At 43.8% G+C, this 63,388-nt stretch overlaps 1 pseudogene; it reads left to right on the top strand.

Moving 5' to 3' along the window:
* Positions 1-35,407: 35,407 nt before the first annotated feature.
* LOC148884092 (28S ribosomal RNA) lies at positions 35,408-36,612 on the top strand (annotated as a pseudogene).
* The last annotated feature ends 26,776 nt before the right edge of the window (positions 36,613-63,388 follow it).

Raw genomic sequence — 63,388 nt, 5'->3', positions numbered from 1 at the left:
TTCCCCTTCTTGGGCGGCGAGGGTCCTGGGCACGCCCCGACGTCAGGCTCACCCCTGGACCTTCTCCGCTGGCTCATCACACCTCCGGAAGTCGCAGCTCTGCAGGGCAATGAGGGGAGGGTTAGCTATTGTGTTCTAGGACGCGTGGCCCCCATACCCCCTCATAGAACGACACAACTCAAGGAGCACACAGGGCAGAGACTGGGTATAAAGATGCCTTTAATCACGCTATCTTCGGTTTGCTGCCCCGGAGAACGTGCTCCCATTCGCCGACACAACACCCTCACCCGACCGCTTTCCCCCGGGGGCCGCTGCGGACGCCCGGCGGGGAGCCGACGGCGGGCGGGGGCGCGCCAGGCACGGAGCGCGGGGCGAGGCCTGCGCCTGGTGACCTGTTGCCAGAATCAGCCAGACACCGACCCTCCCGCGCCCATGCCGCCCGCCGCCGCCTCATCCGCCAGTAGCTTCGGTTCCACAGTTGGCCGCCAAGTAAGACGGGCGCGGGCTAAGGCCGGTGAAAGGTTACCTGATCCCAGAACCACCAGAAAACCAACCCGCCCGCGCCCATAGCACCCGCCGCCGTTTCTCTGCTACCGCACAGCATCGATTCGTCACTCCCATATCTGATCACCAGTTTTGCCTTTGCCATCGGCAAAAGATCAAATGCTGAGCGCCATGTAAGGCCAACACTGGTGACTCGTTCCTAGAATCACCGGGCCCAGACCCCTTTACACTTTTCGGCATTTTTTTCCACAGAGTGTCATGTAGCAGACCCTCTTGGGCAGCCTTTTGTAGTGTACTGATATTCTATGCCCTCGGCTTACATCAAGCGGGATCAGGGAGGGCAAGTCTCCTTGATCTCACGTCTGTTTGTCATAGGGCGTTTTTTTTTCTTTTTATGCCGCTCCTTCGGTACCAGGGATGTCTCCGCCGTTACCCGCACTCCAAGAGTCTCGTCTTTCTGACACTCCGAGCACCGGGCGGAAACCACATCGCTTCGACCCCCGCCACGGGTCCCCACCATGCTGTGACACATAGGGTGTTCCCGCCATTACCCACGCCCTGTGAATATTATCACACTGACACCCTAAAGGCCGGGCTGAAACCACATCGTTTCATCACCTGTAAGGGCCTTCACGATGCTGTGCAGTTTTTCACTCCTATCTCTTAGCCGAACGTCAGTTTTGCCAGTGGCCGCCGGGTTTATACCGCATGCCAGGCACGGAGCATAGGATAAGGCCGGTGAAAGGTGACCTGTTCCTACAACCACCAGAAACCGACCCGCCCGCGCACATAGCGCCCGCTGCCGTTTCCCCTCTCGACTGCACCTAGCCTCCCTCGGGACGAGGCTGACGACCCCTCTGGGGGCCCACCGTTGTGGGACGTACGTGTCGGCTCGTAGGCCGCAGGTCGGCTTGGTCTCGCTTCTGAGGGGTCGCACGCATCGGGGTGGGGACGACCCTGCCCCATCGCCGCTATTAGGACCCGCGGGTCGAAGGAACCGTCCGCCGTGCCGTAGCTGGTGGGGCCCTCCGTGGCGGGTCTTTGCTTGCAAATCGGTCAGTGCGTACCATTGCCGGTACCGCACGTGGCCTCGTACATTCCCACACAGAGAAATCTGCGCTTACCTGTTGAGGTTAGACCGGGCTACACATCATTAGATTGGTCCCCCAGACTTGCGTGCAACCCTAGGTGCGGTTGGAATGCCACGCCGCTCTCCCGTCACACGCGAAACTATGTGAGGGCGAGCCCCACTCCGGACCGGGTGAAAGGTGACCTGTTCCCAGAATTAGCCAGACACCGACCCTCCCATGCCCATGGCGCCCGCCGCCGCCTCATCCGCCGGTGGCTTCGGTTCCACAGTCGCCACCGAGTAAGACCGCACGCCGGGCGCGGAGCGCGGGGTAAGGCCGGTGAAAGGTGCCCTGATCCCAGAACCACCAGAAACCGACCCGCCCGCACACATAGCGCCCGCTGCCGTTTCCCCTCTCGACTGCACAGCATCAATTCGTCACTCCCATATCTGATCGCCAGTTTTGCCTTTGCCATCGGCACAAGATCAAATGTAAGCCATGTAAGGCCGACACTGGTGACTCGTTCCTAGAATCATCGGGCCCAGACCCTTTACACTTTTCGGCATTTTTTTCCACAGAGTGTCATGTAGCAGACCCTCTTGGGCAGCCTTTTGTAGTGTACTGATATTCTATGCCCTCGGCTTACATCAAGCGGGATCAGGGAGGGCAAGTCTCCTTGATCTCACGTCTGTTTGTCATAGGGCGTTTTTTTTTTTTCTTTTTATGTCTTATATATCATTATACATGCACGGGGGGCTCAGCGTATTTGGCTATCTTTTCTTTGGCAGCTTTAGCCAGTGGATGGGCTTTGGAGTCATACCTTACTGTTACATCTGTCTGTGTAAGCTCTCAGTCGTACAGGAGTGGTCCATCGATGAGAAGGTTTCTTCAGCCGTCATCTGTACAAAAGTGAAGGTTTCGGACGTTTCGCCTCCTATCCAAGAGACTTCGTCAGCGAACTAAAGTCTGACTGGTCGTATCGGCCCCATTTATATATCCCTAATGTCCAGACCTAGTGGTGCCGGACACAGCTATGATAGGTCCCTACTCGCAGGTTGGGGGGGGCGCGGGACCCCCCCCCTGTGGCCCCACTGATTGTTCCTACATTCCTGACTAACGATTGGCCTATTACCCCCACTCCCCCCGGTATCACCTCATCAGCATAACGACCCTCATCAGCATTGCGAAAGTTGCCTAACCTGTTTTGCCTGAGCAGGCTATTGTATGAACGATCCAAATTGAACCTCACACCACCAGACCGGTTTAATGAAGGATTTTGTTGTTTTATAAGAATCGCCTCTTTTACCCCCCTTTCAAACCATCTATGTTCTTTCGCTAAGATTTTAACCTCATTGTCGTCAAATGAGTGGTTAGTAGCTTTTAGGTGCAAATGTACTGCGGATTGAGGCCCACTAGTATTATCCCTGCGATGTTGATAAAGTCTTTTTTTGAGAATTTGTTGAGTCTCCCCAATGTACTGCTCTTTACAATTTTCATTCTTACAATGTATGGAATAAACTACATTACTTTGTTTTTCATTTGGTAGCCTATCTTTTGGATGCACTAATTTTTGCCTTAACGTGTTTATCGGTTTGAAATAAGTAGGAATTTTATGTTGCCAAAGGACTCTTTGTAATTTTTCAGAAACTCCTGCAATGTACGGTACTGCTACTCCTCTCCTTTTAGAATCTTGAGAATTATTGGTTTCGTTCGCTATTCTTTCTTTCTGACATTTGTTGAATGACCACTGAGGGTACCCACAGTTAGTGAGTGCTCTCCTGATATGTTTTGACTCCTTTTCTCTACCTTCAGTGCTAGTTGGTATTAGTTTAGCCCTATGCTGGAGGGTTCTGATAACTCCTAGTTTATGTTGTAAAGGGTGGTTAGAGTCAAAAAGTAAGTATTGGTCAGTGTGCGTAGCCTTCCTAAAGACTTCTGTTTTTAGCGCTCTGTCCTCTTTTATAATTACTTTACAATCCAAGAAGGCTAGTTGGTTCTCTTGAATGTCCTCACGAGTAAATTTAATGTTGAAGTCTACAGAGTTGAGATGATCTGTGAAGGATTGAATTTCTTGTTTCTTAATTATGACAAAAGTATCGTCCACATATCTAAACCAGTGTCTAGGTTTTGTCCCTGGGAAGGATGTGAGGGCCTGTTTCTCCATCTCTTCCATGTAAAGATTAGCCACTATGGGTGAAACTGGTGAGCCCATAGCACAACCATGGATTTGTTTATAAAATTTTTCCCGAAATTGAAAATACGTAGTATTAAGGCAGATTTCTAATAATTGGCAGATTTGATCCGGTTTCAGTTTGGTTCTTTCATGCAGAGAAACATCCGCCAGCAGCCTCGTCCTCACCACTGAGACTGCTGCTGGGGTTGGGACAGATGTAAAGAGAGAAGTCACATCGTATGATGCCAAAGTTTCCTCAGGTTCCAATATGAGGTCTTTGATCCTCTCTACAAACCCTGTGGTGTTCTCTACGTGGTATTCTGTGTTACCAACCAACGGAGCTAAAATAGTTTTTAAATATTTGGCTACATTGTATGTAGAGGAGTCAATGCTACAAACAATGGGTCGGAGGGGGAACCCTTCTTTATGTATTTTTGGCAGGCCATAGATACATGGCGTGGCCTCTCCCGGGTATAATCTAAAATACATCTGTTTATCTATATGTTTTCCTTTCTCTAGCTTTTGGAGACAGTCAATCATTTCTTTCTTGTATCTATTGGAAGGGTCCCTTTTTAGTTGCTCATACGTGTTAGAATCACTGATTAACCTATTTATTTTGTCTTCATAATCCAATGTGTTGAGCAGCACTGTGCATCTGCCCTTGTCTGCTGGCAAAATAGTAATATTTTTGTCTTTTTGTAGAGTAGTTAACGCCTTTCTCTCTTCTAATGTTATGTTGGACGGAGGAAGTTTGGCACTACTGAGAAGAGCTGATATTTTAATGCGTAGATCATCTGCCTCTGCATACGAAAGTTTGTTATTTTTAATAGCCGATTCAGTAGCTGTGATATAATCTATTGTAGGTATAGTTTTAGGAGTCACTGAGAAATTTAAACCTTTGGTAAGTACTGCCTTTTCTGTCTCTGAGAGATCTCTGTCTGACAAATTTTTGATCCAATTCTCCCTTGCAAACTGTTCATACCTAATTTTACGCATGTTTACCAGTAGCTGAGATTGTTTCAGTAAAAGTAATTTTTGAAATTTACCCTTTTGTCTCTCTTTGGTTTTGCTGTGGTGCCTCATATAACCGGATTTAGTAAATTCACACACTTCCTGATAGATTTTGTGGGTAAGATTAGTTTGTAATCGCTGATAATAAGTTTCTATTTCTGACTGTTTGTTTTTTATCTCTATGTTAAGTCTCCTAATTCGCAAATTTAGAATTTTCCTAGTATAATTTTGTTGCATTTTGTCGGCTAAGTATCCGGGTTCCAGGGGTGCTTGCTTCAAGCATTTAGGAATTAACCGGCTCTGTCTACATCTAAGATTGAATCTGAGGTGGTTCTTTAAATCAGCTAATTTAAAGGTGGCCTTTTCTAAGTTACGTACCAGCAGAAGGATGTCTCTCCCAAAGTTGGCAGCAATACGTCTGTGTAAGCTCTCAGTCGTACAGGAGTGGTCCATCGATGAGAAGGTTTCTTCAGCCGTCATCTGTACAAAAGTGAAGGTTTCGGACGTTTCGCCTCCTATCCAAGAGACTTCGTCAGCGAACTAAAGTCTGACTGGTCGTATCGGCCCCATTTATATATCCCTAATGTCCAGACCTAGTGGTGCCGGACACAGCTATGATAGGTCCCTACTCGCAGGTTGGGGGGGGGCGCGGGACCCCCCCCTGTGGCCCCACTGATTGTTCCTACATTCCTGACTAACGATTGGCCTATTACCCCCACTCCCCCCGGTATCACCTCATCAGCATAACGACCCTCATCAGCATTGCGAAAGTTGCCTAACCTGTTTTGCCTGAGCAGGCTATTGTATGAACGATCCAAATTGAACCTCACACCACCAGACCGGTTTAATGAAGGATTTTGTTGTTTTATAAGAATCGCCTCTTTTACCCCCCTTTCAAACCATCTATGTTCTTTCGCTAAGATTTTAACCTCATTGTCGTCAAATGAGTGGTTAGTAGCTTTTAGGTGCAAATGTACTGCGGATTGAGGCCCACTAGTATTATCCCTGCGATGTTGATAAAGTCTTTTTTTGAGAATTTGTTGAGTCTCCCCAATGTACTGCTCTTTACAATTTTCATTCTTACAATGTATGGAATAAACTACATTACTTTGTTTTTCATTTGGTAGCCTATCTTTTGGATGCACTAATTTTTGCCTTAATGTGTTTATCGGTTTGAAATAAGTAGGAATTTTATGTTGCCAAAGGACTCTTTGTAATTTTTCAGAAAGAAAAAATCAGCGATTACAAACTAATCTTACCCACAAAATCTATCAGGAAGTGTGTGAATTTACTAAATCCGGTTATATGAGGCACCACAGCAAAACCAAAGAGAGACAAAAGGGTAAATTTCAAAAATTACTTTTACTGAAACAATCTCAGCTACTGGTAAACACGCGTAAAATTAGGTATGAACAGTTTGCAAGGGAGAATTGGATCAAAAATTTGTCAGACAGAGATCTCTCAGAGACAGAAAAGGCAGTACTTACCAAAGGTTTAAATTTCTCAGTGACTCCTAAAACTATACCTACAATAGATTATATCACAGCTACTGAATCGGCTATTAAAAATAACAAACTTTCGTATGCAGAGGCAGATGATCTACGCATTAAAATATCAGCTCTTCTCAGTAGTGCCAAACTTCCTCCGTCCAACATAACATTAGAAGAGAGAAAGGCGTTAACTACTCTACAAAAAGACAAAAATATTACTATTTTGCCAGCAGACAAGGGCAGATGCACAGTGCTGCTCAACACATTGGATTATGAAGACAAAATAAATAGGTTAATCAGTGATTCTAACACGTATGAGCAACTAAAAAGGGACCCTTCCAATAGATACAAGAAAGAAATGATTGACTGTCTCCAAAAGCTAGAGAAAGGAAAACATATAGATGAACAGATGTATTTTAGATTATACCCGGGAGAGGCCACGCCATGTATCTATGGCCTGCCAAAAATACATAAAGAAGGGTTCCCCCTCCGACCCATTGTTTGTAGCATTGACTCCTCTACATACAATGTAGCCAAATATTTAAAAACTATTTTAGCTCCGTTGGTTGGTAACACAGAATACCACGTAGAGAACACCACAGGGTTTGTAGAGAGGATCAAAGACCTCATATTGGAACCTGAGGAAACTTTGGCATCATACGATGTGACTTCTCTCTTTACATCTGTCCCAACCCCAGCAGCAGTCTCAGTGGTGAGGACGAGGCTGCTGGCGGATGTTTCTCTGCATGAAAGAACCAAACTGAAACCGGATCAAATCTGCCAATTATTAGAAATCTGCCTTAATACTACGTATTTTCAATTTCGGGAAAAATTTTATAAACAAATCCATGGTTGTGCTATGGGCTCACCAGTTTCACCCATAGTGGCTAATCTTTACATGGAAGAGATGGAGAAACAGGCCCTCACATCCTTCCCAGGGACAAAACCTAGACACTGGTTTAGATATGTGGACGATACTTTTGTCATAATTAAGAAACAAGAAATTCAATCCTTCACAGATCATCTCAACTCTGTAGACTTCAACATTAAATTTACTCGTGAGGACATTCAAGAGAACCAACTAGCCTTCTTGGATTGTAAAGTAATTATAAAAGAGGACAGAGCGCTAAAAACAGAAGTCTTTAGGAAGGCTACGCACACTGACCAATACTTACTTTTTGACTCTAACCACCCTTTACAACATAAACTAGGAGTTATCAGAACCCTCCAGCATAGGGCTAAACTAATACCAACTAGCACTGAAGGTAGAGAAAAGGAGTCAAAACATATCAGGAGAGAACTCACTAACTGTGGGTACCCTCAGTGGTCATTCAACAAATGTCAGAAAGAAAGAATAGCGAACGAAACCAATAATTCTCAAGATTCTAAAAGGAGAGGAGTAGCAGTACCGTACATTGCAGGAGTTTCTGAAAAATTACAAAGAGTCCTTTGGCAACATAAAATTCCTACTTATTTCAAACCGATAAACACGTTAAGGCAAAAATTAGTGCATCCAAAAGATAGGCTACCAAATGAAAAACAAAGTAATGTAGTTTATTCCATACATTGTAAGAATGAAAATTGTAAAGAGCAGTACATTGGGGAGACTCAACAAATTCTCAAAAAAAGACTTTATCAACATCACAGGGATAATACTAGTGGGCCTCAATCCGCAGTACATTTGCACCTAAAAGCTACTAACCACTCATTTGACGACAATGAGGTTAAAATCTTAGCGAAAGAACATAGATGGTTTGAAAGGGGGGTAAAAGAGGCGATTCTTATAAAACAACAAAATCCTTCATTAAACCGGTCTGGTGGTGTGAGGTTCAATTTGGATCGTTCATACAATAGCCTGCTCAGGCAAAACAGGTTAGGCAACTTTCGCAATGCTGATGAGGGTCGTTATGCTGATGAGGTGATACCGGGGGGAGTGGGGGTAATAGGCCAATCGTTAGTCAGGAATGTAGGAACAATCAGTGGGGCCACAGGGGGGGTCCCGCGCCCCCCCAACCTGCGAGTAGGGACCTATCATAGCTGTGTCCGGCACCACTAGGTCTGGACATTAGGGATATATAAATGGGGCCGATACGACCAGTCAGACTTTAGTTCGCTGACGAAGTCTCTTGGATAGGAGGCGAAACGTCCGAAACCTTCACTTTTGTACAGATGACGGCTGAAGAAACCTTCTCATCGACTTACTGTTACATCTATGATTAACAAGAGTGAACCTTTTGCAGCTACAATGTCCATCCTGAACATCTTGCCTTCCTTGTCACCAACACTAACCTCCCTTTCAACCACCCAGCGATGGTCAGTCATCACCTGGACCAACACCGTGCAAAGCTTATTGTGCCTTAGTATGATATTTCCACGAAGCGCAACGCATTTGCCGAGGACGTGGGCCTGTGATTCATATTGGAGCTTACAAGCCCCGCACACAACTGGACCTTTGGGGTTGTGCCCACCTAACCTAAACGGCCACCCTGAGGGCTAAAGCTCTAATAAAGTGCTTTGGGCGGATGATATTGGAGTGATGCTCTCTAATCCTCGAGTTGCTGATCCTGTCTCCCCTAAACACAGCAACCCCTTTTCCTTGCACTTCTAAGTTCTCCCAGGCCCTATTTCCAATATCTCTCCAACACGGGAGTATAAGATGTGGAATCTTACCTGTCCTTGGGATGACGGGGAGGTCATCAGATAACCCTCCAGCCACCTTCCACCACAGTGGCCAAACAGCCTGTTTAGTGACCGAGCGAGCTGCTGATCGGGCCCAATGATCACCACTGGAACACGTGCGCCACACTCGCTTGACCAAGCTGCTGGGTACGTGCCGCTCAAGCCTAGTTGATAGAGTGTTTATGCACATTAGTAAACATATTACGTTATTTCATGTTCAGATTAGTAAACATATGTTTTTTCATGTTTAGCCTAGTATACATTATGATTAGTGCACGTTTAATTTCAGTCTAATTTAGTTAAATAAAATGATCAGTCTTATTAGTTCAATAGTCGTTGCAAAGAAGCAACAGCTCCAACTCCAATCTAAGACCCTCCCAACAGAGTTGTTCGTAACCGATTGGACGGGAAGATCGACTTGTCCGCAACTGATTGGAAAACAGATCGCCACTGTGTATGTTTAAAAACTTGTCAGAGCGGGAGCTCGCTCTCTTTGCTCTTTGCTCTCTCTCTTTGTTCTATCTTTGTCTGTGTGCTCATGTCTTCGTCCCACCGAGACGAGAAGTGCTTTTTCTGTCTCATTAGAATAAAGTAGTTTTTTGTTCATCATCTATCGTCATTGCTGATATTTTTATCAAGTGAACTTCCGACAATACCGAACCAGGAAAGACGAACAAGAAGTTTTAACCGAACATTAATTGGTGCCAAGAAACCCGTGCCAGTCAACCAGCCTTAGCGTGGGGACTACCACCTGGGCGACCCAGTCACGGCGAGACGGGAACACAGCTCAAAAAGCTCCCGGTGGTTCAGCCCGTTTTATACTTTTAACGGGGAAACACGCGTAGAGACGCGCGTCGAACCTGCTCCTTGACTGGTTCCGACCTACGGAAGAAACGAATATTTTTTTTTCGCTCTTCGCTGAAGCCTGCTTGTGCGGTCCGCACGAGAGACGGGAAGAATCACTCCTTTCCGGTGGCGGTGGGGCTCCTAATGGTCTGGCTGGAGGACTACACGGCAGTATTCAAAAGTTCACTAAGTAAGTACCACGCTAGCTAGCAGCCATTATTTGAATGCATTGTGAGACTACTCCTGGCCAGGGCAGTCTTTTCCACTTGACTCACGTACGGAACCGGTGTGAAGCGATTTTCGTTAGGCAAGGTGGCCAAATGAGAATACGTATGCCGGCGAAGAAGTGCATATTAATGTGCGCGGGACATCTTTTAGTTGTTTTTTATTGACTAAATGTGTCCAGTTTGGGTTCCACACGCCGAATTGTGATTCGGAAGTTTTCCAGCGAGAAAAAAATTTGATCACAAGGTGGTGATAGCTGGGATTCAGTTTGTGTGGTGGACCGCTTTTATTCTGAAAAGCGGAAGTATTAAGGGCAGCTGCTACAGTACGGGGTCGAGAGGAAAGAAATAAGATCAAAAATACATTCTTAAAAGTGGTTTGTCTATGCTAGTATAGTGGCACAGAGAAGGTTCTTTGTCTCGGAGAGAAAAAAAGGGTGGGGGCGAAGTCATTTGAGCCGTTGGTGTGTGTGTGTGTGCGTGTGTGCGTAAGAGCATTCCTTGTGTGTGTGCGTGAACGCGCATCCTGGCTGAGGATTGGCGCGAATCACGCCCTTTGTTCTTGGGTTTGAATCAACATCGCGAGGTGTGCTTCTTTTCTGGTGTTAGTTAAAGAAGGAATTTGTTGTTGCAATAGTGAAAATGGGTGCTATTTTTTCTAAAAAGACCCCAATTCATAGGGACGTAGAGTTTATGTCCAAAAAGTTTCCAGGAAGCGAACTTTATTGCTAGAAGTGGATGGAACGGTGAATATTCTGGTGTTTTGCTAGTTCAGCCATTGGACGAGATTATGTTTCAGTTGAAGATGCCTCTGCGGTTGGCAGATCTCTCCAAAATATCCGTGATGAGAGTTTAGCTTGTGATAGATGACTTATACAAGCGCGAATCAGAGAGCATGAATTGGAAGTGAAACGAATTAAAAAAAAGATGGCAGATCGGATGCAGTCATTGATCCAAACTGCAGGACACCCCCATAGACCCCCCCCTCCTCCTTCTACTGTTCAACCCCTGTGGGGCGGGTGCCCCCCCCCCCCCCCTGTGATGACTCCAAATGTCTGTTGTATCCGCTTGAAGAATTGAATGAAATTAAAATGAATAATGAAAGTGATTGTGAAGCTTTTCCACTTGTTCAATTGGCTAATTCTTCAAGCATACAGGACTAAACCATCGTGGTGTGACAGTGATTTCGCTGAAGCATGCAAAGGATTAGGTGATTTTTGTTGAGAATGTGGAAAGTTGGACTGAGAATTTTGAGGAATTGTGTGCTTCTTATCAGTTGAATGGACAAGAAACGCTGAAGGTTCTCAGGAGATGCTTGGGACATCATTGGAATCGGGTGAAAAGGTGTTATTCTGGGAAAACATCGACGGGAACAAAAATGACGTATGAGGAGGTGCCAACCTAACGAAGATTGGTTTCTGAGAACGTCCGGAGATTATGGAAAAAATCCACCGGAGTAGGAAATTCAACATAAAAAAAGAGAAAGAAAAAAAATGGGATACAAGTAAAATATACTGAAAGGACGCTTTCAGTGTGTTTTTCTGACACCCCAACTGTATTATTTTCTGACATGGTGAGGATTCCATATATGTTGAGCAATTCAAGCAGATTGGAAAAGAATGAAAAAGCTATGTCTTCAAAGATGGCCGCTGAAGAAGTACCTCCTGCCTTAGAAGGACAAAGGAGCTCATGTTCTTAAAATCGCCATTGCTGAGACAGAGAATTAACCAATGCAATAGGCGGGGCGAGCTGTGGAATGGGGAATTTGAGCTTGGGAGTCAGAGGTCAAAGGGGTGGAGGGGATCTTCGCGCGGGGTCCACTCCACCACTTCCTCGAGAAGGCTGCCCTCTCTTGTTCCCCCACATTCACTCTCCCCCCCTTACTGCTTTATGTAGACCAGATGTGGGTCAGGATGAGAATAGATTGGAACACACGTCCCCTACTGGGGACACTCAGTCGTTACACCAAATTTTTTTCTCACAAGAAATGTCTTCATATATTGCTGACCTTAAAAAATTCGGTGACTTCTCAAATTCTATTATACATTGACGACATCTTAATTGCTTCACCGACTGAAGATGAGAACAAGACTGTGTCAATAGCTTTGTTCCAATATTTAGCGAATACAGGTAACAAAACTTCTTTGGATAAATTACAGTTTTCCAAAAAGAAGTTGGACCTCTAAAGAAAAAGATGATGACATTTCTACAACCTGATTTGGATGACATACCTTTATCTGGCAGCATCCACACTGGAAGTATTGCTGATGGTTCATTACCAAAAACGTATTCAAAACAAACAACAGAAATTGTTGCATTGACTAAAGCGTAAATGGATAGAAGGAAAGATTGTTAAACATACAGATTTAGTGAGAGGCTTATTGAAGCCTTTGTGGCTTGCCGATGGTGCTAAGCTCGTTGATGAGCTGTATAAAATAGACAACAAACCATGTTTACCGAGAAACATGTTCCCTATGGTGGCTCGATTGAGCCATGGTAGTTCACATGTATCAACAGCGGGCATGGTGTTTATAGCAGGGAAATTATTCCATTTAAGCAGAGGTTTCAACTCATATGCAAAAAACTTTTGTCGGAGTTGTTTGATTTGCTGTAAACACAATCCACAAGGTAACATGCGACCAAAAAGAGGAACATTTCCACAAGGGTCACACCCCTTTGAAGTGGTCCACATGGATTTCATTGAACTAAGCACAAGTAATTCTTATAAATACTGTTTGGTGTTAATTTATTCATTCACCAAATGGGTGGAAATTGTGCTTTCAAAGAAATCCGATACATTATCCGTTGCAAAAGCGTTATGCAAACATATTATTCCAGAACATGGCATACCAAGAATAATTTGGAGTGATAATGGTCATTAATATTTTGTTAATGACGTAATAACCAAAATTTTTGAACATATAGGTATTAAATTAAAGAACCACTGTGCATATAATCCACAGAGTGCAGGATTCGTTGAAAGAACGAATGGCACAATAGAAATCGACTCAGAAAAACCATGGAGGCAACAGGCAAACCATGGCCTGAATGCCTGTTTTTGGTTAAATTATATATGAGAATAACACCCACTAACAACGGCTTAACGCCTTTTGAGATACTGCAATGGAAGACCATTTTTCCTCCCATTATGGGAAGGTGAACTTTGGGCAAAAAGAATGAATCAGATCCAAGCATTTTGTTGGCAAAATTGTGTAAAAATTTTTACAACAACAAAGAGGTCCACAGCACGTGTACTGCCGCAGTCCTGTGTTCCCTTTGCAGGAACAGAGAGGCTGCTGGGCCCCCCGAAGGCGCTGATCAAGGTCTGCACCAAAGTCGGAGGGGCCATTCACCGTGCTGATAACAACGCCAGCTGCCATCAAAATCGCAGAGAGATCCACCTGGGTGCATCAAAGCCACTGCAAGATCGCTCACCAACCAGATCCGGAGCAGCTGGAAGAGAGACAGAGCCAAACTACTCAATAGCCATGGGTTTGGTCCACATCATCTTGCTGTATGAATTAGTGGAGGCAATCCAGATGACGCACGTAAAGCCTCCCATTCCATCAGCCTGCCAAACTCCACCATTGCAACCAACGATGGCAGTAAAGTGCCCAAGCTTGACACATCCTGTAGCCTGCTTTCCACTCGAAGCTGCAGGAATTGTGTCATTTCCTCTTTGCGTCCTCGTGAACGAAGCACGACAAGAGGGTAGCAATTATCCTCAAGAGTTTTGGTACGCTCGTATGAAGTCAGGGAAGGCTTGGACCACTGGTTGGGATTCCGTTGTGGTCCGTTCTAAGCCTAACACAGAATGGGTTCGAAACAGCTGTGCCCAAGAAGCAAAACGAATCGTCGTCAAGATAGCTCGAGGGAACTGGTTAGGAACAGGAACTGGAGCTGGTACAATGACTGATATCCAACTTGCTATTATAACTCATGATGTTGCAGGATGCCTGGACTTGAGACTCTGTCCTGATTCTCGTGAACATCACACTGGTTTTCCCGTAACTATATGTATCTTGTCATCTTTGACAACACCAGTCGTGACATCGCCGTTCAAAAACAAACCGCACATCAGACTGACAGCCTATGTTGAAATACCTGACAAAAAAGCCCAAAATTCAGGTGTCATGGACGCATTATATCAACCGTTTGCACGAGAAAAACATGACTGGAATCCGTTGTTATCAAACACGTGGTATCGTTATGCTACATTAATTGCTAAACAAAATAGGAAAAGTAATTGCTTTGTTTGTTCTTTTATGCCACATTCTGTAACGCAACAAAGAGTACATTCAAAGGTATTTGGAGATAAAATGGCTCGAGCTGCGTATATGTTAATATCTTCGCATAAACCTGATCAACATTTTCCAGTTCTTCGCAATGCTTCGAGAGGAGAGATTGTTCCAAGTTTAGATACCATTTTGGAAACTGAAAATCAGGTTATGACCGAGAGCGGATTGAGATTACCAGTATGTGTTGCAATGTACGGTACAGGTCAAAATTTAGGTTTTATAGATGAGAATAGATGTTTATACGTGCTACCGTTAAACACCAATGTCACCATTTTACCTGTATCTTCACATCTTTGGTGGTTATGTGGTTGGAAAGTGTATTCTTTTATTCCTCCGAGAGCCTACAGTATGTGCGCACCTGTTACTGTAACTGACAATACTTTCATCGTTACCAGTCGTCCAGCGCACCATCATGTGAAAAGAAGAGTGTCGTTTAAGCCCCATGATTCGATCTGGGGAACTGATGTTCCAGAACAATTCAAACACCGTAGCACGGGAAGTAAGGTAATGTTAGCTCTTTTTCCACAAATTGGAGTGGCTAAAAACATGCTACGAATTGAAACAATTGACTACAGGTTTCAAGTGTTTGTAAATGCCAGTTTGGAAGTAGATGAAATGCAAAACACTGAAATTGCAGCAATTAGACAAATGGTGCTGCAAAATAGAATTGTTTTGGACCTTTTGACAGCCCCACAAGGGGGCGTCTGTGCTATGGTGGGTGACACTTGTTGTACGTACATACCCGAAGAAGCGAATTCCATAAACATGACTGATGCTTTGTCTGTTGTCAGGGATCTCAGAGATGCCATGGCCAAAGATCACCGGCCTGATCAACCGTGGATCTTTGATGGGCTCTTTGGGGGCCCTTGGTATCGGATTTTGCTCAGAATGTTTATCCCTTTCGCAATTGCGATTGTACTTATTTTCTTAGTCATTGGTTGTATTATTCCATGCTTAAGAACAATGCTAATGAATATGATAACTAATTCTCAGGTGAATTACGCAAAGGTTTTGTATCAACAAATGCGTGAAGGGGACCCAGTGTTGTAGCTAGGGATAGTACACCATGGCCAGAGAGTGGTTGCTCCAAAGAACAAAAGCAAAAAAAAGGAAACGGAGAGCCGAGAAGGAGTTTTCCTCATTAAAAACCCTCAAAAATGGAGAGGTTATATATCACAGCAGCAAAATTGTGATAGAGGTTTTTCGCCTTCTCCATGGTTAGTTAAATAATATTAGACGTTGGATAGATGAGATTAGAATGGTTCCCTGTGCAATTAGTATGACGTGCATGCATGAAAACTTTTGGAAATGTATGAACTGACGTTTAAATGTACAACAGGAGGGAATGATAGAGTGTTTATGCACATTAGTAAACATATTACGTTATTTCATGTTCAGATTAGTAAACATATGTTTTTTCATGTTTAGCCTAGTATACATTATGATTAGTGCACGTTTAATTTCAGTCTAATTTAGTTAAATAAAATTATCAGTCTTATTAGTTCAATAGTCGTTGCAAAGAAGCAACAGCTCCAACTCCAATCTAAGACCCTCCCAACAGAGTTGTTCATAACCGATTGGACGGGAAGATCGACTTGTCCTCAACTGAATGGACAACAGATCGCCACTGTGTATGTTTAAAAACTTGTCAGAGCGGGAGCTCGCTCTCTTTGCTCTTTGCTCTCTCTCTTTGTTGTATCTTTGTCTGTGTGCTCATGTCTTCGTCCCACCGAGACGAGAAGTGCTTTTTCTGTCTCATTAGAATAAAGTAGTTTTTTGTTCATCATCTATCGTCGTTGCTGATATTTTTATCAAGTGAACTTCCGACAACACCGAACCAGGAAAGACGAACAAGAAGTGATACCTCGACCCCCATCCTTGGTGAGGGAATAGAGGATCCCATTACAAGTGCTTTGTTTGAGGTGGAGCCATTCTTTGACCACATTCCTCACCTCCCTATCAATGTGCCTCAGCTTGGTAATGGGGGCGCGTCCCATGGCGTGGTACAGTAGCCTAGGTACCAAGAATTTGTTAAGTATGGTGACCTTCTGACTGGGTTTTAAGGGGGCACGACCTAACGCCTCAAGCCATGCCTGGGTTAAGGCGAGCATATCACGATAAACAATCCCCTTGGTTGGGACTATGTACACACCCAAGTACAAGATAGGGTCCCCCTGCTTGACGCCTATCTGCATGTGGATCGAGTCGGACTTAGGGCTGCCACGCGTAATGCGCGTTGAGCAGCTGTCATAGGCATTCCTAACCAGCGCAAGGATATGCCTGTCAAGCCCGGTGCGACCAAGCGCCTTCAGGATGTGGCAATGACTGACTGAATCAAAGGCCTTGGCAAAGTCAACAAAGACCACCGCCCGCGCACATGGCGCCCGACGACCATGACCTAGATACAACAAGCACAAAGAAATCTAGATCACACATAACCAAGTGCATTAACACACAATTAAAACAACTCATGATAATAGATGTATGGAGGGACTCACACACATTACATCGAGATTACACACATTACTCCAATCTGCATGCAATTTTTGCTAGAATAGACTTTTTTTCATGAAGATCGAAGACAAATATAGAGTGGAGGAATGTAGGATCGGTGATAGAGGGTTTATGCACATTAGTATACATATGACGTTATTTCATGCTTAGATTAGTAAACATTATGTTATTTCATGTTTAATGTTCTGATTAATGTTATGATTATTGCATGTTTAATTTAGTTTACATAGCATTATCAAGCATATTAGTTCAATAGTTGTTGCAACAGGCAAATTCAGTCTAAGGCCCTCCCAACACTGATTTGTTCGTAGCCGATTGGACGGAAGATCGACTTGTCCGCAACTGATTGGTCAACAGACTGTCGCGGTATTCTTTAAACTAAGCCTGAAGAGGCAGACGGGGGTTCTTCTTTTGTCCAGCTCCAACTAGAGATGTTTCTCACGATTGTTACTGAATAAAGTAGTTTTTGCTGTGTACCAACTGTTGACTCAACTGGCATTTCATCAAGAAACTCGACGAAGTCCGAACCAGACGAAGATGAGGGAATTTTACCCAACAGTTTCCCTCTCTAAAAACATATACTTGGCACTCTAAGGACCTTTCAAAACAATATTGACTGGATTACTGGTTGATATCTAAAACAATCTCTGAGGACCTCGTTGAAGTAGACTGCCACCCAGCACCAATGTCTGATCATAAAATAATTACACTTAAGGTAACCTTGACACCAGTTATGAATATTCCTAAGGCTTTATGTTGGAAGCTGAACAATAGTTTGTTAGCCCATGATGAGGTAAAGGAAAATATAAACCGGTTAATAAAGTCTCATTGGGACACAGCCCTTCTTCAAAACTCTTTCAGCCTCCAATGGGAACGTCTAAAATACGAAATTGTTAAATATATGAGGAAATATAGCAGCAATTTAGCGAAACACAGAGGAGCGGAAGAGGACGATTTATGTGCTCAAATAATGTCTCTTTCCAGTCAATCAGCAACCCTATCTGAGGATGATCGTGCCAAGTTAGCAGACTACCAAAATAAACTTGATGATATATATAGACGAAAAGCAGAGGGCGCATTTATCAGATCCAGGAGGCGTTGGCTGGAAGAAGGGGAACAATGCTCATCGTACTTCTTTAACTTGGAAAAATCTAAATCTAAAAAACAAACCATTGACACATTAAAAATTGATAACAAAATTGTTTCAGACTACCACAAAATCTCCTCTTTCTGCTCAAAATTCTATGGTAACCTATATACTTCCAACCATATGCAAGCAGAGCCAGTGTCAATTTTAGAGTCCATTACGTCCAATAAAACTATTAGCATTAATGAGAAAAAAACGATGTGATCAACCAATCAATCTAATTGAAGTGCAGGATGCAATTAAGCAGCTCAAGATGAATAAATCTCCGATGGGCTTACTTCAGAATTGTATAAAACCTTTTCTGACCCTTTGGCTCCTTTTCTGCTCAATGTTTTTTCTGAAAGCATCTCAAAAGGCTCCCTCCCCTGTTCACTCTCTCAAGGTCTTATATCTCTCATTCCAAAACCAAAAAAAGACACATCATCTCTTGAAAACTGGCGCCCTATCTGCCTACTAAATACAGACTATAAAGTTTTGGCCTCCATCCTTGCAAACCGAATTAGAAAATCCTTACCGCATATAATTAGTGAAACACAGTCAGGCTTCTTGAGTAAAAGACACATTGCCAATAATGTTCGTCTTGTATTGGATATTCTTGATTATCAGGAACTTATTAACCACAATAGTTTTATTTTATTTCTCGATTTTTACAAAGCTTTTGACACTTTGGAACACCGTTTTATTTTTCAATCATTTAATAAGTTTGGTTTTGGAAACTACTTTACTCAGGCTGTTAAGACACTGTACACCAACTGCAACCCCTCAATACTGCTTAAATATGGTACGTCCCCTCGCTTCAACGTCTCCCGTGGCATCCGTCAAGGTTGTCCCATTTCTCCCTATTTATTCTTACTTGCAGCACAAATCTTATCACTGTTGGTCACTGAAAGCGAGGTCCAAGGTATTGAAGTCGCGGGCAGGCAGGTTGTGATTAGCCAGGTGGCAGATGACACCACACTCTTCCTGAAAAATCCTGAGCAAATTCCAAAGGCCATAGCTCTGGTTAAAGAGTTTTCCAAAGCGTCAGGTCTTTCGCTTAATATAAATAAATGTGAGTTGTTAGCTGTGAAATCATGTAATGAGTATGCTATACAACATACCTGTTAAAAATCAAGTGACGTACCTAGGTGCTGTCATAGCCAAAGAAGACGAAGAGCGTTGTCATCTGAACCTCGATCCAATAATTGATCAAACCAAGAAGCGCTTTAATCACTGGTTACAAAGGGATCTATCACTAAACGGAAGAATACTGCTAGCAAAAAGTGAGTGAATCTCTCGGTTTGTATATCCTACAATGACTTTAAATGTGGATCCAAGCACATGTAAGACAATGGACAAAATAATGTATAACTTTGTATGGTAAAATAAAACTCATTATATAAGAAACTCGGTCATATCCAGGACGTTAAAGGAGGGAGGCCTAAATTTTTTGGACTTTACTTCTCTAATCTATACGTTTAAGATTAACTGGCTGCGTAATTATCTGTGTAGTCCTGATGCAATCTGGAATTTCATTCCAAAATCCATGTTTTCCCGACTTGGTGGTCTGTCTTTCTTGCTGAAATGTAATTATAAGGTTGAAAAATTGCCTGTTAACCTATCAAAATTCCATAAACAAGTTTTATTAGCCTGGTGCCTAATGTATAACCATTCTTTCTCTCCGCATTCATGTATGATCTGGAATAACTCATATTTTGTACAAAAACAAATCACTGTTTTTGTCGAGATGGATTGACTTGGGTATCATTTATGTAAAGCAACTTTTTAACACAAACAATGTTTTAATGAACTATGCTGAGTTTCTCAATACGCATCAAATCCCTGTGACCCCTAAGGACTTTGCCATCGTTATGGATGCCATCCCAAGTGGTATCATAAGCCTGTTCAAGGGTCACTACGCTACTCCCGACAGACCACCGCCAATTCCAGTGACAGAAACTGCCCTGGGGAAACTCTATTTCTCGTCAATTGCTCGAAATCGGAACCGTGCAATTCGACATTTGTTTCTAAAATCTTTTGTGACGGTTCCCTACGTTGTTCATCACTGGAGAACGTATGTCGACGGAACAACAGAACGTTGGACCCTTCCATATAAATTTTTCATCTCAAACAAACAAAGAGAAATAACCTACAAACTTTTGCACCGTTGCTATCCTGTTAAACATAAGATCCGGTCCTTACAGGATATATCTTGTACATTTTGTGAAGCTGAGCCTGAAACTGCAACTCACCTCTTCTGGGCTTGTCCCGAAACTACTCGCTTCTGGAAACACTTTGTCAAATACGTTCAATGTAAAATCACTTCTCCGTTCATATTTCATTACAAAGACATGCTGTTTGGATATTACAACAAGACCAACGATAAATATTTTATTATTAATGTATTAGTTTTTCTTGCCAAACATCATATTCATAAATCTAAATTTTGTGGGAGGAAACCCCTATTTGTAATATTTCAAAATGAAATGAAACTATGAAAACAATTCAACCATCTGCCGACTTAAACGCTATCAAAACACATGATTTGTTGATGAAATATGGCATAGGATGATGTGCTTGCCGAATTCATCTGGTGTCCCCTCCTCTCTTTTTTGTCAATTTCACTATGTTGTGCAGACTCGATGAAAGGTTAAAACCCCTGGCACCCCCTCCCCCACTCTCTCTCTTTTCTATTTTTTTCTTCTCTCCTCTTTTTTCTTCTTGTATAATGATTATCTGTCAGGAACTCCTATTTCCTGTGCGATCAGGTACTGTCTCATACGCGATTACGTCACCTAATGTATGTTGCCAACTATTTGGAAAATATCAAGTATGCAGAAAGATTGGCTGAGACACACCTCAGATTTACTTTTAGAAGCGTCACGAGCTATTCAAAACCAAAGGTTTTGTCTACTTTTGTTGTGTTTTGTTTGCAGTGTTATTTGTTTGTTTCTGTTGCTTTGTATGTTTGCATGCTATTTGAATAAATAAAAAAATTGCTGCTGCTCACCCACAGATCATCACCGTATGTCTATTTTGTTGTTGTTGTGAGTTTGATCACCGCAGTGTTTTAAAGATCAGTGGAGCAGCTGCAGGGAGTAGTCCTCTGCTCCTCCCAACCTGAGAGCAGGGACCTATTATAGCAGAGTCCGGCACCGCCATGTCTGGACAATAGGGATATATATGGGCCTAAACTACCAGTAAGACTTTAGTTTGCTGACAAAGTTTCTTGGATAAGAAGCGAAATGTCCGACACCTTCAAGGAAGTACAGATGACGGCTGAAGAAACCTTTTCATCAATGGACCATTCCTGTACGACTGAGAGCTTACACAGATGTAAAGAACAGTGTTGTAAAACAATATTTTGCTACGGCGCCTATTCATCCTGACTTCGCTGCGCTGTAACGTCTTTTTCTACTGAAGGAGTCTTTTTCAGAGAGAAGAACATTGTTATCGGTAGTTGTTAGCACGCTCTTTTTTTTGTCTTTCTGCTTTTTGAGAATAGAGAACAGTTCATGGAGCACAATGCTCCATGAGTTGTTCAAAGAGAGTGTGTTTGATTTTATTCTACTTTGTTTGCAGTGTTTTTTCTTTTACTTTGTTTGCACATTTTCATGCCATTAAAAAATAAATAAATTAATCAAATTGAATCAGCCAGGGACAGTAGCTGCTGACAGCCAGCCTCAAGCACATTTCCAAATGTTCATCAGTCATGGTGGAACGGTATTTGGACTTCATGATCTTCATGTAGGAAAAGGCTGACTCACATAAATAAGTGGAGCCGAATAATGCAGTCAAGGAGGTAGCACATTTCCTCATGTTGAGCATTTTAGCGCATAACGCTTGTTGGTGGATTATGCACTGGTAATTCAAGAAGTCTGCCTGCACTTGGCAAGGGTTTATAATCTGAGGGAATTCGCTGACTATCTTGTAAATTTCGCTGCGTTTAGCGCCGTTGTTTACGCATTCGCGGCGACCCAAATGTCAAAATTTAGTTGTCATCTGAATGGTTGCCCTGTATGTCAATCAAGTGATGGGACGTTTGATAGGCTGATAAATGTTTTTTTACTGTCACGCTGCGATCGACCAGTGCTACCTCCGCGATCGACGTAATGAGCACCCCTGCTCTATACTCTATACCAGACATGGGCAAACTACGGCCCGCGGGCCACATACACAGTAAAAAATATTCTGTCATTTTTTTTAATTCCTGGGATCTTTTTTTCCTCCTTATTTCATTTACATTTGAAGAGAACGGTATAAAACATATCTATTTTATATAAATAGTATAAATATATTTAGGTTGAAGCCCGGCTATTTGAAGTCCACGGTCGACTGGTTCAAGTGGTACAAAGTCCCTGATGCCAAGCCGGAGAATAAATTCGCTTTCAATGATTCAATGAATTTCAATGTTCGGCTTTTTAATCCGGCCCGCCGAATTTGTCCAAATTATAGTAAAAACAGTGTCTGATAGTCTGAAAATGTTAGCGGACAAGTCAGACAACTCTGAAAAGTTGCCTGCCCGGCCATAAAGAAAGACGAGAAATCGCAAAAAACATTGTCACAAAGTATAGAGGTTTTTCTTAAATTAACCCTTTACGATGGGGTCATATTTGGTACACTAAAGATAAGTGCTTATAGATCGAAAAAATTAAAGGTAGCAGTTCAAGTTTCGATTGGAACTGATGCAGCACAAGTTACATGTCCCTTTAACAAAGGTTATGTCCAGCTTTGCCTTTAAGAGCGTCAGTGACATCATCTCCTTCTTGCGCAACACAATGTGCGCTCCTGCATCTTCAAAGCTTCTACTTCTCGTCACGGATCAAATATCACGTAAGTATATGTTGTGACGATTTTATGAGCTATTCAGAAGAGGTTTACCTTGATACTGAAATGCATAAACTAACGCTAACTTGTTTATTTACCAAGAAATATTAAAAAATAGTAGTGTCTAAAAGATGAAACATTTGGCGTGCTAACGCTAGTTTCATGATGATATTGTTGATCCTGACTGGGTACCCGATGCGAATAATTGTAAGTGAATGGTGCGTTTTACACTAATAGCTGTACCTCATAGCTTTGCATTCTCAATATAATTATTGAAACAGAGGTCCATATGTTTTTTTTTTTTTATATCCTAAACAGAAATTAGAAAACTTAAACATTTTCATCATAATGTCTGGTACAAATTTAACACTTCCTATTTCCAAAAGACTGTGAAACATGGTAGGAGCAGGTACAACACTTACAAGTTTCTGTGAAAAAATAATACAGGAAAAGCTAAAAGTCTATATTTTATTTGGGGCAATACAAAGACAGCAAAATTACTTCTGAAGGCCTTGAGGACATTAGATTGGCATGTCAAGTAAAATCATCTGAGAGAAAGAATTTGTAATCAGAAAAAGTAGAAATGATTGTTTTGAAGAACATAAGAACATAATAGGTTGCATTTCCACTTGTGTTATGTAAGGTTTTGTTGCCACCTAGTGGACAAAATAGTCCCCACTACCATATGTGCGTTTCACATTCTCAAATACAGTACTTTGACTTGAAGATAAAGCATCTGAAAGGACTGAAATTCTGTTTGTGATGTAATGTAAGGAAAGATCATTTCACGGTAAGATCAGAGCATTGAGATCAAATGGTTAGTTTGGTATAGTTTTTGCTTTTTTGAATGTTGCTGTGCCCATATGTTTTTTTTTTTTTTTTCTAAAATACCCATGTACTGTATATCTTTCCAGATCTTGATGAGAATGAAATGTTGACCATGTTGATGAAGACATTTTGGCATCGGACACAGTCGTGACTGTTGCATTGATGAACTTCTATCACTATTCAAATATTTTCAAATGAAAAAGCTATCTCCACTAACTGATTATGCTGCAGAATGTACTGTATGTCAAGGGATCGCTTCGAATTTATAAAAAGGAACTTGCATATAGCAGACAACACAAAACAAGGAACTCAAATTATGCCCCTTGCACAAAGTAAGGCCAATGATAAAAGTTTCAAGAATTACCCAAATCACAGCGTTTGTCAATTGATGAACAAATTATACTCTATGAAGGTAGATTTACACTCAAGCAATATCTACGAAATAAACCAATGAACTGGGGGTTCAAGTTGTTTGTGCTGGCAGGTTATGATGGCTACATGTATGCATTCCATATACAGGAACGATAGAAAGTGACCTCAAATGTTGTGCTCCATTTGGCTCAAAACATCCAACCAGGAAACAATCATCGATTGTATTTTGATAATTGGTTTACATCTATCCCCTTACTCCAACATTTGGCAACAAAAAAAATCTGGTGTTGTGGCACAGTGAGGCTCAATCGATTGTTCAGCTGAACCACAGCTAAAAGATATTGAGGTTCTTTTCCCGCCGATGATACAGTATTCGGTTTGACAACATAGCTCATGTTCCATATGTTGCAAAGAACTGCAACAGGTGCAAGCATTCGGTGAAAACTAATATTTACTGCAAAAAAAATGCAATGTAAATCTTTGTTTGAATCATCACAAGAACTGCTTTGCATTATTCCATGGTTATTAGCTAGTTTTCTTTATCTGTTAAGGAACTATGTATTTTTATGTAAACATTTTATGTCATTATTTTATGTAAATTATGTATGTATTTTATGTCAATATTTTATGTATTTTATTATTTTAATAAAAATATGTCATATGGGTAAAAGTCTAGTCTTTGAAGTTGCACTTGACATATGTTCCAAAAAAGGCACCCTCTCAACATAGGCCTTTCATGATGATTGGGCCAAATTAGGCATACATTTTCTACATTATTGAAAAATAATAAAAAGGAAGCTACTAGTATGTTATTATATCCATCAGTGACCATAAAAACTGAACAGAATTATTTTTTTTCTAATTAGAACATAATTCAGGCAATAAAGGGTAAAGGCTGTACCTACCACAAACGCTACGTTGCTTAATTTACGGAAAATATCCGTGGCCGAAGGTTTTATTGCAGTTGTCTTTTGCCGTCTTTGTGCACAAAGCATTGTTTGCGTTGCGTTGTCTCCTACGGGCCACTGAGCGCCTTTCATAACTCTCAAGTACTATTTACAGTCACGGTTTAATGTAAATTTATAGTGACACAAATTTTGTTAACTTCTTTTGAATCTTTCTTCTGAGGCTGAGGTTCTGTGCATCTACTTTGGAAAATGATATGCAAACAAGCGTTCTTGGGAAAGTCCGAAGCAGGAAGCAAGCTTCTGATTGGCTGCTGTGCCGAGTATGCAAATTTCAACTGTAGGTAGCCTATGTTTGTGTGCTTGGCAACGATACACGTGTACTGTTTGCGCATGAAGGCGAGCGAGGGCGTCCGTGGCGAGTTTGTCGAGTGCGCGGTCAGGACAATCCATCCATGATTTTGCAGAGTTTAACACAAGTAGATATTATTGAGCTTGAGTATTTCGATGTGTAACAATATGTATTGAATGTTGAATGTGATTCTTTTTTTCAATAAATGTTGATTTCTTTAACTTTCCACTTTCGATTGAAACTTATTAAAAACAGACGGAATCTTGATAAATCACAGTGCGTATGTTATTTTAATCTATTTACATTTCCTCCTCCCGGTATCTGCAAAATAGTATGTAAATGCCATATCTTGCATATTCCTTGAGACAAATTTATGAACTGATAAGGGCTTTTTTCACATTTGAAAGACTGTTTGTTAATAAATCAATCAAAAAACATCCCTTTCATCCCTTTGCTGATGTGAAGTGTAAATTTCTCCACTGCGAGACTAATAAAGGCAATTCCAATCCAAATTGGGTTGTAGTGTTCTTACTGTGCTATAAGGTTTGCACACACTAGATTTAAAGGACAACTGACATCACTTTTTTGTTTCATAACTGACATTGTCCGGTTAAAACTTCGTTTTTCTTTCCTGGTTCGCGCATTGTCTGGAGTTCACTTGATAAAAATATCAGCAAGTACAATAGATGGTGAACAAAAAACTACTTTATTCTAATGAGACAGAGAAAGCACTTCTCGTCTCGGTGGGACGAAGACATGAGCACAAGAGCACAAAGAACAAAGACAAAGAGCAAAAGAGAACGAGCTCCCGCTCCGACAAGTTTTTAAACATACAGAGTGGCGATCTGTTGTCCAATCAGTTGCGAACAAGTCGACCTTTCCCGTCCAATCGGTTACGAGCAACTCAGTGTTGGGCGGGTCTCAGATTGAAGTTGGAGCTGTTGCTTTTTCTCCACGACTATTGACTAATAAGACTGATAGTTTTATTTAACTAAATTAGACTGAAATTAAACGTGCACAATTCATAATATATACTAAGCTAAACATGAAAAAACATATGTTTACTTAATCTAAACATGAAATAACGTAATATGTTTACTAATGTGCATAAACACTCTATCATTCCCTCCTGTTGTACATTTAAACATCAGTTCATACATTTCCAAAAGATTTCATGCATGCACGTCATACTAATTGCACAGGGAACCATTCTAATCTCATCTATCCAACGTCTAATATTATTTAACTTACCATGGAGAAGGCGAAAAACCTCTATCACAATTTTGCTGCTGTGATATATAACCTCTCCATTTTTGAGGGTTTTTAATGAGGAAAACTCCTTCTCGGCTCTCCATTTCCTTTTTTTGCTTTTGTTCTTTGGAGCAACCACTCTCTGGCCATGGTGTACTATCCCTAGCTACAACACTGGGTCCCCTTCACGCATTTGTTGATACAAAACCTTTGCGTAATTCACCTGAGAATTAGTTATCATATTCATTAGCATTGTTCTTAAGCATGGAATAATACAACCAATGACTAAGAAAATAAGTACAATCGCAATTGCGAAAGGGATAAACATTCTGAGCAAAATCCGATACCAAGGGCCCCCAAAGAGCCCATCAAAGATCCACGGTTGATCAGGCCGGTGATCTTTGGCCATGGCATCTCTGAGATCCCTGACAACAGACAAAGCATCAGTCATGTTTATGGAATTCGCTTCTTCGGGTATGTACGTACAACAAGTGTCACCCACCATAGCACAGACGCCCCCTTGTGGGGCTGTCAAAAGGTCCAAAACAATTCTATTTTGCAGCACCATTTGTCTAATTGCTGCAATTTCAGTGTTTTGCATTTCATCTACTTCCAAACTGGCATTTACAAACACTTGAAACCTGTAGTCAATTGTTTCAATTCGTAGCATGTTTTTAGCCACTCCAATTTGTGGAAAAAGAGCTAACATTACCTTACTTCCCGTGCTACGGTGTTTGAATTGTTCTGGAACATCAGTTCCCCAGATCGAATCATGGGGCTTAAACGACACTCTTCTTTTCACATGATGGTGCGCTGGACGACTGGTAACGATGAAAGTATTGTCAGTCACAGTAACAGGTGCGCACATACCGTAGGCTCTCGGAGGAATAAAAGAATACACTTTCCAACCACATAACCACCAAAGATGTGAAGATACAGGTAAAATGGTGACATTGGTGTTTAACGGTAGCACGTATAAACATCTATTCTCATCTATAAAACCTAAATTTTGACCTGTACCGTACATTGCAACACATACTGGTAATCTCAATCCGCTCTCGGTCATAACCTGATTTTCAGTTTCCAAAATGGTATCTAAACTTGGAACAATCTCTCCTCTCGAAGCATTGCGAAGAACTGGAAAATGTTGATCAGGTTTATGCGAAGATATTAACATATACGCAGCTCGAGCCATTTTATCTCCAAATACCTTTGAATGTACTCTTTGTTGCGTTACAGAATGTGGCATAAAAGAACAAACAAAGCAATTACTTTTCCTATTTTGTTTAGCAATTAATGTAGCATAACGATACCACGTGTTTGATAACAACGGATTCCAGTCATGTTTTTCTCGTGCAAACGGTTGATATAATGCGTCCATGACACCTGAATTTTGGGCTTTTTTGTCAGGTATTTCAACATAGGCTGTCAGTCTGATGTGCGGTTTGCGCTGGAAAGGCGATGTCACGACTGGTGTTGTCAAAGATGACAACATGCATATAGTTACGGGAAAACCAGTGTGATGTTCACGAAAATCAGGACAGAGTCTCAAGTCCATGCATCCCGCAACCTTGTGGGTTACGATAACGAGTTGGATATCTGTCATTGTGCCAGTTCCAGTTCCTAACCAGTTCCCTTGAGTTATCTTTCTGACAATTCGTTTTGCTTCTTGGGCACAGCTATTTTGAACCCATTTTGTTTTGGGCTCAGAATGGACCACAACGGAGTCCCAACCAGTGGTCCAAGTCTTCCCTGACTTGATACGAGCGTACCAAGAACCATGAGGGTAATCACTTCCCCTTTGTCGTGCTTCGTTCATGAGGATGTTAAGAGGAAAAGAGATGATTCCTGCATCTTGTAGTGGCAAGCAGGCTACAGGATGTGCCATGCTAGGGCACTTTTCTGTCATCGTTGGTTGCAATGGTGGAGTTTGGCAGGCTGATGGAATGGGAGGCTTTACGTGCGTCATCTGGATTGCCTCCACTAATTCATACAGCAAGATGATGTGGACCAAACCCATGGCTATTGAGTGGTTTGGCTCCGTCTCTCTTCCACCTGCTCCGGATCTGGTTGGTGAACGATTTTGCAGTGGCTTTGATGCACCCAGGTGGACCTCTCGGCGATTTTGATGGCAGTTGGCGTTGTTATCAGCACGGTGAATGGCCCCTCCGACTTTGGTGCAGACCTTGATCAGCGCCTTCGGGGAGCCCAGCAGCCTCTCTGTTCCTGTAAAGGGAACACAGGACTGCGGCAGTACACGTGCTGTGGACCTCTTTGTTGTTGTACAACATTTCACACAACCATTTTGCCAACAAAGCGCCTGGATCTGAATTATTCTTTTAGAATAAAATGCAACTGGTCTCAGCTTTTGTCCATGCTTTTGTAACAGGACTGAAGTCATGTATTTGTCTTTGCAGTCAACTGTTTGAACAAAAGGTTTGTCATAGTCAGGTAAAGCTAAGACGCTAGTGTTTGCTATCAAATTTTTTAATTCTGTAAATGCTTTACTGCCCTCTTCGGTCCACTGAATAGAGTCTTTCAGTGCCATTTCGTCTTGGTATATAAGTGTCAATAATGGTTGGGTAACTTGTGCATAATGCGGAATCCAAGTTCTGCAATAATTGCACAGTCCCAAAAACGTCATCATCTGTTTTTTCGTCTTAGGTCGAGGAACCTGCAAAATTGTCTGTTTTCTCTTAGTTGTCAACTCTCTTCCCTTTCTTGACAAAAGATGTCCTAAGAAAACTACTTCTTGTTGACAGAACTGCAATTTATCCAAAGAAGCTTTGTTCCCTGTATTCGCTAAATATTGGAACAAAGCTATTGATACAGTCTTGTTCTCATCTTCAGTCGGTGAAGCAATTAAGATGTCGTCAACATACAAAAGAATCTGAGAAGATTCAGGATGTTTAAAATCAGCAATGCACGAAGACATTTCCTGTGAAAAAATTGTAGGACTATCTGTAAACCCTTGTGGTAATCTTGTATATGTATATTTTTTCCCATTAAATGTAAATCCGAACCAATGACGTGAATTTTTGTGTAACGGAATGGAGAAAAAGGCATTGCTCAAATCAATCACTGTAAACCATTTTTTGTCAGGTTTTAAACTGTTCAATAATGTGTGCGGGTCTGGCACACACGGAGCACGTGATTGTATGGATTTATTTACCTGTCGTAAATCATGCACCATTCTCCAAACTCCAGATTCCACTTTTTTAACAGGAAATATCGGTGTATTACATTCACAAGTTGGGTCTTCAATCAAAATACCAGCTTTCACCATATCCCGTATTACAGGGGTGATGCCAATAATAGCGTCCTGTTTTAATGGATATTGTTTAAGTCTTGGTCGATAAGTCGTTTTAGGCAATACTTCAACTGGTTTCGCTGTTTTAAGTAAGCCCACATCAGTTTTTCCCGATGACCAAAGGGTGGCAGGGACGTCTGGAAAGTCCTCCGCCCCTAAAGTGGCCATCAGTCATAATTCTAGTGAATCGACCTTTACTGGGTCCCCCATAGCGTCAACTACGAAGGACTCCAGAAAATTCACTTTTTTGGGTTTATACCCTTCTTCTGTTGGTATTAAAGCTATTTGCAATTTTTGTAACAGGTCTCTCCCCAACAAATTTATAGGACACTCTCCACTCAAGACCATAGTGACCTTGTATGGAGTTAGTCCCTCATCTAAAATTTTTATTGGTTTGGAAATCGGTAACAATGTCACTTTCCCATCTGCAGATACCACAGAAATTTGTTGTCGACTCGGAGTGACACCTGGAATGGTGTCTCTTAACACTGATCTGCATGCACCACTATCGCAAAGAAATTTGACATCCTTTTTCCCGATTTTTAGCCAATAATAAGGTTTTTCGTTTTCCGGTAAGGTCAAGGCAAACACATTAGTCAAATCCAAGATTTCAACTGGTTTTATTGATTCCCATTTCTCACTGTTGTGATTGTTGTCATCAGTGTTGAAATGGGGTTCCTCGCGTCAATCTGAATGTTTTGTTTTATGTCCTTCACCATATCGCGTATTATATGGTGGAGGTCTGTAAGATTTCCTTTTCGGTATAGGTTTCTTTTTGCAGTGGCGAGCAATATGCCCTACACTGCCACAATTGTAGCATCGATCATTGTGCGGCATCCGTCTCTTCATCCGATCCTGGTATAACACGTTCTCCATTATGTTACCCATGGTAGATGCCATCACATGTTCCATCGGCGAATCTGCACCATTTCCCCACTTTTTTCTCACCACTTCTTGGGCGTGTATTGCCCACTCCATGAGATCAACCAACCTTCCAGTCCGGTGTTGGACATAATGTTTGCGAATGAAATCTCCAATTTCCGGCGTCAAATTCTGCAAAAATGTTTGCTTGAATTGGTTGACATATATGGAATTCTCATCAGCAGATTCAGGAATACAGCAGTGGTTTCGGAAAACATTTTCCAAGCGTCCCCGAAAAATGTTAATATCTTCCCCACGTAACTGTCTACAATTCTGAATTAAGCCAAAGTTTGGTGTTTTCTTCCATAATGTTCGGATGTTTTCACAAACCAATCTTCGTTGGGTTGTCGCTTCCTCGTACGTCATATTTGTTCCCATCGATGTTTTCCCAGTAAAGTCACCTTTCACCCGATTCCAATGGTGTCCCAAGCATCTCCTGAGAACCTTAAGTGTTTCTTGTCCATTCAACTGATAAGAAGCACATAATTCCTCAAAATTCTCAGTCCAACTTTCTGCATTTTCAACAACATTACCTAGTCCTTTACACGCCTCTGCGACATCACTGTCGCCCCATGGCCGATAAACCAAGATAGTTTGATCATGTATGCTTGAAGAATTAGGATTTGCGACCTGAATGAGTGGCAAAACGTCACAGTCGCTTCCATTATTCATTTCAATTCCATTCAACTCTTCAAACGGATACAATTGTCCAGAACAATTTGCTTTGCTCCTCGTACGCGAAGAGACACAATCAGCAGCAATCTGATTTTTAATATCAGGTTGCAATCCTCGTATTCCTCCACTAGGGGTCATAAGCGCTCCATTCTGCTGGTCTGCCCAACAGACATTTGGAGTCATCACCGGGGGGGGGGCACCCAGGGGGGGCCACCCGCCCCACAGGGGTTGAACAAATGGCGTCCTCCCCTTTCTTCAGCCCTGCGGAGGAGGGGTAGGAGTGGTAGGAGGGGGGGGAGTCGTGGCGCCTTCTCGGCGGCGCAGGCCCCCGCCCCACCCCCTCGCCTCCCGTGGGGGAGCTCTGGGGATTGGAACAATGGCTGCTTTCCATTTTCCACCAACTTTTCATTGGGACGTGCAACAGACGAAGTCACAGTTTCATCGTCAGAGCCCACTTTGGAAGACATTGCAACTATCGCTTTCTCCTCTTTTTTCATCCGTTTGGCTTCCATATCTCTCTCTCTGATTTTTGCTTGCGCAATCCAAGCTTCGCAGGCAATTATCTCGGCACGTATCTTTCCAAGAGATTTTTTCATCGCGGATGCTTCCTGAAGTTTCAATCGAAACATGACTTCGTCAAAGGCTGTAGTTGCAATGCACCAGAGAACGTACTACAGTCCATCCACTTCTTGCAATAAAGTTTGCTACCTGGGAACTTTTTGGACATAAACTCTACGTCCCTATGAATTGGGGTCTTTTTAGAAAAAATAGCACCCATTTTCACGATTGCAACAACAAATTCCTTCTTTAGCTATCACAAGAAAGGAAGCACACCTCGCGATGTTGATTCAAACCCAAGAACAAAGGCCGTGATTCGCGCCAATCCTCAGCCAGGATGCGCGTTCACGCACACACACAAGGAATGCTCTTACGCACACACGCACACACACACACACCAACGGCTCAAATGACTTCGCCCCCACCCTTTTTTCTCTCCGAGACAAAGAACTTTCTCTGTGCCACCATGCTAGCATAGACAAACCAAGTTAAGAATGTATTTTTGATCTTATTTCTTTCCTCTCGACTCAGTACTATAGCAGCTGCCCTAAAACACTTCCGCTCTTCAGAATAAAAGCGGTCCACCACACAAACTGAATTCCAGCTATCACCACCTTGTGAACAATATTCTTTCGCTGGAAAACTTCCGATTCACAATTCGGCGTGTGGATACTTCGTGCACATTAATATGCACTCCTCCACCGGCATACGTATTCTCATTTGGCCACCTTGCCTAACGAAAATCGCTCCACACCGGTCCGTACGTGAGTCAAGTGGAAGAGACCGTCTCTGGCCAAGAAGAGGTCTCACAATGCATTCAAACAATGGCTGCTAGCTAGCGCGCTACTTACTTAGTGAACTTTTGAATGCTGCCGTGTAGTCCTTCATCCAGAACGCGAGGAGCCACAACGCCACCAGAAAGTTGTGATTCTTTCCGTCTCTCGCGTGGAGGATTGCACGAGCAGGCTTCAGTGAAGAACGAAAAAAATCTTCGTTTCTTCCGTAGGTCGAAGCCAATCAAAGAGCAGGTTTGACGCGCCTCTCAATGCGCGCCTCCCGTCAAAAATCATAAAACGGGTCAACCACCAGGAGCTTCTTTAGTTCCCGTCTCGCCTCGATTGGTCGCCCAGTGTAGTCCTCACGCAAAGGCAGGTTGACTTGACACGGGTTTCTTGGCACCAATTAATGTCCGGTTAAAACTTCGTTTGTCTTTCCTGGTTCGCGCATTGTCTGGAGTTCACTTGATAAAAATATCAGCAAGTACAATAGATGGTGAACAAAAAACTACTTTATTCTAATGAGACAGAGAAAGCACTTCTCGTCTCGGTGGGACGAAGACATGAGCACAAGAGCACAAAGAACAAAGCGAAAGAGCAAAAGAGAACGAGCTCCCGCTCCGACAAGTTTTTAAACATACAGAGTGGCGATCTGTTGTCCAATCAGTTGCCAACAAGTCGACCTTTCCCGTCCAATCGGTTACGAGCAACTCAGTGTTGGGCGGGTCTCAGATTGAAGTTGGAGCTGTTGCTTTTTCTCCACGACTATTGACTAATAAGACTGATAGTTTTATTTAACTAAATTAGACTGAAATTAAACGTGCACAATTCATAATATATACTAAGCTAAACATGAAAAAACATATGTTTACTTAATCTAAACATGAAATAACGTAATATGTTTACTAATGTGCATAAACACTCTATCAGACATCAAAAAAATGTTTTATAGCATCTAAAATACCCAAAACATGCAGTGTGATATTTTTAGTAAAATGAAAAACACCAATAAAAATGACAAAAAAAAATAGAAACCGGAAGTGGCCAGTTTCACAAGGTCCCGCCCCCTTGTTCGTGGTGTCACGCCAAGACGTCTTGCATTGCTGGAGAATCAAAACAATGGCTTCAGATTTAGAGAAGATGCTTTCGTGTTACTCATCCAGTTATGAATATGATTCAAATAGTTCTGAAGAGGAAAGCATACATGTTTGCAATCGATTAAAGAATTTATTCCGTGTCATTTTGAGGCATCAGGGGGGGAGGGAATGTCTCGCCCAAAAAAGGCAGAAGATGGCGACAATCTTCCGTGTGGAAATGGCTCAACATTTTTGTCACAACACACAAGGATTCACCATCGCGTTATTTATGTGTTTTCCTTCTAATTTCGCCAACAACACGGATCAACACGAAGTTTTCAGACCAAATGAATACATTGCGTGATCAAAGGACTGCTACAGTGTGTCCTTTCTCGGTCAGGGGCGTTCCTTCAGTGACGTGACGTGAGGATTCGTCACCAACTCAAAAACAAGTCTTCCGGAATATTCAGCGCGAGTCTTAAAACGTAAAATATAGCTATATGCGGTGGAATCTTTGTAAAATACACTCAATAGAAGTCATTTGAAGCGATTTGACAAATTATGGACACAACTTGTCCGGAGACGTCGGTTGTCCTTTAATGCTTTAGTATATCCGGCCCAAACATTCCCTCCAAATGCTACTGGCCCGGCCCCTCCGTCAAATTTTAGAACCCATTGTGGCCCGCGAGTCAAAAACTTTGCCCACCCCTGCTCTGTACTCTATGCTCTATACTCTGGCGGTCGTGATCGTAAGTACGGGTGGTCGTAACCCGTTCCGGTCGTAAATCGGATGTTACCTGTATTTTAATAATTGTGCATGCGTGCTTGAATGGTTTCAATAATTATAAAATATATATCGAGTCAGTTGTACCACAATGAAATAATGTTTGCTGTTTTAAGAACAAACTGATTCTTTCCATCATCTACTCCCAGCTGCGCCTTCAGCTCCAGAAGTTTAGCAACTTCTTTGTCGAGACTACAACCCAAAGCAGATGGCGATAAGAGACAAAGTTTTTAACACCATCATCCGCTGTTTCAGGCGTCACGCAGCAGAAACAATCGACTCACCCGTTTTTGAACTTTAGGTGAAGCTTGACCCAAATGCAAACCACCGCACATTCTTGATACACTGATACTTCGGTTTACGAACCCCTTGGCTTACGAACTTTTCGGTTTAAGAACGTTAAATTGATGAAAATTTAACCTTGGCATACGAACTATTTTTCGGGATACACACGGAGCTGTGATGTGTTGTTCCTAACACGGAAATGGCAGCCAACTTTCTTTTTGTCCTTTATTCCCTGCCCCCAGTCTTTGCTTAAAGCCATGTGATTGGTCAAGAACGCAGCAGTGGGGGGGGGGGGTTAAACATTAAAGAGACAGGCAGATGACAGAGAGTGTGAGTAAATGGATAGAAAACAGTGACATTGACCCCCCCACGCTTTACAGCGCTGCCGTGCCCAGACATTGCCGCTTCCCCTCGGAGATTAGGGACGTACCTCTGCGCCTTCCGCTTCTTGTGCGCGCCAAGCACGCCGCGCTGCCAGGGCGGGGACCGGCCGACACGTATAGCGCAAGGGGTCCATGGCGATGTCGGTAGCTGACCCGTTTTGAAACACGGACCAAGGAGTTCAACGTGCGCGCGAGTCACAGGGCGGCGGCATAAATGGGACCCGGCGCAATTAAAGTAAAAAGGGGGCCCGGTGGCGTCGTCTGGCCCATCGGTGGGATCCCGGCCCTGCGGGGTCTGGGCGCACCATCGGCCCACCTCGCTCGCAGCGTGGGGGACGTCGAGCAAGAGCGTGCGCGATATGACCCGAAAGATGGTGAACTATGCACGGGCAGGGCGAACCCAGAGGAAAGTGGTGGAGGCCGGTCCTGACATGCTATCTGACATATAGGGGCGAAAGACTAATATTACCATCTAGTAGCTGCTCCCTTCTGAAGTTTCCCTCAGGATAGCTGGTGCTCGACTCGTAGTTTCATCTGGTAAAGCCAATGACAAGCCTTGGGGCCGAACCGGCCTCAACCTATTCTCAAACTTTAAATGGGTAAGAGGCTTGGCTCACTGGCTTGGAGCCGGGCGTGGAATGCGAGACGCCCAGTGTGCCACTTTTGGTAAGCAGAACAGGCACTGCGGGATGAACCGAACGCCGGGTTAAGGCGCCCGATGCCGACGCTCATCGGACCCCGCAAAAGGTGTTGGTTCATAGAGACAGCAGGACGGTGGTCATGGAAGTCGGAACCCGCCAAGGAGTGTGTAACAACTCATCTGCCGCATCAACTCGACCTGAAAATGGATGGCGCTGGAGCGTCGGGCCCACACCCAGCCGTCGCCGGCACGTCAGTGCGCGCGGAAGCCTCGGGTGCGAGCCGGGGTGGAGCGCCGCGGGTGCAGATCTTGATGGTAGTAGCAAATGTTCAAACGAGAGCTTTTAAGGCCAAAGTGGAGAAGGGTCCCATGTGAACAGCAGTTTAACATGGGTCAGTCAGTCCCAGGGGATGGTGGACCGCCATTCAGAAGCGAGGGTTCAGATCCCCGAACCTGGAGGGGTGGAGAGGCGCGCACACTCGTCGGCGCCGTCCGTCCTCCAGTCTTCTGCGGCCCGCCGAGTCTTTATCGCGTCGGCGCAACTTTCAGGTGGAAGGCAGGGCGCCCTGGAATCGGTTCGCCCCGAGAGAGGGGCCCGCGCACTGGAAAGCATTGTGGTTCCGGCGGCGTCCGGTGAGCCCCCGTCGGCCCTTGAAAATCCGGGGGAGAAGTAAGTCACGTGACAGGCCGTACTCATATCTGCAGCAGGTCTCCAAGGTGAACAGCCTCTGGCATTTCAGAACAAGGTGGGTAAGGGAAGTCGGCAATTCGGATCAGTAACTTCGGGACAAGTATTGGCTATAAGGGCTGGGTCGGTCGGGCTGGAGGGCGAGGCGGGGCTGGGTGCGCACCGCGGCTGGGGGAGCAGTCACCCCGCTGCCCGCCCCTTGCCTCCGTTTGAACCCGGTGTGCGGGCGCAGAACCGTCCCGGCGGGAATCAGGGTCGTATGCGGTGGGGGTATCGTTATGGTGTCGTAGCACTGGCCACTCGACGCGGCGCCCCCGGCGACCCCCCTCTGTTGTCGGCTCCCTGCCAGGCGTCCACGCAGGCCCCGGGGAACGGCGTTCGAGCGAAGGTGTCGTGTCGGCGGCGAATCTGGACGCGCATCCCTGCCCGCGGATCTCTTCAGCTGTGGCACCCGGCGGGTTCCCTCCGCGGCGGCCAACTCCACCCGTTCTTTGTCCGGCAGCTTCAACCCCGCTGGCAGGGGGCGGGCGGCGGTCGCCTGGCGTGCGTCCCTTTGCCGGGTGGTCTCGGCCGGCGCCTAGCAGCTGGCTTAGAACTGGTGCGGATCAGGGTAATCCGACTGTTGAATTAAAACAAAGCATTGCCAAGGCCCACGGCGGGTGTTGACACGATATGATTTCTGCCCAGTGCTCTGAATGTCGAAGTGAAGACATTCAACGAAGTGCGGGTAAACAGCAGGAGTAACTATGATTCTGTTGAGGTAGCCAAAATGACGGTCCGCGACTTGCTGGTTCCGGGCTGCCGTGCGCGACAGGGTGACCCTGGTCTCCTTCCATACTCAGTGGGCCCGTTTCAGGTGGTGTTCAATGGACGGGACCTCCACCTGGCTCTCCTGGGTAGGTAACAGAAGTGGCTGATAGCCACAGGCGGACATGAATGGGGACCGACCTGTGGCTGTGGAGACCAGGGTGCTGTGGGCGTATTCTACCCATGGTAATTGGAGGGCCCATGACGCAGGACTGTGAAGGCACACGTACCGGAGGGCCGCCTCCAGGTCCTGGTTCTTCCTCTCTGTCTGGTCGTTGATCTGGGGATGGTATCCAGACGATAGGCTTGCCGACGCCCCTAGGGACCGACAGAAACGTTTCCATACCTTGGACACGAACTGCGGTGCGACACGATGTCCGTCAGAATCCCGTGGAGACGGACGACGTGGTTAACCAGGAGTTGAGGCATCTCGATGGCTGACGGCAACTTGATTAACGGGACGAAGTGGGCCGACTTCGACAAGCGGTCCACCACGGTAAGGACGACCGTCTTGCCACGGTAGGGGGGGAGACCTGTAACAAAGTCGACGGAGATGTGGGACCAGGGTCAGGAGGGGACAGGTAGTGGCTGGAGGAGCCCTGCCGGGGGTTGGTGGGAGGACTCCCCATGAGCGCAGGCCAGGCACGTCTTCACGAACTCCATCACGTCCTTCCTGTACTCCGGTCACGAGAACCGCTGGGCGATGAGTTGGATCGTCTTGTTGACCACCGGGTGACAGGCTACTTTGGAGGTGTGTCCCCATAGAAGCACCTTGGTGCATAGCGCGGGGGGGGGGGGGGGGGGGTGAACAGGTGATCCAGCAGGGGATGGGGTTGCTCCCCTGGGCTTCCTGGACCTTCCTCTTTACCTCCCACTGCAGGGCCCCCAGGATATGTTGGGCCGGCAGGATGTTGCCGATGGTTTCCTCCTTCTCTGCCGGCTCGTGGATGCAAGATAGGGCGTCATGATTTGTATTCTGCGACCCTGGGCAGTAGGTGAGAGAGAAGTTAAACCGTGTGAGGAAGAGTGCACATCGGGCCTGCCGAGAGTTGAGGCTCTTGGCCGACCGGATGGCAGCCAGGTTCTTGTGGTCGTTATAAACGGTGAAGGGGTGTTTGGCCCCCTCAAGCCAGTGTCTCCACTCTTGCAGCGCCAGGATGACCGCCAACAGTTCCCGGTTGCCTACATCGTAGTTGGCTTCTGCGGGGCTGAGCCGGCGGGAGAAGAAGGCGCATGGGCAAAGTTTCTGGACGGTAGGGAGTGCTGGGACAGGACAGCCTGCACTCTGGACTCGGATGCGTTGACCTTGGTGGATGTTGGGTTCTAATTCCTGTTTCTCATCTGGTTCGGTGTTCAACGAAGTTCTGTGATGAAATACCAGCGAGGACGATAGATGGTGAACAAAAAAACTACTTTATTCTAGTGACACACAAAGAGAACATCTCTCGTCTGAAGCGGGGAGCCAAGAACACACAGAAGAGCAAGAAGAACAAAAAGCAAAAGCACAAAGCCCGCCCGCTCAGACTAGTTATGCAGCAGCGATCTGTTGTCCAATCAGCTACGGACAAGTATTGAAAGTCACATAGCAGTGATCTGGTGTCCAATCAGCTACGGACAAGTATTGGGAGAACATTTAGACTGAAAGTTGATACTTGCTACATTCTGCTTTCACAACTATTCAACTAATAGGCTTCATAATTGCATGTAGTCTAAATTAAACATGCAATAACATAATATGTACTGATCTAAACATGAAATAACATAAAATGTACTAAGCTAAACATGGAATGACATAATGTTGACGAACGTGCATAAAAACACTATCAGTGGATGTGAGGTTAGTGAGGGGGAGTGCCTTCTGACTATAACCGCGAACAAAACGGCGGTAGAAATTCGCAAACCCTAGAAACCGTTGGAGCTGCTTGCGCGTCTTCGGGGTGGGCCACTCTACCACCGCTTTGGTTTTGGCGGGGTCGGCCCTGAGCTGCCCCTGCTCCACGACAAATCCCAGAAAAGACAGAGAGCGGACATGGAACTCGCACTTTTCTGCCTTCACGTTGAGCCGGTTTTGCAGGAGCCGCGCCAGGACCCGTCGAACGTGCTGTCGGTGTTGTTCTGGGGATTTAGAGAAAATAAGGATATCGTTTAAATACACAAAGCAAACACATTGATGAAGTCCCTGAGCACATCATTAATGAGGTTCTGGAATACGGCTGGAGCGTCAGTGAGTCTGAACGCCATCACCAAATATTCAAAATGCCCTAAGGGAGTCTTGAAAGCGGTTTTCCATTCGTCCCTCTCCTTGATGCGAATGAAATGGTAAGCACTTTGCAGATCTAGTTTAGAGAAGATGGTGGCCGATTGGAGCGGCGCAAAGGCTGAATCCTTGAGGGGGATTTATTATTATTATTATTTTATTATTATTATTATTATTATTATTATTATTATACATTTATTTCTACCATTATTCACTCCTCATTATCAACTGGAATTGTTCCTATCCCACTCAAAACCGCAGCTGTCACTCCAATCCTGAAAAATCCTGGCTCAGACCCAAACGATTTCAATAACTTACGTCCAATTTCTCACCTTCCATTCATCGCCAAAATTCTTGCAAAGACAGTTGTGTCCCAGCTTCACTCACACCTCACTCATAATAACCTCTACGAACAATTCCAGTCTGGTTTCCGCCCCCGCCACAGTACTGAATCGGCTCTCATAAAAATAACGAATGATCTTTTTATGGCAGCCGATGCCGGTTCACTCTCCATCCTAATCCTTCTCGACCTGACCTCAGCTTTTGACACAATTTCCCACCCTATCCTGCTCGACAGACTTTCCACCCTCGGCATCACGCACACTCCACTTCGCTGGTTTCATTCCTATCTCTCTGATCGCTCACAATTCATCCAAATCAACTCGTTCACCTCACGGTCCTCTCCTGTGTCCTCTGGTGTGCCTCAAGGGTCTGTCCTGGGGCCACTTCTCTTTATTATCTACCTACTTCCTCTTGGCAATATTTTCCATAAGTTTGGCATTCACTTTCACGGCTTCGCGGATGACACACAACTCTACCTCTCCAGCAAACCTGACGTCTCTCTTTCACCTTCATCCCTTTCACTTTGCCTCTCAGAAATTAAATCCTGGCTTTCCCATAACTTTCTCAAGCTTAACAGTGAAAAAACTGAACTTCTCCTTGTCGGTACCAAATCCATCCTCCACAAAACTAACAGTTTCTCTCTCACCATTGACAGTTCAACCATGTCCCCCTCCCCTCAGGTCAAGAGCCTGGGTGTCATCCTCGATAGCTCACTATCTTTTCAGTCCCATATAAATAACATAACTCGGTCTGCTTATTTCCACCTCCGTAATATTAACCCTCTCCGTCCCTCGCTCACCCCTCACTCCGCTGCTATACTTATCCACAGTCTTGTCACCTCCCGCATCGATTATTGCAACGCACTTCTCTTCGGTATCAATCAGAAATTTCTCCATAAACTCCAACTTGTCCAAAATTCTTCAGCCCGGATCATCACTAGAAGCCCCTCCTCTCACCACATCACCCCTGTCCTCCAGCAACTCCACTGGCTACCTGTTAAACATCGTATCGAATTCAAAATACTTCTGTTTACATTCAAAGCCATCCATAACATTGCCCCTCCCTAGCTTTCTGACCTGCTTCAAATCTCTGTTCCCTCTCGGTCCCTCAGATCCTCTTCCTCCCTTCACCTCTATGTGCCCTCTGCCCGTCTCACCACAATGGGATGCAGAGCTTTCAGCCGCTCTGCTCCCAAACTCTGGAATTCACTTCCACCCAACATCCGTAATATTTACTCCCTCCCTATTTTCAAGTCCCACCTCAAGACCCATTTGTTTAAAATTGCTTTAAATGTCTAGTTCATTCTGCTATTTTATTATGTATCATTTTACTTATGGTTTTATTGTTATGTGCTTTGTTTTATTGTTTTTATTGTATTGTCCTTGGGTGTTTTGAAAGGCGCTTGAAATTAAATGTATTATTATTATTATTACTTGTCAGATTCTTTTGTACGTTGACGACATCTCAATTGCTTCACCGACTGAAGACAAGAACAAGACTGCATCAATAGCTTTGTTCCAATATTTAGCGCATACAGGTAACAAAGCTTCTTTGGATAAGTTACAGTTTTGCCAAAAAGAAGCTGTTTTTCTAGGACATCTTTTGTCAAGAAGGGGATGAGAGTTGACAACCAAAAGAAAACAGGCAATTTTGTAGGTCCCCCCTCCAAGACGAAAAAACAGATGACTACATTTTTGGGACTGTGTCATTACTGCAGAACTTGGATTCCACATTATGGACAAGTCACTCAACCATTATTGACACTCATATACCAAGACGAAATGTCACTGAAAGACTATTCAGTGGACTGATGAAGGCATCACAGCCTATACAAAATTGAAATATTTGATTGCCAATACGAGTGTATTGGCCTTCCCTGACTATGACAAACCTTTTGTTCAAACAGTTGACTGCAAAGACAAATACATGACTTCAGTCTTGTTACAAATACATGGACAAAAGCTGAGACCAGTTTCATTTTATTCTAAAAGACTGGATCCAGTGGCTGCAGCTCTTCCAGCGTGTGTTCGAGCAGTGTATGCCGCAGCGTTGGCAGTTCAGTTGTCAGCTGAACTTGTGCTTTTTCATCCCACAACGCTGATGGCACCACACTCGGTTGACTTATTGATTACAGGCACGAAAATGACTTTGTCACCAGCACATTTGTCTGTCATGACAACTCTGCTGGAACAACCACACATAACCGTTGAGAGGTGCAATAGCATTAACCCGACAACACTTGTACCTCTACCTGTTGACGGAGAACCACATTCATGTGTTGACAGAATAAATCAGAACTGCAAACAATGACCAGACTTGAAAGACACACCCTTACCTGACAGCATCCACCTGTATGTTGAGGGCTCTGCATCTAGGTCAGCTGCAGGGGGTAACCGGGTGGGTTATGCTGTTGTAACCGACGTCGAAATTATTGCTGACGGTTCATTACCAAACACGTATTCAGCGCAAGCAGCAGAAATTGTAGCATTGACTGAAGCGTGTAAATGGGCAGAGGGAAAGACGGTGACGATTTTTACAGACAGTCAATATGCGTTTTCCACACTTCACTGCTTTGCAGCCCAGTGGAACCGCAGGGGAATGACTACATCAACCGGGAAGACGGTTGAACATGCAGATTTATTGAGAGGCTTGTTGAAAGCTATCCTCCTTCCAAAAAGTGTGGCTGTATGCAAATGTGCAGCGCAAACAAGGGCTAAAGACAGGATTAGCTCGGGTAACGGAGAAGCAGATGCAGCCCCCAAAAAGGCTGCTCTGTCCGCTTCCAATCTAGTGAGTCAAGAGACACGTGAATTAGTGCCCGCGCAAGTTTTGAAGGATATGCAAGCGTTAGCTACAAAATCGATGGTGCTATGATAATTGATGGGCTGTATAAAATAGACAATGAACCATGTTTAACGAGAAACATGTTTCCAATGGTGGCTTGAGCCATGGTAGGTCACATGTATCAACAGAAGGGATGGTGTTTATAGCAGGAAAGGTATTCCATTTAAGCAGAGGTTTCAACTCTTGCAAAAAAAAAATGTTGGAGTTCTTTGATATGCTGTAAACACAATCCACAGGGTAATATACGACCAAAAAGAGGAAAATTGCCACAGGGGTCACACCCCTTTGAAATCCATGTGGACCACCCACATGGATTTCATTGAACTAAGCATAAGTGATTCCTATAAATACTGTTTAGTGCTAATTGATTCATTTACCAAATGGGTGGAAATCGTGCCTTCAAAGAAATCCGATGCATTATCCGTTGCTAAAGCATTATGCAGTTTTCCAGAACATGGCATACCAAGAATAATTTGGAGTGACAATGGGCCACATTTTGTTCATGATATAATAACCAAAATTTCCGAACATTTAGATAATGCATTAAAGAACCATAACGCATACCATCCACAGAGTGCAGTTGTTAGTTGAAAGAACGAATGGTACAATTAAAAATCGACTCAGAAAAACCATGGAGACAACAGCCAAACCATTGCTTGAATGTCTGTTTTTGGTTAAATTATATATGAGAATAACGCCCAATAATAACAGCTTAACGCCTTTTGAGATCTTGCATGGAAGACCTTTCATCCTCCCATTATGGGAAGGTGTGCCTTGGCAAGAGAATGAATCAGATTCAGGTGCTTTGTTAGCAAAATGGTTGTTTGAAATGTTTACAACAAAAGAGGTCCTGTCAGCATGTGTACTGTCGCAGTCCTCTTGGTTCCCTCCACTGGAGACGAGGTGCTGATCAAGTCAATCAAGAGGAAGACCTGGTCTGCACCAAAGTGGGAGGGGCCATTCACCGTCCTGATCACAACGCCAACTGCAATCAAGATTGCCGAAAGAGCCACCTGGGTGCATCAAAGCCATTGCAAGATCGTTCACCAACCAGATCCTGAGCAGGTGGAAGACGGGCAGAGCCAAACTACTCAATAGCCATGGGTTTGGTCCACATCATCTCCCTGTACGCACTCGTGGGGGCAATCTAGACGACACATGTGAAGCCCCCCACTCCTTCAGCCTGTGAAGTTCCACTATTCTATCCAACGACGTCAGATAAATGCCCAAACTTGGCACATCCTGTGGCCTGCCTGCCTCTACTTGCTGCAGAAATAGTTTCGTTTCCCCTTAGCGTCCTTGTGAACAAAGCACCACAAGAGGGTAGCGAGTATCCTCATGGTCCTTGGTACGCTCGTGTCAAGTTGGTGAAGGCTTGGACCACTGGTTGGGATTCAGTTGCAGTCCATATCAATCCCGACACAAAATGGGTTCAAGATAGCTGTGCCCAAGAAGCAGCACAAACTGTTGTCAAGATAGCTAGGGATCCCCCAACTGGCACTATGACAGAAATCCAACTTGCTATCGTAACCCACAACGTTGCAGGATGCATGGACTTGAGACTCTGTCCTGGGCTTCCTGAACATCACATTGGTATTCCCGTAACTATATGCATGATGTCATCTGTGGAATCACCAGCTGTGATGTCGCCGTTCACCATAAACCACACATCAGACTTTCTGCCTGGGGTGAGGCACCTGACAAAACGGCCCAAAGTCCGGGTGTCATGGACAAAAATATCAACCGTTTGCAGGAGGAGAAGAAGAATCATGAAACACTGGATGTGATGTTATTCTGTCCATTTGTGCCAATGGATGGTCCTCACATGAGATTAGCCTTGATGTTGAGAGTGGTGTGGGAGCTGTGCCTCAGGGATGAGAGGTTGTGAATTTGGGACACATTGTCAGTAGTGTGCCATCGTCAGTAGTGAGAGATAGATAGATAGATAGATAGATAGATAGATAGATAGATAGATAGATAGATAGATAGATAGATAGATAGATAGATAGATAGATAGATAGATAGATAGAGAGATAGAAACAGAGATAGAGATAGAGAGATAGATAGGGAGAGCTAGAGAGATAGAGAGAGATAGAGAGATAGAGAGAGATAGAGAGATATAGATAGATAGATAGATAGATAGATAGATAGATAGATAGATAGATAGATAGATAGATAGATAGATAGATAGATAGATAGATAGATAGATAGATAGATAGATAGACAGAGACAGAGTTAGAGAGAAAGAGATAGATAGATAGATAGATAGATAGATAGATAGATAGATAGATAGATAGATAGATAGATAGATAGACAGAGACAGAGTTAGAGAGAAAGAGATAGATAGATAGATAGATAGATAGATAGATAGATAGATAGATAGATAGATAGATAGATAGATAGATAGATAGAGACAGAGTTAGAGAGAAAGAGATAGATAGATAGATAGATAGATAGATAGATAGATAGATAGATAGATAGATAGATAGATAGATAGATAGATAGATAGATAGATAGATAGATAGATAGAGAGAGATAGACAGCGAGAGAGAGAGATAGGGATAGATAGAGATAGAGAGAGATAGAGAGAGAGATAGAGAGAGATAGGGAGAGAGAGAGATAGAGAGAGAGAGGGATATAGAGGTAGAGATAGATAGATAGATAGATAGATAGATAGATAGATAGATAGATAGATAGATAGATAGATAGATAGATAGATAGATAGATAGATAGATAGATAGATAGATAGAGATAGATAGATAGATAGATAGATAGATAGATAGATAGATAGATAGATAGATAGATAGATAGATAGATAGATAGATAGATAGATAGATAGATAGAGATACAGAGATAGAGAGAGAGTTAGAGAGAGAGAGATAGAGAGATATGGAGAGATAGAGATACAGAGAGATAGGGAGAGTGATAGATAGAGAGAGAGAGGGAGATAGAGAGAGGGAGAGATAGATAGATAGATAGATAGATAGATAGATAGATAGATAGATAGATAGATAGATAGATAGATAGATAGAGTGAGAGATAGAGATAGAGAGAGAGTTAGAGAGAGAGAGATAGATAGAGATAGGGAGAGAGATAGATAGATATAGAGATAGATAGAGAGAGAGATAGATAGACAGAGAGAGATAGAGAGAGAGGGAGATAGAGAGAGAGATGGAGACGTGTCCTCGCCCACCTGCGACCGCTGGCAAGCTCATTGCTGGACCCGCTACAGTTTGCCTACCACCCCAGGTGTGAAGGATGCCATAATCAACCTCCTCCATACGGCGTTGCTGCACCTGGAGAATGCTGGGAGCACGGTGAGGATCACGTTCTTCGATTTCTCCAGTGCCTTCAACACCATCCAGCCAAATCTACTGGGGGACAAGCTGCGGCATGCCGGAGTCGACCATCACCTCACATCCTGGATTACAGATTACCTCACAAAGAGGCCACAGTACGTGAGGGTAAAGAACTGTGAGTCGGACAGGCTTCTCTGCAGCACCGGAGCGCCGCAGGGAACAGTCCTGGCTCCATTCCTCAAATTCACCAAATACCTGAAAAAGTTTATCAAACTCCCACAGTAATCCTGCAATCTTGTCTTTGTACCGCATCAGGTCTGTTCACACACACACACACACCCACACACACACACACACACACACACACACACACACACACACACACCCACCCACACACACACACACACACACATCTCTCAGACAGGGGAAATGAGTGGGGTTCCCACTTGCCACTTGAAACGGCGGTTGAAAAAAAATGACCAGGTTGAAAAAAAAACACAGCTGTTTATTTCTACGTTGATCAAAACACCACCATTCTGCCCCTCAGGGGACAATACTTGAATTGCACCTCACTAAAAATAGGAATTCCATGTCGTTTGTGCATTTTTTCCACATTGAAAATCCCACAGGCCTGATTAAACCTCCTTGGGGGCCGGTTCTGGCCCGCGGGCCGTATGGTTGACACGACTGACTTAAGGTGTCCCAAAAATACTTCAAAATGACCTCACAAAGGTTCAGTTTCAGAAGGTCCCGCCCCCCCTTGTTCGTGACGTCACACAAGGACGTCGTTGCCTTGCTCTAGAATCAAAACAATGGCTTCAGATTCGGAGAATATCAGAATCAGAATCATCTTTATTGCCAAGTATGTAGAACACACAAGGAATTTGTTTCCGGTCGAACACGCTGCACTAGTATCATCATCAAAAAAATTCCAAAGAGGCACTATACAGTTCAATTTGGGCTACTGTTCAAAGAGGGAATGGCTTGGGGGAAGAAGCTGTTTAAATGTTTGCTGGATGTATGCTTTCTTGTTCCTCATCCACTTATGAATATGGTTCAAATAGTTCTGAAGAGGAAAGCATAAATGTTTGTACTGTGTCAGAAAGAAAGAATAGGGAATGAAAGAAAAAATTCTCAACATACAAAAAGGAGAGGAGTAGCAGTACCTTACATTGCAGGAGTTTATGAAAAATTACAAAGAGTCCTTTGGCAACACAAAATTCCTACTTATTTCAAACCGATAAACACGTTAATAATAATAATACATTTTATTTCAAGCGCCTTTCAAAACACCCAAGGACACTTTACAATAAAAATAATAAAACAAAGCACATAACAATAAAACCATAAGTAAAATGATACATAATAAAATAGCAGATAGAACTAGACATTGAAAGTAATTTTAAACAAATGGGTTTTGAGGTGAGCCTTGAAAATAGGGAGGGAGTCAGTATTACGGATGTTGGGTGGAAGTGAATTCCAGAGTTTGGGAGCAGAGCGGCTGAAAGCTCTGCATCCCATCGTGGTGAGACGGGCAAAGGGCACATAGAGGTGAAGGCAGGATGAGGATCTGAGGGACCGAGAAGGAACAGAGATTTGAAGCAGGTCAGAAAGATAGGGAGGGGCAAGGCATCAGATGGCTTTGAATGTAAACAGAAGTATTTTGAATTCGATACGATGTTTAACAGGTAGCCAGTGGAGTTGCTGGAGGACAGGGGTGATGTGGTGAAAGGAGGGGGTTTTAGTGATGATCCGGGCTGAAGAATTTTGGACAAGTTGGAGTTGATGGAGAAATTTCTGATTGATACCGAAGAGAAGATCGTTGCAATAATCGATGCGGGAGGTGACAAGACTGTGGCTAAGGATAGCAGCGGAGTAAGGGGTGAGCGAGGGACGGAGACGGTTAATATTACGGAGGTGGAAATAAGCAGACCGAGTTATGTTATTTATATGGGAGTGGAAAGATAGTGAGCTATCGAGGATGACACCCAGGCTCTTGACCTGAGGGGAGGGGGACATGGTTGAACTGTCAATGGTGAGAGAGAAACTGTTAGTTTTGTGGAGGATGGATTTGGTACCGACAAGGAGAAGTTCAGTTTTTTCACTGTTAAGCTTGAGAAAGTTATGGGAAAGCCAGGATTTAATTTCTGAGAGGCAAAGTGGGAGGGATGAAGGTGGAAGAGAGGCGTTGGGTATGCTGGTGAGGTAGAGTTGAGTGTCATCCGCGAAGCAGTGAAAGTGAATGCCAAACTTACGGAAAACATTGCCAAGAGGAAGTAGGTAGATAATAAAGAGAAGTGGCCCCAGGACAGACCCTTGAGGCACACCAGAGGACACAGGAGAGGACCGTGAGTTGAACGAGTTGATTTGGATGAATTGTGAGCAATCAGAGAGATAGGAATGAAACCAGCGGAGTGGGGTGTGGGTGATGCCTAGGGTGGAAACTCTGTCGAGCGGGATAGGGTGGGAAATGGTGTCAAAAGCTGAAGTCAGGTCGAGAAGGAAGGATGGAGAGTGAACCGGTATCGGCTGCCATAAAAAGATCATTCGTGATTTTTATGAGAACCGATTCAGTACTGTGGCGGGGGCGGAAACCAGACTGGAATTGTTCGTAGAGGTTATTGTGAGTGAGGTGTGAGTGAAGCTGGGACGCAACTGTCTTTTCAAGAATTTTGGCGATGAATGGAAGGTGAGAAATTGGACGTAAGTTATTGAAATCGTTTGGGTCTGAGCCAGGGTTTTTCAGGATTGGAGTGACAGCTGCGGTTTTGAGTGGGATAGGAACAATTCCAGTTGATAATGAGGAGTGAATAATGGTAGAAATAAATGGGAGAAGAGAGGGTAGGCAGGACTTGGTAAGGATAGTAGGGAGGGGGTCGAGTTGACAGGAGGAGTTCTTGGATTTGGTGATAATGTCTGAGATTATAGAGGAATGGGGGAGTTCAAAGGCAGAAAGTAGTTGGGAAGGAGTAGACAGGCTGGGAGAGGGGGCGGACAGAGGACCCGAGGTGCTGATGGATTTTGTTGATCTTTTCACTAAAAAACATAAGCAGAGTGTTGCATGTCTCGGAGGAATAGAAGTGTGAGGGGAGAGAGATAGGAGGTTGTGTGATTTTGTGATAGAGGGAAAAGAGGACCCGTGAGTTTCCAGGATTAGAGTCAATGAGTCCAGAGTAATATTGCGATTTTAGCATGAGATTGAGTCCTTGTAATGGGTGAGGTGAGTTGTGTACATGTCCTTTTGAGTAGTGAGCCCGGTCTTCCTGTAAAGTCTTTCCAGTTGGCGAGTTTTTGTCTTGATGGAGCGGAGATGGGCGGTGAACCAGGGGGCGGACCGGGTGAATTGGACCGACCGGGACTTTACAGGAGCAAGGGCGTTGAGGGCGTTCGTGAGGACCGCGTTGTACCGGGAAACAAGTTCATCAGGGGATGAGTTGTATTCCGGAGTCAGGGTGGCAATCATCTCAGCGAGGGTGGCAAAGTTGATGTCCTTGATGTTGTGATATGTGATGACACGGGGAGGTTTGGGTAGAGAGAGGGTTATGGAAACATTGAATGAAACCAGGAAATGGTCTGTTATAGGAAGTTCATTAGCCGTGCAATTCTTTGGGATAAGGCCAGACATGCAAATGAGGTCCAGGGTGTGGCTTTTTATGTGGGTGGGAAAGTCCGAGAATTGATGCAGACCAAAGCTGTCAAGTGAGGAGGTGAAGTCTTTAGTGAGGGGAAGAGTGGTATTGTCCATGTGGATGTTGAAGTCCCCGAGAATAATTACTTTTGGTGAAAGGGTGGAGAGGTGTGTGAGGACATCAGAGAATTCTTTTCGGAAGTCACAGTGTGATTTTGGTGCACGGTATACAGTGGCTATGATAGTGGGAGAGGGTCCAGAAATTTTACATGCAAGGCATTCGAATGATAGGGTTTTCCCGGAGTAAAAAAATGATAGGGTTTCCTGGAGTAAAACTTCTACCTTTCTTCTTCTACCTTTACCGCAAGAACTTTCCAGTTCTTGCGGTAAATTATACATGCAAGGAATTCGAATGATAGGGTTTTCCTGGAGTAAAAAAAATATAGGGTTTCCTGGACTAAAACTTCCTGGAGGATTTTCCAGTTCTTGCGGTAAATTATCGCGAGACCACCTCCGCGGCCTGAGAGGCGGGGATTACAAATGTAAACAAAGCCTGGCGGAGTCACGGCGTTGAGCTCTGAGAAGTCTCCCACCATTTGCCAGGTCTCATTTATACAAAAAAAGTGAAGCTTACGGTCAATTAGGATGTCCTGGATAAGACACCCCTTTCCCGTAAGCGAGCGGACGTTGAGGAGGCCAAAGTTGATACTGGTGGCGTCCCCACTACGAGGCGCATTAGCCGACCTAGCCAGGCCGGCTAACATACGGTGATCGACAGAGCGGCTGCTCCTGAGCGGCTGGTGGACGGATGACCACAGGGAGGTGATATCCTTGGAGCCATCGAGGTGAAAGCCTCGACGTGATCCGTGGTGGATATACCCCCGGAAAGGGCAACGAGCGATTTCCGGGAACTTGAGAATCGCCAGTGGCACGCTGGTCCATTGGGAGTGGAACTTCAGCAGCTCCGCCACCGAGTACTGTAGCCGTCCAACAGGTCGACGGAGAAGTTACATGATAAGAAGCATGGCCTGCCACAGGAGGTGCTGCAACATTTCTACACGGCTGTCATCGAATCCATCCTGTGTTCTTCCATCACCGTTTGGTTCGGGGCCGCCACAAAAATGGACAAAATCCGACTTCAACGGACAGTTAGGACGGCGGAAAAAATCATTGGCACCGCCCTACCCACTCTCGAGGACTTGCACACTGCAAGAATCCAAACTAGGGCGCGGAAAATCCTACTGGACCCTCCGCACCCTGCCCACCACCTTTTCCAGCTACTCCCCTCAGGCAGGCGCTACCGATCCATGCGCACCAAATCCAGCAGACATTTAAACAGCTTCTTCCCCCAAGCCATTAACTCTTTGAACTCTTTCAACAGTAGCCAAAATGGAACTGTATAGTGCCACTTAGCAGTTTTTTTGACAACGATACTAGTGCAGCGTGTTCTACCGGAAACAAATTCCTTGTGTGTCCTACATACTTGGCAATAAAGATGATTCTGATTCTGATTCTGATTCTGATTCACCAGCAACACCCAGAGAGTGGCGTTGTGGCTCCTCGCGTTCTGGCTGGAGGACTACACGGCAGTATTCAAAAGTTCACTAAGTAAGTAGCGCGCTAGCTAGCAGCCATTGTTTGAATGCATTGTGAGACTTCTCCTGGCCAGAGACGGTCTTTTCCACTTGACTCACGTACGAACCGGTGTGAAGCGATTTTCGTTAGGCAGGGTGGCCAAACGAGAATACGTATGCCGGCGGAGGAGTGCATATTAATGTGCACGAGACATCCACACGCCGAATTGTGATTCGGAAGTTTTCCAGCGAAAGAATATTGTTCACGAGGTGGTGATAGCTGGGATTCAGTTTGTGTGGTGGACCGCTTTTATTCTGAAAAGCGGAAGTATTTTAGGGCAGCTGCTACAGTACGAAGTCAAGAGGAAAGAAATAAGATCAAAAATACATTCTTAAATTGGTTTGTCTATGCTAGCATAGTGACACAGAGAAAGTTCTTTGTCTCGGAGAGAAAAAAAGGGTGGGGGCGAAGTCATTTGATCCGTTGGTGTGTGTGTGTGTGCGTGTGTGCGTAAGAGCATTCCTTGTGTGTGTGCGTGAACGCGCATCCTGGCTGAGGATTGGCGCGAATCACGGCCTTTGTTCTTGGGTTTGAAACAACATCGCGAGGTGTGCTTCCTTTCTGGTGATAGTTAAAGAAGGAATTGGTTGTTGCAATTGTGAAAATGGGTGCTATTTTTTCTAAAAAGACCCCAATTCATAGGGACGTAGAGTTTATGTCCAAAAAGTTCCCAGGTAGCGAACTTTATTGCAAGAAGTGGATGGACTGTAGTACGTTCTCTGGTGCGTTGCAACTACAACCTTTGAAGGAAGTCATGTTTCGATTGAAACTTCAGGATGCATCCGCGATGAAAAAATCTCTTGGAAAGATACATGCCGAGATAATTGCCTGCGAAGCTTGGATTGCGCAAGCAAAAATCAGAGAGAGGGAAATGGAAGCCAAACGAATGAAAAAAGAGGAGAAAGCGAAGTTGCAATGTCTTCCAAAGTGAGCTCTGACGATGAGACTGTGGCTTCGTCTGTTGCACGTCCCAATGAAAAGTTGGTGGAAAATGGAAAGCCGCCATTGTTTCAATCCCCAGAGCTCCCCCACGGGAGGCGAGGGGGAGAGGCGGGGGGCTGCCCCGGGTAGGCGCCACAATCCCCCTCCTACCACTCCTTCTCTTCCCCCTCCTCCTTCTACCCCTCCTCCGCAGAGCTGAAGAAAGGGGAGGACGCCATTTGTTCAACCCCTGTGGGGCGGGTGGCCCCCCCTGGGTGCCCCCCCCCCGGTGATGACTCCAAATGTCTGTTGGGCAGACCAGCAGAATGGGGCGCTTATGACCCCTACTGATGGAATACGAGGATTACAACCTGATATGGCAAATCAGATTGCTGCTGATTGTGTCTCTTCGCGTACAAGGAGCAAAGCAAATTGTTCTGGACAATTGTATCCGTTTGAAGAGTTGAATGGAATTAAAAAGAATAATGGAAGCGACTGTGACGCCTTACCACTTATTCAGGTAGCAAATCCTAATTCTTCAAGCATACATGATCAAACTATCTTGGTTTATCGGCCATGGGGCGACAGTGATGTCGCAGAGGCGTGTAAAGGACTAGGTAATGTTGTTGAAAATGCAGAAAGTTGGACTGAGAATTTTGAGGAATTATGTGCTTCTTATCAGTTGAATGGACAAGAAACACTTAAGGTTCTCAGGAGATGCTTGGGACACCATTGGAATCGGGTGAAAGGTGACTTTACTGGGAAAACATCGATGGGAACGAACATGACGTACGAGGAAGCGACAACCCAACGGAGATTGATTTGTGAAAACATCCGAACATTATGGAAAAAAACACCAAACTTTGGCTTGATTCAGAATTGTAGACAGTTACGTGGGGAAGATATTAACATTTTTCGGGGACGCTTGGAAAATGTTTTTCGAAACCACTGCTGTATTCCTGAATCTGCTGATGAGAATTCCATATATGTCAACCAATTCAAGCAAACATTTTTGCAAAATTTGACGCCGGAAATTGGAGATTTCATTCGCAAACATTATGTCCAACACCGGACTGGAAGGTTGGTTGATCTCATGGAGTGGGCAATACACGCCCAAGAAGTGGTGAGAAAAAAGTGGGGAAATGGTGCAAATTCGCCGATGGAACATGTGATGGCATCTACCATGGGTAACATAATGGAGAACGTGTTATACCAGGATCGGATGAAGAGAAGGATGCCGCACAATGATCGATACTACAGTTGTGGCAGTGTAGGGCATATTGCTCGCCACTGCAAAAAGAAACCTGTACCGAAAAGGAAACATGGGAAATCTTACAGACCTCCACCATATAATACGCGATATGGTGAAGGACAAAAAACAAAACATTCAGATTGACGTGAGGAACCCCATTTCAACACTGATGACAACAAGCGCAACAGTGGGAAATGGGAATCAATAAAACCAGTTGAAATCTTGGATTTGACTAATGTGTTTGCCTTGACCTTACCGGAAAACGAAAAACCTTATTATTGGCTAAAAATCGGGAAAAAGGATGTCAAATTTCTTTGCGATAGTGGTGCATGCAGATCAGTGTTGAGAGACACCATTCCAGGTGTCACTCCGAGTCGATAACAAATTTCTGTGGTATCTGCAGATGGGAAAGTGACATTGTTACCGATTTCTAAACCAATAAAAATTGTAGATGAGGGACTAACTCCATACAAGGTCACTATGGTCTTGAGTGGAGAGTGTCCTATAAATTTGTTGGGGAGAGACCTGTTACAAAAATTGCAAATAGCTTTAATACCAACAGAAGAAGGGTATAAACCCAAAAAAGTGAATTTTCTGGAGTCCTTCGTAGTTGACGCTATGGGGGACCCAGTAAAGGTCGATTCATTAGAATTATGACTGATGGCCACTTTAGGGGCGGAGGACTTTCCAGACATCCCTGCCACCCTTTGGTCATCGGGAAAAACTGATGTGGGCTTACTTAAAACAGCAAAACCAGTTGAAGTATTGCCTAAAACGACTTATCGACCAAGACTTAAACAATATCCATTAAAACAGGATGCTATTATTGGCATCACCCCTGTAATACGGGATATGGTGAAAGCTGGTATTTTGATTGAAGACCCAACTTGTGAATGTAATACACCGATATTTCCTGTTAAAAAAGTGGAATCTGGAGTTTGGAGAATGGTGCATGATTTACGACAGATAAATAAATCTATACAATCCCGTGCTCCATGTGTGCCAGACCCGCACACATTATTGAACAGTTTAAAACCTGACAAAAAATGGTTTACAGTAATTGATTTGAGCAATGCCTTTTTCTCCATTCCATTACACAAAAATTCACGTCATTGGTTCGGATTTACATTTAATGGGAAAAAATATACATATACAAGATTACCACAAGGGTTTACAGATAGTCCTACAATTTTTTCACAGGAAATGTCTTCGTGTATTGCTGATTTTAAACATCCTGAATCTTCTCAGATTCTTTTGTATGTTGACGACATCTTAATTGCTTCACCGACTGAAGATGAGAACAAGACTGTATCAATAGCTTTGTTCCAATATTTAGCGAATACAGGTAACAAAGCTTCTTTGGATAAATTGCAGTTCTGCCAAGAAGAAGTAGTTTTCTTAGGACATTTTTTGTCAAGAAAGGGAAGAGAGTTGACAACTAAGAGAAAACAGACAATTTTGCAGGTTCCTCGACCTAAGACGAAAAAACAGATGATGACGTTTTTGGGACTGTGCAATTATTGCAGAACTTGGATTCCGCATTATGCACAAGTGACCCAACCATTATTGACACTTATATACCAAGACGAAATGGCACTAAAAGACTCTATTCAGTGAACCGAAGAGGGCAGTAAAGCATTTACAGAATTAAAAAAATTGATAGCAAACACTAGCGTCTTAGCCTTACCTGACTATGACAAACCTTTTGTTCAAACAGTTGACTGCAAAGACAAATACATGACTTCAGTCCTGTTACAAAAGCATGGACAAAAGCTGAGACCAGTTGCATTTTATTCTAAAAGACTGGATCCAGTAGCTGCAGCTCTTCCAGCATGTGTTAGAGCAGTGTGTGCCGCAGCGTTGGCAGTTCAGGCGTCAGCTGAACTAGTACTTTTTCATTCCACAACGCTGATGGTACCACACTCGGTTGACTTATTAATTACAGGCACAAAAATGACCTTCTTGTCACCAGCACGACATTTGTCTATCATGACAACCCTGCTGGAACAACCACATATAACTGTTGAGAGGTGCAATAGCATTAACCCAGCGACACTTATACCTCTACCTGTGGACGGAGAACCACATTCATGCGTTGACAGAATAAATGAGAACTGCAAACCACGACCAGACTTAAAAGACATACCTTTACCTGACAGCATCTACCTGTACGTTGATGGCTCTGCGTCTAGGTCAGACGCAGGGGCTAACAGGGTAGGCTATGCTGTTGTGACCGATGTTGAAATTGTTGCTGATGGCTCATTACCAAACACGTATTCAGCACAGCAGCAGAAATCGTTGCATTGACTGAAGCGTGTCAATGGGCGGAAGGGAGAACTGTGACGATTTTTACGGACAGTCAATATGCGTTTTCCACACTTCACTGCTTTGCAGCTCAGTGGAACCGCAGAGGAATGACTACATCGAACGGAAAATCTGTCGAACATGCAGATTTATTGACAGGCTTATTGAAAGCTATCCTCCTTCCAAAAAGTGTAGCTGTATGCAAATGTGCAGCGCACACGAGAGCTAAAGACAGAATTACCTCAGGCAATGCGAGAGCGGACACAGCAGCCAAGAACGCCGCTCAGACTACTTTCAATTTGGTCAATCAAGAAATGCGTGAATTAGTGCCTACACAAGTTTTAAAGGACATGCAAGCGTTAGCTACAAAATTCGAAAAAGATTTGTGGCTTGCCGATGGTGCTAAGCTCGTTGATGAGTTGTATAAAATAGACAACAAACCATGTTTACCGAGAAACATGTTCCCCATGGTGGCTCGATTGAGCCATGGTAGTTCACATATATCAACAGCGGGCATGGTGTTTATAGCACGGAAAGTATTCCATTTAAGCAGAGGTTTCAATTCGTATGCAAAAAACTTTTGTCGGAGTTGTTTGATTTGCTGTAAACACAATCCACAAGGTAACATGCGACCAAAAAGAGGAACATTTCCACAAGGGTCACACCCCTTTGAAGTGGTCCACATGGATTTCATTGAACTAAGCACAAGTAATTCTTATAAATACTGTCTGGTGTTAATTGATTCATTCACCAAATGGGTGGAAATTGTGCCTTCAAAGAAATCCGATGCATTATCCGTTGCAAAAGCATTATGCAAACATATTATTCCAGAACATGGCATACCAAGAATAATTTTGAGTGATAATGGACCACATTTTGTTAATGACGTAATCACCAAAATCTCTGAACATCTAGGTATTAAATTAAAAAACCACTGTGCATATCATCCACAGAGTGCAGGATTGGTTGAAAGAATGAATGGCACAATAAAAAATCGACTCAGGAAAACCATGGAGGCAACAGGCAAACCATGGCCTGAATGTCTGTTTTTGGTTAAATTATATATGAGAATAACACCCACTAATAACGGCTTAACGCCTTTTGAGATCTTGCATGGCAGACCTTTCATCCTCCCATTATGGGAAGGTGTGCCCTGGCAAGAAAATGAATCAGATCCAGGCGCTTTGTTGGCAAAATGGTTGTGTGAAATGTTTACAACAAAAGAGGTTCAGTCAGCCTGTGTACTGCCGCAGTCTGCCCTGTTGTCTCCACAGGAGCAAAACTGCTTCGGCCCGGAGACCACGTGCTGATCAAATCAATTAAGAGGAAGTCCTGGTCGGCGCCAAAGTGGGAGGGGCCATTCACCGTGCTGATAACCACGCCAACTGCCATCAAGATCGCCGAGAGGTCCACCTGGGTGTAATGATATGAGCAAATCGTATTTGCATGTTCTACTAGTGATGCCTGGCTTTAGATCAAAGGAGCATGCGCGCTGCTGCAAGTCAGTCTGATGAGAGCCTACGAGAGCGACACATGTCAATTGCCTTCTCCCTCCAACCAACACAGCCGTCCTAATAAAGAACCTCAACTCTATCCAGAAGTTGTATCATTTACCGAACCCGCTTACACAAAGCAACACATGGTGTCAGAATTGGTCTGGAAGACAAGAGGACGATAAAAGGACTTGGAAGGAAAGATTCCACGGAGGAAAGACATTGAGCACAACCCACGGCAGAAAACGGCAGAAATGGAAGCTTTACGTCCACCCACAGCTCTGCAGCTAACAGGTAACGTGGCTGAAAATTGGAAGAGATTTAAGCAACGTTTTGAACTGTATTTGTCTGCAATTGGAGCTGATGAAAGCCATTCAAAGATGAAAGCATCCATGTTTTTGCACGTTGTGGGAGAGGAAGCTCTAGAGGTCTACAATAACTTCACATTTGATACTGAGGATGACAAAATGAAGCTGTCAAAAATAATGGAAAATTTTGAAGCTTACTGCATTCCGAAACGCAATGTGACGTTTGAAAGGCACAGATTCTTCACATGTGTACAGACAGTTGGAGAAACTATTGGCCAATATGCAAATGAGCTGAGAAACAGATCAAAGACATGTGAGTTCGGTGGATTAACAGAATCACTGATCAAAGACAGAATAGTGTGTGGCATTACAGATAATAAACTGAGAGAAAGGCTACTTTGAGAATCAGATCTGGACCTGGAAAAAGCCTTAGCACTGTGTAGAGCCGCTGAGACTGTTAAATCACAGGCTAAAGAGTTGCTAAATGATTCTAGCTGCAACGTGGATGCAGTGGAAAGAAATGCACACAGATTCAACAAAAACAAGACTGCTGAGATCAAAGCAAGAGTGAGAAAACCCAACAAAAATAGGATACTCAAACAAAAATCTTGTACTCGTTGTGGTACGCAACATCCCCCAAAGCAATGTCCAGCATATGGGAAAATATGTAAAAACTGTGACAAAGCAAATCACTATGCTCGTTGCTGCAGGAACCAAGACATGAAAGGCAAGGTAGATGCAGTAGATGATCATTATGAAGTGGAGGAACTTTATGTGAATGCTGTAAAAGATGAAAGAGAAGAAAGAGATTGGATCACTACGCTGAAAGTGAACAACATTCATCTAAAATTCAAATTGGATACTGGAGCCAATGTGAATGTCATTTCAGAGACTGATTTCATGAAGATCAGGCCGAGACCAAAAATACATAAAGCAAATATGAAAGTAACAGCTTATGCGGGTTCAGTCATACCAATGAAAGGAAAATGCATTGTGAATATGACACATAAAGGCCAATTACATAAGCTATCTTTCATCATAGTTCCAAGGGATGTGCAGGGTCAACTAGGATTGTCGGCATGTGAGAGACTACACCTAGTGAAGAGAGTTTTTGTCGTGGATAGACAAAAAGAGACAGTATATGATCAACTGATGGAGCAGTACAAAGACTTGTTTCAAGGGTTAGGCTGCCTACCAGGAGAACACACAATCAGAGTGGACAAGAGAGTGCCACCAGTGATACATCCATGCAGGAAGTCCCATTTGCTCTGCAAAAGCAGCTAAAATCAGAATTGGACAACATGGAGAGCAGGTATGTAATAAAGAAAATTGATGAGCCGACTGACTGGGTCAGTTCCCTTTTTGTCGTGGACAAAAAGAATGGAAAACTCAGAATATGCCTGGATCCCAGAGATCTAAACAGAGCCATCAAGAGAGAACACTTCAAGCTACCTACTCATGAAGAGATTATGGCACAGTTTTCAAAGGCAAAGTATTTCAGCAAGCTAGATGCTTCTTCAGGATTTTGGCAAATGAAGCTGGATGAGCCATGTTCCAAACTATGTACTTTCAACACTCCGTTTGGAAGATACAGATTCCTAAGACTACCTTTTGGAATTGCTTCAGCTCCTGAAGTTTATCACAAAACAATCAACATGATATATGAGCACTTGGAAGGAGTTGATACCTCGATGGATGACATCATCATTTGGGGTGCCACCAGAGTTCAACATGACGAGAGACTGAAAGCTGTGCTAGAAGCAACAAGAAAAGCAAACCTGAAGCTGAATAAAGAGAAATGTCAGCTAGGTGCAACAGAATTGACATTTCTGGGAGATATCCTAAGCAGTGAAGGTATCAGACCAGACCCACGAAAAGTGTCTGCTAAAGAAAACATGCCATGGCCACAATGCAAAAAAGATGTGCAACGGTTTAATGGGATGATCACTTTCATGGGAAAATTTATACCCAACCTGTCAGAAAAGATGGCCCCACTGAGACAACTAACTGAGAAGAAGATAGAATGGCAATGGAATCATGAGCATGAAAAGGCATGGAATGAACTGAGGAAGCTGCTCACAGAGGAACCAGTACTGAAATTCTATGATCCAGAAAAACCAATCAAAATATCATCGGATGCATCACAGAGTGGGCTTGGTGCAGTACTTCTACAAAAACATGAAGGCTGGCAACCCGTAGCATATGCATCGCGTTCGATGACGGATCCGGAAACACGTTATGCACAAATTGAAAAAGAACTGCTCAGCATTACGTATGCCTGTGAGAGATTTCATCAATTTGTGTCACGACAAGAAATCAGCGTGGAGACTGATCACAAGCCCTTAATAGTATTGTTTCAAAAGCCACTAAATGACTGTCCACTCCGTATACAGCGAATGATGATCAGGCTACAACGTTACTCACTGAAGGTCGCATACACCCCTGGAAAACTGATGTATACAGCTGACACTCTATCCAGAGCTGTTGACCCGAAGGAGCACTCGAAGTCTAAACTGGATGAAGAAGTCGAAGCTTACGTACACATGATCACCAGTGCATTGCCAGTTGCAGATGCAAAGATGGAGATAATACGGATGGAAACAAACAAGGATGAGACACTGAAACAATTGAAACAAATCATCAAAAATGGATGGCCCGAAGTGAAACAAAATTGTTTACCAGACGCAGCAGAATATTGGAACTACAGGATGGAGTTATCTGTAGTGGATGACATCATATACAAAGGCAGTAAGATTGTCATTCCAAAGACTTTGAGAAGTGAAATGCTCAAAAAGATCCATGAAGGACATCTTGGAATTGAAAAGTGCAAGAAAAGAGCACGACAGCTGATGTTCTGGCCTAGAATGAATCAAGACATCACAGATCAAGTGTCGAGATGTACAATTTGCCTCAAATATCAAGCAAATCAACCGGCAGAGCCACTACACCCACACCAAGCACCAGAAAGACCATACCAGAAGGTGGGTGCTGACCTGTTTTCGTGTCAAGGTAAAGATTATCTTTTGGTCACAGACTACTACTCCCTGTATCCAGAAGTTTGCAGACTGCAAGCTACAACAGCAGAAGCAGTGATAACATGCATGAAGGCCATATTTGCTAGAAACGGGATTGCAAACCAAGTGTTTTCTGATAACGGTCCACAATTCGCCAATGAGAAGTTCAGAAAATTTGCAAAGGAGTGGGACTTTAAACACATAACCTCAAGTCCACATTTTCCACAATCCAATGGATTGGTGGAAAGTTCTGTCAAGACTGTGAAAAGACTGATGTACAAGGCAACAGACAGTGGAACGGATTTCTACCAGAGCTTGCTGGTGTATCGCACAACGCCGCTCGAGTGTGGTATGTCCCCGGCCCAGCTACTCATGGGACGCGTGCTGAGATCCAACTTACCCATCCCGGAAAACCTGCTGAAGACAAAGGAAGGGGAGAAAGTGAGGAAGATGAAAGAACAACAGAAATAAAAACAAAAGTTCTACCATGACAGAGGAACACGGAACCTACCTGAACTACACACCGGTGACCAAGTACGGTACAAAGACAAAACAGACACATGGTCACAGAAAGGAACTGTTCTGCGTCAGGTCCAACCAAGGTCATACAACATTCAGACAGAGGAAGGTGCTGTTTTAAGAAGAAACCGCCGAGATCTTCTCAAAGAACCAACCATAGCAAGTCAACGAACAGAGACTGTAACAGAGACTGTTGTAACACCTCTAAATCCAGGACATGCTATCCGAAAATCCTCAAGGAAAGTGAAACCACCTGAGAGACTGATTGAAACCATTTAACATGTTTTTCTAAGTGATCATGGTGAAAAAAAAAATGATGTGAATGTTTCATGTGGATGTTTCATTTATTGTTGCAAAATTTAGAAATACTTTATTCAAGTTTAAGGTTGCTAATTACTGACATAATTAAATTAATTACATTGGTTAAAAGTAAAGAATTCAATTAAGAAAGGGAGATGTAATGATATGAGCAAATCGTATTTGCATGTTCTACTAGTGATGCCTGGCTTTAGATCAAAGGAGCATGCGCGCTGCTGCAAGTCAGTCTGATGAGAGCCTACGAGAGCGACACATGTCAATTGCCTTCTCCCTCCAACCAACACAGCCGTCCTAATAAAGAACCTCAACTCTATCCAGAAGTTGTATCATTTACCGAACCCGCTTACACAAAGCAACACACTGGGTGCATCAAAGCCACTGCAAAATCGTTCACCAACCAGATCCCGAGCAGGTGGAAGAGAGACGGAGCTAAACTACTCAATAGCCATGGGTTTGGTCCACATCATCTTGCTGTACGAATTAGTGGAGGCAATCCAGATGACGCACGTAAAGCCTCCCATTCCATCAGCCTGCCAAACTCCACCATTGCAACCAACGATGGCAGAAAAGTGCCCTAGCATGGCACATCCTGTAGCCTGCTTGCCACTACAAGATGCAGGAATCATCTCATTTCCCCTTAACATCCTCATGAACGAAGCACGACAAAATGGAAGTGATTACCTTCATGGTTCTTGGTACGCTCGTATCAAGTCAGGGAAGACTTGGACCACTGGTTGGGACTCCGTTGTGGTCCATTCTGAGCCCAAAACAAAATGGGTTCAAAATAGCTGTGCCCAAGAAGCAAAACGAATTGTCAGAAAGATAACTCGAGGGAACTGGTTAGGAACTGGAACTGGCACAATGACAGATATCCAACTCGTTATCGTAACCCACAAGATTGCAGGATGCATGGACTTGAGACTCTGTCCTGATTTTCGTGAACATCACATTGGTTTTCCCGTAACTATATGCATGATGTCATCTGTGACATCACCAGTCGTAACATCGCCTTTCCAGCGCAAACCACACATCAAACTGACAGCCTGGATGGAAACACCTGACAAAAAAGCCCAAAATTCAGGTGTCATGGACGCATTATATCAACCATTTGCAGGAGGAAAACATGACTGGAATCCATTGTTATCAAACACGTGGTATCGTTATGCTACATTAATTGCTAAACAAAATAGGAAAATTAATTGCTTTGTTTGTTCTTTTATGCCACATTCTGTAACGCAACAAAGAGTGCATTCAAAGGTATTTGGAGATAAAATGGCTCGAGCTGCGTATATGTTAATATCTTCGCATAAACCTGATCAACATTTTCCAGTTCTTCGCAATGCTTCGAGAGGAGAGATTGTTCCAAGTTTAGACACCATATTGGAAACTGAAAATCAGGTTATGACCGAGAGCGGATTGAGATTACCAGTATGCGTTGCAATGTACGGTACAGGTCAAAATTTAGGTTTTATAGATGAGAATAGATGTTTATACGTGCTACCGTTAAACACCAATGTCACCATTTTACCTGTATCTTCACATCTTTGGTGGTTATGTGGTTGGAAAGTGTATTCTTTTATTCCCCCGAGAGCCTACGGTATGTGCGCACCTGTTACTGTGACTGACAATACTTTCATCGTTACCAGTCGTCCAGCACACCATCATGTGAAAAGAAGAGTGTCGTTTAAGCCCCATGATTCGATCTGGGGAACTAATGTTCCAGAACAATTCAAACACCGTAGCACAGGAAGTAAGGTAATGTTAGCTCTTTTTCCACAAATTGGAGTAGCTAAAAACATGCTACGAATTGAAACAATTGACTACAGGTTTCAAGTGTTTGTAAACGCCAGTTTGGAAGTAGATGAAATGCAAAACACTGAA

This window comes from Hippocampus bargibanti, linkage group LG19 (assembly GCF_051943395.1).
Source record: "Hippocampus bargibanti isolate YZ-2025 linkage group LG19, ASM5194339v1, whole genome shotgun sequence".
Lineage (NCBI taxonomy): Eukaryota > Metazoa > Chordata > Actinopteri > Syngnathiformes > Syngnathidae > Hippocampus > Hippocampus bargibanti.
This window is presented reverse-complemented; position numbering and strand designations above follow the sequence as displayed.